At 48.9% G+C, this 72089-nt stretch overlaps 2 protein-coding genes and 1 long non-coding RNA gene across 3 annotated transcripts; 1 reads left to right on the top strand and 2 right to left on the bottom strand.

The window, feature by feature from the left end:
* Positions 1 to 2120: 2120 nt before the first annotated feature.
* LOC146026724 (CARD- and ANK-domain containing inflammasome adapter protein-like) lies at positions 2121 to 9174 on the bottom strand. The gene has a single exon (XM_083157617.1). The coding sequence runs from the start codon at positions 6157 to 6159 to the stop codon at positions 3847 to 3849; it is 2313 nt and encodes a 770-aa protein (XP_083013743.1). The 5' UTR covers positions 6160 to 9174; the 3' UTR covers positions 2121 to 3846.
* A 30490-nt stretch (positions 9175 to 39664) lies between these two features.
* LOC146027181 (uncharacterized) lies at positions 39665 to 45592 on the top strand. Its single transcript, XR_014454711.1, has 3 exons — positions 39665 to 39782; positions 41328 to 41474; positions 45321 to 45592. It is a non-coding gene; the product is annotated as an uncharacterized LOC146027181 (long non-coding RNA).
* Positions 45593 to 56379: 10787 nt separating this feature from the next.
* JUN (Jun proto-oncogene, AP-1 transcription factor subunit) lies at positions 56380 to 59041 on the bottom strand. Its single transcript, XM_083157619.1, has 2 exons — positions 58890 to 59041; positions 56380 to 57986 (listed from the first exon to the last, which is right to left on the bottom strand). The coding sequence occupies exon 2, from the start codon at positions 57912 to 57914 to the stop codon at positions 56970 to 56972; it is 945 nt and encodes a 314-aa protein (XP_083013745.1). The 5' UTR covers positions 57915 to 57986; positions 58890 to 59041; the 3' UTR covers positions 56380 to 56969.
* Positions 59042 to 72089: the final 13048 nt, after the last annotated feature.

The following is a 72089-nucleotide window of genomic DNA, read 5'->3' on the forward strand; positions in this document are numbered from 1 at the left end:
GCTACCCCTGCCGCTCACCAGTTTGTTTGTTTTTAAATCTCCTGTCCCAACATCTACCTAGGAGTCATACATGCGATAAATCAAGTGCCAGATCATAAGTGAGCTCTCTTGGGGCGGGGTGTATTAATATACATCGCCGCCCTACGACTGACAGCCGCCGCGATGCTGCCGCATATGTACTAACATATGCGGCTAGCATCGGGTTGCGGTGACGGAGACCCCCGCGATACCTGTGATGTGGTCTGCGGGGGTCTCCGTCACATCCCGGCGGCTGCCAGTGTCCCCCTGCGTCTCCTCCTCCCCCCTGTAGCCAGATGTCCTCCCGGCTATGACACCTGCTGGGGGAGGAGGAGACCAAAGGAGGATGAGAGGGGGGGGGGGGGCACGGGCAGCGTTAGAAGCCCATAGGCTTCTATAGGGTATCGCCACCCTCTGGGTGGCGATACCCTGCCAGGCGAAAACGGGGCAGATGAGTAATGGTAAATAGGAAAATGCGGTAAAACCCCCGTTTTACCGCATTTTCCCTTTAGTACATCCTGCCCTTGGGGAGCTGCCGGGGGAGCTCAGGGTAAATTGGGTCTGACCTGTCCTTAGGACAAGTGGGACTAGTGTATTGGGGCCATAAGGTGGACAGTTACAAAAGATCGACATGACAATGTACAGAAACAATAAGGCAGCCAAATCGCTCTGATACAGAAATAATGACAGACAATCACAGGCACTTTGCTCTGATAGAGAAATAATAAGACAGCCAATCACAGGCACTTTTCTCTGACATACTAAAAGGAACATAACTGGATATAATTCACTGTTTTACAGTTGTCACACAAAATAATCATTGTGAATAACAAATCTATCTCAGAGAATTTTTTTTCCCCAAAAAAAGTTTTTTATTGAAATTTTGCAGATGTAATAAAAATAAATCTGAGATATATTGTATAGCAAAAATAAAAGATTGAACAATCAATATTTTCAAGTTATAATCCAAATATGTCTACAAAAGTATTGTAAGATTCAATATTGAAAATAAAGCATGTATACAAAATGAAGAAAGTCTTATTTCACCCCAGAGGATCTTATGTCAACAATAAAACAGTATATTGAACGTTGCCTGTTCTATAACCATACCTCCCAACTGTCCCAATTACAGCGGGACAATCCTGCCAATAGCGTCCCACTTGTGGGTCACAGCTTCATCCACTTGGCTCAAATCCCCGCCCCCTTTCGGGCCGGATGTGCCTTTGGCGTTGCGGGTCCCGACATGCAAGATCTAAGATGCTTTTAAAACAATAGTAACAGTGACCCCTGCTGTCTGGAAAGAGGTACTGCTGTAGCAAAGAAACAATTGAATGTAATGGCTATACAGTTTACTGCAAGACAAACACACAGTGGAGCAGCCAAATTTCTTGTCTCACTGAGGCACAAGGGTCTGATTCATATGTGGCCGGAGGGGCACTATTATGGTAACGCTGAAGGAGGCATCGGACAACTCCTGCTTGTACTATATCAGAGCTTCAAGAGAGATAAAATGGAGAGAGATAAATTACCAACTAATCAGCCCCTAACTTTTTAAACACCGCCTGTAACATGGCAGCTAAGTGCTGATTGGTAGGGACTTTGGGGCCCATTTACTATTGAATATTTGCGGCAAATTCTCTGAAAACACCAGTTTTCAGGGGTTAGCCACAAATATTAAGTAAAGGTGCCCATACACGGTCCGTTAAACGGATCCGTTTGGGTCTTAATTAGCATGCATCGTATCGGATCGCATGCCTAGTGCATGCCTAGTGCATGCAATGCGATCCGATACGATGTTTAGCTAGTACAAAAAGTATGTGCAGCACATACTTTTTGTACCGTACTATGTGATGCGCGGGAGCGCGCATCGCATAGTACAAAACAGACGGTCCGGGAACGGACCATCTATGGGTACCTTAAGTCTGACATCACTTGGCCCCGCCCACCGCCCCCCTGATTTTGCTAATTGCCGCCAATCCCCCCTTGCCTGCTGGTGTAATTACCTGAAATCGTGTGTACGCTGAGAATGGGCGGGGCTTAAATGACACGAAATTACGCGATCGCATAATTTTAGCCCCGCCCCTTCTCAGCGTACACGCGATTTCAGGTAATTGCACCAGCAGGCAAGGAGGGATTGGGGGCAATTAGCAAAATGCGGGAGACTTGCCCACCTTCCCGGGGGGCCGGGAGAAGGACCCGATTTCCGGGAGGGTAGGCAAGCCTGCAAAAGGGTCGCATATTGGAATGCCATCCTGGGCAGTAAATCCCACCCAGGTCACATTGCATTTAGTAACATAGAAACATAGAATTTGACGGCAGATGAGAACCACTTGGCCCATCTAGTCTGCCCCTTTTTTTTAACTTTTTACCTCATTTTGCCATCCTATGATAAATGGGTGCTTTTATCTCTTTCCACTTTATCTCACTGGTGCCCTGTGACATCACAGAGATATGGGATACAGTGATGTCACTGGCTCCTAGTAAATAAATAAACACTGGTTCACAAAAGGCACGCCCCCACTGTGTGCAGGTAATGGGTCCACTTCAAAAGTTGCATCCTTCAATAGTCTGACGTTACAATAATCCCCCCTGGGTTGCGGCAGGTGGTGCCTGGGGCACACAGGTAACACAGCTTTACTCCCGCCACCCTCCTTTCACTGATACCATAAAAACTAATGCAATGACATTTATTCTGTTATTTCTGCAGCAATGATCTACTTATGTGGATGCTATAGGGCACACGTACATTGCGGGTGGAAGGGTTTCAGGCCTGGAAATAACTTTTTTTCGTGGGGTTTTGTTAAACCCTAAAGAGACCTGACAGCGAAATGATTCCGGTCGCCACAATTCAATGCGTTCTGTGGTGCAAATACTGAAATAACAGATCGAGGAACTAGAACTATACTCTGCAAAAGGGGAAGTCAGTGCATTCAGAGTGTATAGGGAAGACGTACTAAGCCTTGGGGAGTGATAAAGTGGAGAGCGACAAAGTATCAGCCAAACAGGCCATAACTGTCATTTGTCAAACCAACCTGCGGGGTGACAGTTAGGAGCTGATGGGCTGGTACTGTAGCTCTCTCCGCTGTATAACTCTTCCAGGCTTGGTACATCCATCTGCCCCATGAGAGTTGGTTCTGGAGCCCCACGTGTTACAATGGGGCAAAAGTATCAAACCTGGTGAAGTGATAAAGTGACCAGAGATAATGCAGCGGCCAGTCAGCTCCTAACTGTCTGCCTTCAAACCCAGCCTGTATAGAAACAGTTAGAAGCCGATTGGCTGCTGCATTATCACGGGATACGGTCATTAGCTCACCAGCATGATGGTGGACAAGCATTAGGTCGACATGCATTAAGGTTGACATGCAGGAAGGTCGACAGGGTCATTAGGTCAACATGGGTAAGGTCGACATGTTTTTTTTTTACTGTTTCTTGAGCCAAAATGTGCCAACAGGCGGTATTTCATGCCCTACCATCAATGTCGACCTTACCTATGTCAACCTTAACTTATGTCGACCTAAATGCATGTCGACAATAATGCTGGTGACCTAATGATCCATACCCATCATCACTGACCACTTTAACACTTCACCAGGCTTAGGGGGCGATTCTGGTTGGCTCACAGTAAAGCGAGTTCGGCCCCACCCCGAAGTGTTGGGGACTGTGCGTGCGCATGGTCTATTATTCGCATGTGCCCCCCCCCCCCCCATTGCGAATGGCTTCAGCGACCCCATTTGCCTGAATGTACCAGTGTGCAGGAATCCTCCCTTATTCGCGTCCATTCCTCCCTCAGGAAAGCTGCCGGCGATTCTTCTTTCTATAACAGCCATTCTACTTAATGATCAGCATTTTCTTTTTCAGTAACGTTACGATCTGCTGGTGACTGTCAGTGGTTTCGGCCTCCGCAACCTGCAGGGGCGTCTTCTTCAGGCTGTTGGTCTCCTGTAAGTTGGCTTTCTTCCCCTGAGTCCAGCCGACCAGGGTCTGCACGGCGCGCAAGTGGCCGGATTTGCAGGCGCAGTGAAGTGGGGTGTCTCGGTTGTTATCCAGAGGGTTAATGGCCGCCCCGTTGGTCAAAAGCAGATTGATCAGGTCACTGTGACCGTGCTCCGCAGCCAGGTGCAGGGGCGTTTTCCTCCAAGTGTTTTTATCTTCAATGTTTTTATTTTTCCCGGCGTTCAGCAAAGCTTTAACGACGTCCGTACTGCCGGAGATCACGGCGTAATGAATGGGCGTGCAGCCATCCATGTCTTTGACACCGTAACGGGCCTGGCTCCTTAGCAAGGCATCCACCGTTTCGATATTCCCTGCCGCCGCCGCTATGTGGAGCGGGGTCTTCTTATCTTTGTCAGCGATGTTGGGGTTTGCTTTGTGATTGAGGAGCAACTGCACCAGAGCGCTCCCGCCTCCCTCAGCCGCCATATGTAATGCCGTCCTTGTGTTCTTGTCCTTGGCATTCACGTTGGCATTGTGTTGTATGAGACTCTGGGCGACATCAAGGTTGTTCCTCTGGCTTGCAATGTGCAACGGAGTAAGATGTTCCTTGGTGGAAGAGTTCACATTGGCTCCAGCATCAATTAGTATGTTGCACAGATCCGGTTTGTTATGGTAAGCCGCCATGTGAAGTGGGGTGTGGTCTGCCGGACCGGTTATATTAACATTCATTCCCTTACTTAGCAGCAGTCTTGTAATTGTAACGTCTCCTGCTTGAACGGCCAGATGCAAAGCGCTGTTCAGATTTGGTGTCCTGTCATCCAGACGAGCCCCTTTCTCTATGAGCGCCAGGGCCGACTCCGGTTTGCCCAATTCTGACGCCAGAAGCAGCGGCGTATACTGGATGTCATTTTTGGCGTTCACATCGGTGCCTTTGTCAATTAAGGCTTTGATTATTCCGTTAAGATTCAGCTTGACGGCTTTGAACATGGCGGAGATCATGGTGTCCGGGGACAACCCTTTGGAGTATTGGAGGATCAGGCTGAAGATCGAACCGTGGTTGGCATTGAAAGCTGCATCGAAAATGCTGGAATCGATGGTAGCACCGGCTTCCAATAATACTTTCACCGTAGCTTCATGTCCCCCGGAAACTGCATGGAATAAAGCGGTTCGCTTCTTCTCGTCCATAGCGTCAACAGCGGCACCGTTCCCGAGGAGCATCTGCACCAGCTTACTGTCGTCCTTGGTGGCTGCCAGGTGTAAAAAGTTGGACCTGTTTTTGTAGCGCTTGCCCTCCTCTTGAAGAAGGAGCTTTACTACATCTTGATGGTTGTTGTGAGCAGCCAGGTGAAGGGGTGACAAGGAGTCGCTGTCCAGGGAGTAGATGTTTGCCCCAGCTCGGAGTAAGACCCGCACTGCTTCTGTATGCCCATTCTCAGCGGCTCTGTGCAGTGGTGTCCTCTGCTTTCTGTCTTTGGCATCTATTTTGGCTCCTTTGGCGAGCAAGTATTCAATGACAGGTACATGGCCATTAGACGCTGCTACGTGTAGCAAGGTTTCTCCAGAAGAGTTTACAGCATTCACGTCAGAGCCTTTCAATAACGTCTCCAACAAGGAGAGGTCACCTTTTGCAACCGCATCAAAGACCTCAACCGACCCCGGGACCTTCTGTCTGGGAGTTTCTGACCGAGGTCTAATCTTCTCCTTAACTTGGACACTTGGTTTCTGAACTTGGGCTTTTACCTTCGTGGGCAAAGTCTCCTTGCGGGGAATTTTTTCTGGTGGTTCCTTAGTGGGGGCTTGGATGTCCCCTTTATCCCTCTCGAGCAGATACCCCACCAGCTGTCTCCTCCCATCTCCTACTGTGTCATTTACATTGCTGACATAGCTTTTCACGGTATTGTATAACCTAGGCTCAATTTCCTTAAGGCAGGGGAAGAAGAAGAGCCGACAAGCCCTCTCACCTTTAGTCACCAAGATGTCCAGCAGTCGGGAAATCTTCTCCGTCCTTGTCCGGTAATAGGACATAACCATTTTCTTGTCCGGAGATAGAACTCCATTGTCGATAAGCCAATTGAGCAGGACGTCCGGGTTCTGGATTCCTTCTATGAGGTCGTCTTTCTTAGTCCTGAGCACGTCAACAGCATAAGGGTTTGCAAAGAGTCCTCCGGGAGGGACTGCTGGGAACGGTGCAATAGGTTCTGCCATCATGGCTGTTAAGGTTCACTTTTGGGTTCTTGAGTCCCCTGTTGAGTGGATGAGGGTCACACCAGGTACATTCCAGATCTCCCGGTTCTGGATCATGATGGTTCCCAGCTGCTTGTATGAAATAACTGACAGTGAGTTTCAGCAGCCATATCACACTCTGCCTGGGAGCCCGGGCTGGGCGGCTTCTGTTTGTTTGTGCCTGGTAGGAAGTTATGCTGTTTGTCTGGATTAGTAAATCAACAGCTTAGTTACAGTTGCTGTGATTACAAAACTCAAGTGAAATACTACACACCAGACACTTATGTACACAAGTAATTGAGATCAGAACAGTGAAAAAAAATCACAGTATACATTTAGGTATAACTTGGTGATTCATCACACCCTACGGGCGCTCTTCACACCGTCATAGGGGACTACGCCCCATTCAATTTACAAATAATATTGTTTTTTAATTATGTTTGTATTTTGGTGAATTGTGTGTTGGGGTGGTGGTGTTGTGGGTTAGGGGTATGTTGGGTTATGGATTTTGTTGGAGTTCTGTAAGTTTAGGTAGGTGTAAAGTGCATGCGTTGGTGGTATAGTGGTGGAAAGAGAGAGTGTGTGTGTGTGTGTGGTATTAGTTTTGGGTGGGGGGTGGATTGTGGTAGCATTAAGGGGTGTTATTTGTTGTGCTGCAGGCTAGGTACAGTAGCATATGTACAGAGTGGGTTCTATTCCCACCATGTGTTATATATATACGGGGCAGTACGGACGGTGTAATGGTTGCATTACTGCCTCACAGCACTGAGGTCATGGGTTCTATTCCCACCATGTGTTATATATACAGGGCAGTACGGACAATGTAATGGTTAGCATTACTGCCTCACAGCGCATGGGTTTGATCCCGCCATGGCTCTAACTGTGCGGAGTTTGTATATTCTCCCCGTGCTTGCGTGGGTTTCCGCCGGGTACTCCGGTTTCCTTCCACAATCCAAAAATATACGGGTAGGTTATTTGGCTCCCAATAAATTAACCCTCTGTGTGCGTGTACATGTGGTAGGCTCCACTGGGGCAGGCACTGATGTGAATGTTCATATATTCTCTGTACAGCACTGCAGTATATGTGTGCGCAATCAAAGCCGGTGCAAGCCCTTTCAGCGCCCCAGGCGATAGGTGACAGACGACAGATGACCACCCCCCCTACCCCTCCAGACCCGGTCCGGGGGGTATGCGGCCGCCGTTCAACTGCTGCAGGGGGATGCCACCCACCGAGGAAGATTTGACTGGGGGTGGTTGCTGTACGGGGCGATGCGGCCGCCTATCTGCTCCACGGAGCAGGGGGGTCTGCGGCCGTCACCCATTGACGCCGACTGGGGGGGGTGCGGCGTCCACTTGCTGCACAGGGGGGGGGGATGTGTCCACGGCCTCCTACCTGTTCCAAGCCGCACGGGGGGGGGGGGGGGGTAACAGACACATGGGTGGGCTCCAGTCAGGGGGGGCCGGGGGCGGAGGAGTACTCACCTGAATAACTTGGTGCATACAGCTTTCCTCCTCCTGCTCTCCTCGGGACCTTTCCTGCAGCTCATTACCGCCCTCCAGTGGCCGGCTCCCTAGGCAAATGCCTAAAGCTGCCTAGTGGTGGCGCCGGCCCTGTGCGCAATATAAAAAAATAATATTCATACTGTGTGCAGTATGTATGTATACAAAAGGGACATATTAACCAAGATAGGAGTTCTATTGAAGATTGGATGTTGCCCATAGCAACCATTCATATTCTACTTCTGATTTATTTAGCACCATAGAAGATAATAGATAGGATCTGATCGGTTGCTATGGGCAACATCCTTCCTTTAATAGAACTCCTACCTTAGTAAATTTACCTGAGAGGTGGCGGCGGCACGCCATTTTTTTTACAACGCCAAGTACATTATCAGGGACACGTCGATCTGCCAGATGATGGATCCTTGAAAATACACTTTACCTATTTAAAAAAAAAAAAAGTGGTGTACCGCCGCCTTTGTCTCCAGGGGACTGTGGTAATTATACATTACTGTGGGAAGGAAACCCCATGCGTGCCCCTACTGTCCACAGTGCCCAATTTGCTTACAGAGGGTGAGATTCAGAAAGTGAGAGATTTGGTGAGAAATCTCCAGGTTTATTTTTAAAATATACCAGTTTCGTTTTGCAGTGTAAATGATTGCCGCTTTAAAAAAACTGGAGATTTCTTCCCAAATCTCTCACTTTCTGAATCTCTCATCTTATTACATCTCACCCTATATGTTTGCGTTCACCGTGCTTTGGGCACGGTGCCTCGCTGCAATATTATATTCTCCCGCCACACCCTAGTGAATGGTAGCAGAGCCGAATTAAAGGGGGGCAAAGGGGGTAAGTACCCCTGCCCCCCCCCCCCCCTTGTGGTCGGCATTTTTTTTTTAGGTAAAGGTAAATAATTTCTCGCTGGCAGGTCACAGAGAGTGTCATCTGGAGTATACTCCTCTTTATCCGTGCCACTTCCATGCGGTGTCCCACATTCTATATCATCCCCATGCTTTTTGCAGTGTACATGCTGCCACTGGGTGACTATATTTGGCTACATCTGTCACTCAAAGTGTGTGAGTGTGTCTCTAACGCTGGGTGGAGCCTCTGACTCACATGACTGACTCACATGACAGAGAACCAGCCCAGTGAGCCCACAGTGCCAGACACCCTCTGCCTCCCCATGTTGCCCAGGAACCTACTCCACAGCCACCAGGTGAGCGCCCCCCACCGCCCTCCCTCCCGCGATTCGCGAGACCCCCCCGCGACCCCCCCCCCTCCCGCGATTGCGGACACCCCCCACCTCCCCCCCTCCCGCGATTCACGGCAACCCCAGGATTAAATGGCACATGCAAAACACTGACATGGCTATGGTCGACAATGAAAAAGGTTGACATGAGTTTTTGAAGATTTGTTTTTAAATTTTTGAAAGTTTTCATATTCATTCATGTGTCGACATGGACACCATTGAAGTGCAACCCCCCGCAACCCCCCTCTAGTGATATGCGGCACACACCCCCCCCGCGATTCTCGACCCCCCTTCCCGCGATTCGCGGCACACCCCACGACCCCCCTCCCACGATTCACGGCACCCCGCCCCCTGACCCCCCCCCTCCAACGATTCTCGGCAACCCCCCCGCCCCCGCGACCCACCCTCCCGCGATTCGCTGCAAACCCCCGCGCCCCCTCCCGCGATTCGCGGCACCCCCTCCTGCAATTCGCTGCACCACCACCCCCCGCGACCCCCCCTCCCGCGATTCACGGACCCCCCCCCCCAACAAGACCTTTAACGTAAACCCCATACACACAAGATGAGATAGCAAAACAGTTAACGAAGCATGCTCCCACGCATCATTAATGACCCCTCCCCCATATGAACATGTACTGATGAGGGAGGTCCACGTAAACGACGGCCATGCGTCCCTCCCACCGTCGCTCCTTCCCTGACGCCGCCCATATCTTTGTCTGCCGGGATCACCGAGTGTGTATGGTGCTTTAGATGACAAATACATTGGAGGATGAGTATTTTCTTTCGGTGTGTAACGTCAGTTGTTTTTGTGTCCATTCTATTCAACATTGATTGCACTTAGACCTTAAAAAAATAAACCAACATATTTACCAAAAATCAACTTCCACCTCAAACTGATTTATAATTTGACAAAACATCACTTCACTTACAAGAAGCTGCTGTGGTTCATATCATTCTGGTTTGCGAACATCTCCGATGGTGGGTCTCCTGTGATGGTTTGTGTACATCTCCGATGGTGGGGCACCTGTGATGGATTGCGTACATCTCCGATGGTGGGGCACCTGTGATGGATTGCGTACATCTCCGATGGTGGGGCACCTGTGATGGTTTGTGTACATCTCCAATGGTGGAGCATCTGTGATGGTTTGTGTACATCTCCGATGGTGGGGCGTCTGTGAGGGTTTGTGTACATCACCGATGGTGGGTCACCTGTGATGGTTTGTGTACATCTCCGATGGTGGGGCATCTGTGATGGTTTGTGTACATCTCCGATGGTGGGTCACCTGTGATGGTTTGTGTACATCTCCGATGGTGGGGCATCTGTGATGGTTTGCGTACATCTCCGATGGTGGGGCATCTGTGATGGTTTGTGTACATCTCCGATGGTGGGTCTCCTGTGATGGTTTGTGTACATCTCCGATGGTGGGGCACCTGTGATGGTTTGTGTACATCTCCGATGGTGGGGCATCTGTGATGGTTTGTGTACATCTCCGATGGTGGGTCATCTGTGATGGCTTGTGTACATCTCCAATGGTGGGGCTTCTGTGATGGTTTGTGTACATCTCCGATGGTGGGGCATCTGTGTTGGTTTGTGTACATCTCCGATGGTGGGTCTCCTGTGATGGTTTGTGTACATCTCTGATGGTGGGGCATCTGTGATGGTTTGTGTACATCTCCGATGGTGGGGCATCTGTGATGGTTTGTGTACATCTCCGATGGTGGGGCATCTGTGATGGTTTGTGTACATCTCCGATGGTGGGGCATCTGTGATGGTTTGTGTACATCTCCGATGGCGGGTCACCTGTGATGGTTTGTGTACATCTTCGATGGCGGGTCACCTGTGATGGTTTGTGTACATCTCCGATGGTGGGGCATCTGTGATGGTTTGTGTACATCTTCGATGGCGGGTCACCTGTGATGGTTTGTGTACATCTCCGATGGTGGGGCATCTGTGATGGTTTGTGTACATCTTCGATGGCGGGTCACCTGTGATGGTTTGTGTACATCTCCGATGGTGGGGCATCTGTGATGGTTTGTGTACATCTCCTATGGTGGGTCTCCTGTGATGGTTTGTGTACATCTCCGATGGTGGGTCTCCTGTGATGGTTTGTGTACATCTCTGATGGTGGGGCATCTGTGATGGTTTGTGTACCTCTCCAATGGTTGGTCACCTGTGATGGTTTGTGTACCTCTCCGATGGTGGGTCACCTGCGATGGTTTGTGTATATCTCCGATGGTTGGTCACCTGCGATGGTTTGTGTACATCTTCGATGGCGGGTCACCTGTGATGGTTTGTGTACATCTCCGATGGTGGGGCATCTGTGATGGTTTGTGTACATCTCCGATGGTGGGACATCTGTGATGGTTTGTGTACATCTTCGATGGCGGGTCACCTGTGATGGTTTGTGTACATCTCCGATGGTGGGGCATCTGTGATGGTTTGTGTACATCTCCTATGGTGGGCCACCTGTGATGGTTTGTGTACATCCCCGATGGTGGGGCATCTGTGATGGTTTGTGTACATCTCCGATGGTGGGTCACCTGTGATTGTTTGTGTACATCTCCGATGGTGGGTCACCTGTGATGGTTTGTGTACATCTCCGATGGTGGGTCACCTGTGATGGTTTGTGTACATCTCCGATGGTGGGCCACCTGTGATGGTTTGTGTACATCTCCGATGGTGGGTCACCTGTGAAGGTTTGTGTACATCTCCGATGGTGGGTCACCTGTGAAGGTTTGTGTACATCTCCGATGGTGGGGTGTCTGTAATAGTTTGTGTACATCTCTGATGGTGGGGCCTCTGTGATGGTTTGTGTACATCTCCGATGGTGGGTCTCCTGTGATGGTTTGTGTACCTCTCTGATGGTGGGTCACCTGCGATGATTTGTGTACATCTCCGATGGTGGGGCATCTGTGATGTAGTTATTATTATCCTTTTTATTATATAGCGCCACAAGAGATCCAAAGCGCCCAGGATTTCCAGGCAGTTCAAGATAACTCCTATTGTTTGCAGTGGTGTCTAGTGTGTACCCAGGCTGTTTCTCCTGGACCTCTCTGCAGCATGTAACACTGTTGCTCCTCTCAAACCATCGATACATTCCTTAGGTCTGACCTATCCTGATTGTTTTATCTGTCTGTTATTATCCAGGAGTCTATTTATGAACAGATGATAACTCATTTAACCAATTCCACCTATTGAACAACATGAATACAGTAAAGAAAGGGCTTGCTCTCTGCCAGGGTAGTTTCCAATGTCTCCACAAGATGGCGATGTGGCATCATGTACCCTGGTAGAATACTTATGTTGGCTGTAACAGAGCTAATGAACTTGCCGGGTGTGGTTGTAGATTCATTTTCCATTTGTTTGTTATAATGACCCCTAGCAGAGGATAAATACTCTGCTCGGGGTCATTACAGGGATCCCCATGTCCCTCCTTTCCCTAAAAGAAATGGATCTCAGCAAAATGATCATTAACTAAATTGTAACCAAGGGGCTTATTACAAAAGCCCCGCAGATCTGCAAAGGGGGGAATGGGGGGGGGGCGCGATGACGGGGCAGTGACGACTGGTTTGGGGGCGTGGTTCGGACAACGCAGGCGAACAGAGATGCAATGGCAATTGAGATGCACAGGAAATGTCCTGGGTATTGGTGGGCGGTGAATGGGAGGTGTCTGACTTATGGATGTGGTGCATCGCTGAACTCAGACGATTAATCGCTTACACTGGATGCCATACTTCGTATTTCGAAATGGGAACGTCAACCCCGTTTGGTAGAAGTGCCGACCTCAGGGTCTGGGTCATCGGTAGAAGAGGGGGATAGTGGAGACCCCCACCATTGACACAGAGGGGAGGAATTCCCTGCTCAACGAGCAGGGCTGAATCGGACCCTTAATCTGGTCTAAGCTCAAGAATGGAGAAACAGTGGCGGAACTATAGAGGGGGCAGGGGATGCAGCTGCTATGGGGCCCGGTGTCTGAGGGGGCCCCAAGGCAATCCCCTGCACCCTTTTGTGCAGGAACACTGTCCCACAGCCCCCTCCCCTTCAGTGTCTACCCCTCACAGCTCCCAACACTTAGGGGGTGATTCAGGCATGGCTCAGCAAGCAGCAGAAATTCACTGCTTTACTGCCAGGCGAGCTGACTCCTTCCCTCTGCGCCGTGCGAATGGCCGCCCGTCTAATGATTTGTCACCCGCTTGCAGATAAATGTCTGATCTGACTTTTATCTGGGCCGGAGATGGCCGGACAGCGAGTGGTCATGTGACATCAGCCGCCCACCCGGAGCAGACATCGCCTGCGTTCCCAGAGGGCGCCCAGAGGTTTCCAGACCGAATTCGGCTTTTAGCGAGCCAACCTGAATCACCCCCTTAATCTAGTTGTCGCAGCTGCCCTCGGCCCAGCCCACTGCTGTGTCTTTACATTTTAATGTACGGTAATGTATATACACTTCCCCAAGACTGTGCAATACAGTACAAATCGGAATGAGGCCCCTTCAGCCATGACAGTAGTTTATACAGGTCACAGAACTCCCTGGTAACCTCTAATATCCAGACTTATTTTATTTATTTATTAACAGTGTCTTATATATGGCAGCAGCTTCCATTACAGTGTCTTATATAGCGCAGCAGATTCCGTTACAGTGTCTTATATAGCGCAGCAGGTTCCGTTACAGTGTCTTATATAGCGCAGCAGGTTCCGTTAGTGTCTTATATAGCGTAGAAGATTCCGTTACAGGTTCTTATATAGCGGAGCAGATTCCGTTACAGCGTCTTATATAGCGCAGCAGATTCCGTTACAGTGTCTTATATAGCGCAGCAGATTCCGTTACAGTGTCTTATATAGCGCAGCAGGTTCCGTTACAGGTTCTTATATAGCGCAGCAGATTCCGTTACAGCGTCTTATATAGCGCAGCAGATTCCGTTACAGTGTCTTATATAGCGCAGCAGATTCCGTTACAGTGTCTTATATAGCGCAGCAGATTCCGTTACAGTGTCTTATATAGCGCAGCAGATTCCGTTACAGGTTCTTATATAGCGGAGCAGATTCCGTTACAGCGTCTTATATAGCGCAGCAGATTCCGTTACAGTGTCTTATATAGCGCAGCAGATTCCGTTACAGTGTCTTATATAGCGCAGCAGGTTCCGTTACAGGTTCTTATATAGCGCAGCAGATTCCGTTACAGCGTCTTATATAGCGCAGCAGATTCCGTTACAGTGTCTTATATAGCGCAGCAGATTCCGTTACAGTGTCTTATATAGCGCAGCAGATTCCGTTACAGTGTCTTATATAGCGCAGCAGATTCCGTTACAGTGTCTTATGTAGCGCAGCAGATTCCGTTACAGGTTCTTATATAGCGCAGCAGATTCCGTTACAGCGTCTTATGTAGCGCAGCAGATTCCGTTACAGTGTCTTATATAGCGCAGCAGATTCCGTTACAGTGTCTTATATAGCGCAGCAGATTCCGTTACAGTGTCTTATATAGCGCAGCAGATTCCGTTACAGTGTCTTATATAGCGCAGCAGATTCCGTTAGTGTCTTATATAGCGCCGTAGATTCCGTTAGTGTCTTATATAGCGCAGCAGATTCCGTTAGTGTCTTATATAGCGCAGCAGATTCCGTTACAGTGTCTTATATAGCGCAGCAGATTCCGTTACAGTGTCTTATATAGCGCAGCAGATCCCGTTACAGTGTCTTATATAGCGCAGCATATTCCGTTAGTGTCTTATATAGCGCAGCAGATTCCGTTAGTGTCTTATATAGCGCAGCAGATTCCGTTACAGTGTCTTATATAGCGCAGCAGATTCCGTTACAGTGTCTTATATAGCGCAGCAGATTCCGTTACAGTGTCTTATATAGCGCAGCAGATTCCGTTAGTGTCTTATATAGCGCAGCAGATTCCGTTACAGTGTCTTATATAGCGCAGCAGATTCCGTTACAGTGTCTTATATAGCGCAGCAGATTCCGTTACAGTGTCTTATATAGCGCAGCAGATTCCGTTACAGGTTCTTATATAGCGCAGCAGATTCCGTTACAGCGTTTTATATAGCGCAGCAGATTCCGTTACAGTGTTTTATATAGCGCAGCAGATTCCGATACAGTGTCTTATATAGCGCAGCAGATTCCGTTACAGTGTCTTATATAGCGCAGCAGATTCCATTACAGTGTCTTATATAGAGCAGCAGATTCCGTTACAGTGTCTTATATAGCGCTGCAGATTCCGTTAAAGTGTCTTATATAGCGCAGCAGATTCCGTTAGTGTCTTATATAGCGCAGCAGATTCCGTTACAGTGTCTTATATAGCGCAGCAGATTCCGTTACAGTGTCTTATATAGCGCAGCAGATTCCGTTACAGTGTCTTATATAGCGCAGCAGATTCCGTTACAGTGTCTTATATAGCGTAGCAGATTCCGTTACGGTGTCTTATATAGCGCAGCAGATTCCGTTACGGTGTCTTATATAGCACAGCATATTCCGTTACGGTGTCTTATATAGCGCAGCAGATTCCGTTACGGTTTCTTATATAGCGCAGCAGATTCCGTTACAGTGTCTTATATAGCGCAGCAGATTCCGTTACAGTGTCTTATATAGCGCAGCAGATTCCGTTAGTGTCTTATATAGCGCAGCAGATTCCGTTGCAGTGTCTTATATTCCAGAACCAGTCTTAGAACCTTGCATTCTGGTGGAATCGATGCAAAAGAATACAGTATCTATCCTTATGTATCAATGCCTATTTCCCTATAGATTGTAAGCTTGCGAGCAGGGCCCTCCTACATTTTGACTGTCTGTAAATACCCTGTTTTGTTGTATCACTGTCCCCTTTGTAAAGCGCAACGGAATACGCTATATAAGAAACTGTTAATAAATAAATAATAATTATATAGCGCAGCAGATTCCATTACAGTGTCTTATATAGCGCAGCAGATTCCGTTACAGTGTCTTATATAGCGCAGCAGATTCCGTTACAATGTCTTATATAACGCAGCAGATTCCGTTACAGTGTCTTATATAGCGCAGCAGATTCCGTTACAGCGTCTTATATAGCGCAGCAGATTCCGTTACAGTGTCTTACATAGCGCAGCAGATTCCGTTACAGTATCTTATATAGCGCAGCAGATTCCGTTACAGTGTCTTATATAGCGCAGCAGATTCCGTTACAGTGTCTTATATAGCGCAGCAGATTCCGTTACAGTGTCTTATATAGCGCAGCAGATTCCGTTACAGTGTCTTATATAGCGCAGCAGATTCCGTTACAGTGTCTTATATAACGCAGCAGATTCCGTTACAGTGTCTTATATAACGCAGCAGATTCCGTTACAGTGTCTTATATAGCGCAGCAGATTCCGTTACAGTGTCTTATATAGCGCAGCAGGTTCCGTTACAGGTTCTTATATAGCGCAGCAGATTCCGTTACAGTGTCTTATATAGCGCATCAGGTTCCGTTACAGGTTCTTATATAGCGCAGCAGATTCCGTTACAGCGTCTTATATAGCGCAGCAGATTCCGTTACAGTGTCTTATATAGCGCAGCAGATTCCGTTACAGTGTCTTATATAGCGCAGCAGGTTCCGTTACAGTGTCTTATATAGCGCAGCAGATTCCGTTAGTGTCTTATATAGCGCAGCAGATTCCGTTACAGTGTCTTATATAGCGCAGCAGATTCTGTTACAGTGTCTTATATAGCGCAGCAGATTCCGTTAGTGTCTTATATAGGGCAGCAGATTCCGTTAAAGTGTCTTATATAGCGCAGCAGATTCCGTTACAGTGTCTTATATAGCGCAGCAGATTCCGTTACAGTGTCTTATATAGCGCAGCAGATTCCGTTAGTGTCTTATATAGCGCAGCAGATTCCACTAGTGTCTTATATAGCGCAGCAGATTCCGTTAAAGTGTCTTATATAGCGCAGCAGATTCCGTTACAGTGTCTTATATAGCGCAGCAGATTCCGTTACAGTGTCTTATATAGCGCAGTAGATTCCGTTAGTGTCTTATATAGCGCAGCAGATTCCGTGACAGTGTCTTATATAGCGCAGCAGATTCCGTTACAGTTTCTTATATAGCGGAGCAGATTCCGTTACAGCGTCTTATATAGCGCAGCGGATTCCGTTACAGCGTCTTATATAGCGCAGCAGATTTTGTTACAGTGTCTTATATAGCGCAGCAGATTCCGTTACAGTGTCTTATATAGCGCAGCAGATTCCGTTACAGTGTCTTATATAGCGCAGCAGATTCCGTTACAGTGTCTTATATAGCGCAGCAGATTCCGTTACAGTGTCTTATATAGCGCAGCAGATTCCGTTACAGTGTCTTATATAGCGCAGCAGATTCCGTTACAGTGTCTTATATAGAGCAGCAGATTCCGTTACAGTGTCTTATATAGCGCAGCAGATTCCGTTACAGTGTCTTATATAGCGCAGCAGATTCTGTTACAGTGTCTTATATAGCGCAGCAGATTCCGTTTACAATAGTAGACAGAGATAAGAGAAACTGGGTAACAACAGACAGACTTGGAGGTAGGAGGGCCCTGCTGCAAGCTTACAATCTGTAGAATTATAGCCAATGATCACAGAACTTGGTGTATTACATGAGTATTCCGTGTTCCGTGTGAATGACCTTCTCCTGCTGAAACTGAGACCTCCATCACACATAGGTTTACCTTGTGGTTAACCCCATTGTTCCTGGAACGTTTAGTCATGCCACGTTCTTGTACCACCAGGGTCTTCTGCACTATACGAGCTTTTGGTGGAAACCACAGACATGAAGAAAAGGCTGAGAATAGGGGGGTCTGTCTCATGCAGCAAGGTGGAATGGAAAGAGAAACGCCACAGGGTAGAGGAGGGCGGCACTGAGCTATGGGTGACTAATGGGTAATAACGAGCGAGCCGCAGCCTTCTGTTACCAGTCAGTGGGCGCCAGCAGATGTCGGTCTTTGCACTTTCTAAAGACTTTGGACCTCGTAATCTGCACAGGGAAGCACTCACAGTGTCGACAACCATAATGTTGACGCCTCAATGATGACAGCTATGATGGTGACTAAGCTCATGATGTTGACATGTAAAATGTCAACAAGATAAATGTCATCATTCTGCACAGACTGGACAGTGAGGGATTTTGTGACAGAAGTCAAGGATGAGGGTTAGGCTGCGGGAGGGGGGCTAGGGTTAGGCTGCGGGAGGGGGGCTAAGGTTAGGCTGCGGGAGGGGGGCTGGGGTTAGGCTGCGGGAGGGGGACTAGGGTTGGACTGGAAGGGGGGCGAGGGTTAGGCTGCGGGAGGGGGGCTAGGGTTAGGCTGCGGGAGGGGAGCTAAGGTTAGGCCTGCAGGAGGGGAGGTTAGGGTTAGGCTGTGGGAGGGGGGCTGGGGTTAGGCTGCGGGAGGGGGGCTAGGGTTAGGCTGCGGGAGGGGGGCTAGGGTTAGGCCTGCAGGAGGGGGGCTAGGGTTAGGCTGTGGGAGGGGGGGCTGGGGTTAGGCTGTGGTAGGGGGGCTGGGGTTAGGCTGCGGGAGGGGGGCTAGGGTTAGGCTGCGGGAGGGGGGCTAGGGTTAGGCTGCGGGAGGGGGGCTAGGGTTAGGCTGCGGGAGGGGGGCTGGGGTTAGGCTGTGGGAGGGGGGCTAGGGTTAGGCCTGCAGGAGGGGGGCTAGGGTTAGGCTGTGGGAGGGGGTGGGGCTGGGGTTAGGCTGTGGGAGGGGGGCTGGAGTTAGGCTGCGGGAGGGGGGCTGGGGTTAGGCTGTGGGAGGGGGCTGGGGTTAGGCTGCGGGAGGGGGGCTAGGGTTAGGCTGTGAGAGGGGGGCTAGGGTTAGGCTGCAGGAGGGGGGCTGGGGTTAGGCCTGCAGGAGGGGGGCTAGGGTTAGGCTGTGGGAGGGGGGCTGGGGTTAGGCTGCGGGAGGGGGGCTAGGGTTAGGCTGCGGGAGGGGGGCTAGGGTTAGGCCTGCAGGAGGGGGGCGAGTGTTAGGCTGTGGGAGGGGGGCTAGGGTTAGGCTGCGGGAGGGGGGCTAGGGTTGGACTGGAAGGGGGGCTGGGGTTAGACTGCGGGAGGGGGCTGGGGTTAGGCTACGGGAGGGGGCGAGGGTTAGGCTGCGGGAGGGGAGCTAAGGTTAGGCCTGCAGGAGGGGAGGTTAGGGTTAGGCTGTGGGAGGGGGGCTGGGGTTAGGCTGCGGGAGGGGGGCTAGGGTTAGGCTGCGGGAGGGGGGCTAGGGTTAGGCCTGCAGGAGGGGGGCTAGGGTTAGGCTGTGGGAGGGGGGGCTGGGGTTAGGCTGTGGTAGGGGGGCTGGGGTTAGGCTGCGGGAGGGGGGCTAGGGTTAGGCTGCGGGAGGGAGGCTAGGGTTAGGCTGCGGGAGCGGGGCTGGGGTTAGGCTGCAGGAGGGAGCTAGGGTTAGGCTGCAGCATTGGGGGGGCTGGGGTTAGGCTGTGGGAGGGGAGGCTGGGGTTAGGCTGTGGGAGGGGGGCTGGGGTTAGGCTGTGGGAGGGGGGCTGGGGTTAGGCTGCAGCATTGGGGGGGCTGGGGTTAGGCTGTGGGAGGGGAGGCTGGGGTTAGGCTGTGGGAGGGGGGCTGGGGTTAGGCTGCGGGAGGGGGGCTGGGGTTAGGCTGCGGGAGGGGGGCTGGGGTTAGGCTGCGGGAGGGGGCTAGGGTTAGGCTATGGGAGGGGGGCTGGGGTTAGGCTGCGGGAGGGGGGCTGGGGTTAGACTGCGGGAGGTGGGTCTGGGGTTAGGCTGCGGGAGGTGGGTCTGGGGTTAGACTGCGGGAGGTGGGTCTGGGGTTAGGCTGTGGGAGGGGGGCTGGGGTTAGACTGCGGGAGGTGGGTCTGGGGTTAGGCTGCGGGAGGTGGGTCTGGGTTTAGGCTGCGGGAGGTGGGTCTGGGGTTAGGCTGTGGGAGGGGGGCTGGGGTTAGACTGCGGGAGGTGGGTCTGGGGTAAGGCTGCGGGAGGTGGGTCTGGGGTTAGGCTGCGGGAGGTGGGTCTGGGGTTAGGCTGTGGGAGGGGGGCTAAGGTTAGGCTGTGGGAGGGAGCTAGGGTTAGGCTGCAGGATTGGGGGGGCTGGGGTTAGGCTGCAGGAGGGAGCTAGGGTTAGGCTGCAGCATTGGGGGGGCTGGGGTTAGGCTGTGGGAGGGGGGCTTGTGTCCTCGCCATACTAGTACCTAAACCCCCTTCCCTAGCCTGACCCTAACCCGTCCCACATACTCACCAATCAGGAAGCCGGCTATCGGTACTCCAGAGTCAGCATCTAGATCCCTGCAATGTTCCGACGAATGTCCTCTGGCGGCAGACGGAATTTTGGCATCGGTATACTAAATGCCGGCATCCTGACCACCGGGACTGCAAACGCTACTGTATTATAAATGTATTCTTATTATTAATAATAATAATACTAATAAAACAGTCCCATTATGCCAATTTTAGCTGCCCGCTTCTCCTACATGTCAGCAGTGGGGGCGCCACTGGGTTATTATGTCATTCAGTCTATACTTTAAGTGCCCCCTGGCCCCTACCCCCTGGCCCCCTAGTTGGCCTAATAGCCGCAATGGCTGTATACAGCAAAATAATATATTTCGTATTTATTAACAAATGGAAAAGGAGCACACAGAACGCATAATCCCATAACTAATCCTATTCCTGGGGAAATTGGAAATATAGATAGACACGATGAAAGTGCCCATTTATATTCTCTCTGGCCCGTGGGTACCTGCTGTGGGGGGGGGGGGGGGGGGGGGGCGGTGTCGGCTGAATGTTGCAGTCAGTGGAATCTTTGCCTCTAGCAAGAAATATTTCTTTCAAATGTTTTGACATAAACTGAATGAATTCTAGAACTGTAGCTGAGCACAGGCCCCACCAGAGCCGGCAGGCAGATCATTCTCTATATCACACCATCTCACCACGGTCTTATCTGTATGTATGTATGGAAAATGCAGAAACGCTGTAATCAATCAGGGTCACTGTCCCAGAGGTGATTTTCCGTCCATCCAGCACTGGGTATAACCAGGGGGTGATGGCAAATTGGCAGCTTAACTTACACAATATTGTGCACACATGTCTCTCCCCAGGGAAGCCATGGACATTTACACTATATTATGTGGGCCCCCGGGACGGCCACCCCGATTGCCCATCCCTTAAACCGGCCCTGCTAATAACACATATAAATATGCTTTTCTGCCAAAATAATTCCCTCTTTGCACGCAAAATGCACGTGCTCCCCCATATATTTATGGGTGTAGTCCACAAATTCCAATTGTTGACATTACATTGTTACAAGTCATCTTGTAAATGATCTCTTATATCTCTATCCAGTTATCATGAATTCATCATATTAAAAAAATGTCTTCTGTGGTGAAACCAGGGGTGTAACTCCCGGAGACAATGTAGTCTACTGCCTCCGGGCTCCAAGCCCTTAAGGGGCACCTACATATATATAGCAGTATGTGTGTAGTTCACATCGGGATCCAAGTGTGACCACAGCTCTTCCAATGGAGTTAATCAACTCTGTCTCATGAACCCTGCTAACAACACCGATATGGAGCAAGACGCCTCCTGCCTGGTACCAATCAGACTGTGCTACTGCAAGCAATGGTGCACCACCGCTGCTGCTGGGATAAGAGATGGGATGCTGATTCATGCTGCATAGGGTTGAATCTTGTGAGTCTGACCCAAACCCACCAGCCTTGGTCACGCCTTTTTTTTAAAGGGAGGGGGCACCAAATTCCAGCTTGCCTCCAGGCGACAGGGAGGAATTTGCGCCTCTGGGCGAAATGTACATTAGGCCAGGATCCCTGCTCTTAATGATAGCAATTATCATCATACATCCTATCATCAGCATGGAAAGCAATACTGACAGATCCATTTAAAACTATATATAATTGTGACTGTCGTGTTAGGAACTATTATTTCCAATTTACTTTAGAACCACTGTTGGACAATAGATTGATCTATAGTAGTCTCCTCCACTTGCGCTCCTCCTGGCTCTGTAAGGTTCCCCTTCTCCCCCAGGCTCCTCATGGTCTCCTCTGGCTTCATATGGTTCCTCATGTCTCCTCAAGATCTCTGCTTGCTTATCAAGATCTTTGCTGGCTCATCCAGATCACTCCTTGCTCATCAAAGTCTCATCATGGCTCATCAGAATCTCCCCCAGCTCCTCATGGCATGCCCTTCACCTCTGACTCACTGTCTCTCCTAATCTTCATCTCTGGCTTCTTTAGGTATCCCCTTGCTTCTCAATGTCTCCATTGGCTTCTCTTTGTCTACCTTGGCTTCTCTAGGTCTCCCCGTGTTCCTCTAGGTCAGGGGTGTCAAACACAAGGCCCGCGGGCCAAATCCGGCCCGCCAGACCTCTTCATGTGGCCCACGCAGCCGCCGCCAGCCTTCACCTTTTATTCTCGATTTTTTTTTTTAAACAAGAAAGCCGCCTCTTTAGCGCATGTTCGGCAGCCTACAAGCCAGAGAACGTCTTCCCTCTAGCGCAGTGCCGCCGGTCGTCAACCCCTCCTCCGCTCCCACCTGCTGTATAGGAGCCAGAGAGAGGAAAGAGCAGGTCCGTCGTGGTGAATGGTGCTGCTGCTGCTTTGCGCTCCAGGTCACTTACTGCTGAGTGTGCACTGCACAGTGACCGGGAGCGCGCTGCCCCCCACTCCTGGATAGATAGTGCGAGGAGCGCTACTCACAGGAGGGAGGGGGAAATGCGCCTGTGTGAGAGCGCAGCTGTGTCCTTGGTGGTGGAGCAGCTCAGACTGGAGTGGACGCATCAGAGCGGGTAAGTGTCAAACTCTCTGCCTATGTGTGTGTGTGCACTGGCACATTGCAGCCCATCATTATAATAAGCAGGACATATGCCCTAAGACTGAGTGCTGCCCCCCTGTGAATGCAGCGTGTGCCCTAATGCACTGCAGTTCACAGCAATAGCAGGAGGGAAATGCTACTGCTGAGTATACAATAATTGAATGCAGTGACAATAATTTATGATAATAAAGAGTGGACACATAGTCCTACAGATACAATCGGCCCTTTGAGGGTGACCAAACTGCTGATGCGGCCCCCGATGAATTTGAGTTTGACACCCCTGCTCTAGGTCTTCACTGGCTTCTAATGGTCACATCTGGATCCTCTAGGTCTCCCCTAGCTTCTCATGGTCACATCTGGCTTCTCTAGGTCCTCCCATGCTCCTCTATGTGTACCCTGGCTCCTCTAGGTCTCCCCTGGCTCCTCTGTGTCTCCATTGGCTCCCCTACGTCTCCCCATATTCCTCTAGGTCTCCCCTGGCATCTCATGGTCACATCTGGCTTCTCTAGGTCTTCTCATGCTCCAATATGTCTACCCTGGCTCCTATAGGTCTCACCTGGATTGTCCAGCTCTCTCCTTGTTCCTCTAGTTCTCCCCTGGCTTCTCATGGTACCATCTAGCTCCTCTAGGTCCCCTCATGTTCCTCTAGATCTCCCCTGGCTCCTCTAGGCTCCTCCATGTCTCCCCATGTTACTCTAGTTCTGGCTTCTCTTTGTCCCTTCTGGCTTCTCTATGTCTCCCCTGGCTCCTCTAAGTCTCCCCTGGCTTCTCCAGGTCTCTCCTGGTTCCTCTAGGTCACCCCTGGCTCATGGTCACATCTGGTTTCTCTAGGTCTCCCCTGTCTCCTTGTGGTTTCCCCAGGTAAGAAGAATGTTGTGGTGGTAAAGACTTGCATTAAGCTGTATATCTACTCCAATCTCTAGAGAATATTAACCAGATTCTGAGGCAGTTTCTGGTATTCCATAAAAAGAAGAATTTGGGAATTCCCTATTTTTATGATTTTTCCTATTTTCCCCTAGTGCCCATAACATCCCTAAATATATATTTATTTTAATAGCCTACCAAATTTAAATCTAAATTATTTCCATTATTGGGTATTAATATATATAAAAATATAATGCATCTGAAGCTAATGCTGCAGAAATAACTCAAACCCTGTTCCAGGCTTTATGGTTCAAATTATCTTCGATCATGAAGTGGTTAAGAAATCAAAAGTGGCCGACTGATATAGGAACTCCATTCCTGCAATAAATTTATTACACAGACTGCAATCTTCCTGGCATGCACCACTGATAGAGGAGACTGGAGATCATTGTTTCCCGGTGGAACAAGATAAAAGTCCCAGAAAAAAATAAGGATGCTGGTTTTGCAGTTGCCAAATTGTTAATACAAAATTAGTAACTTGGGCACAAGATCAAAGGAAAAGTATGAGAATAAGCCAATAATATGTATATTTACTGGCACCATGCTCTAGTGCTGTTTGGTGAACTGTAGGTTGATTTATTATGTGAATGATCAGTGAATTGCGGTTCCGATGTCTTTTTAGAAACGAGCACAATTTTCCAAACTGTTTGTTGAAATATTCACCTCATTCTGCATTTGGCTGCGGAGCTTGGCCTTGAGGCAGCTTTCCCTGTTACTCGTTAAAAAGTCCTTGACCTGCTCCTTCCCCTTGGCGGGAACTTTGTGTATTTCCCTGTTCTACTCCTCTTCTTTGTGACAGCGCCGTTTTTGTCTTCTTACTGCGGAGTGACCAGGTGAGCCAATAAGAATCACAACGGTGGAGTAGGGGGTGGCACCCTCAGCTTAAAGGTTGTGTCTAGCTCCTCATATGGGTGACTCTAATTAAACAAATGCGTTTAACTACAGAAAGATTACAAACAAAAATGTATAACTCACTAGCAGCGCAGCAGCACACTATGGATGAGTGCACACCAGCAAATATAAGGAGATCATATGTTGCTCTCACTCTCTCCTGTCAATGCTTCCTAAAAGGGAGGAAAATGAGAGCAGTCAGCAGGGACTCTGAAGAAGCTACAGGAAACCACATTGATTGCAACAAATTACTGTTCTTGCAAAGAAACTCCTTAGTGGCCCCCTGGTAGAATCTGAAGAATCCGGGAGATAATGAGTACAATGCAGTGCTGCAGGAGATTTATGGCTAAATCGGGAGTCTCCTGCAAGAGGGTTGGCAACTATGACAATACCACAAAGCAAAATTAACAGCCACCTTTGTCCTCCCAGCACAAGCTATGTATGCCGTCAATTTCTGATGGTTCCCACTTGTGCACATCTTGCAAAAGCTGTGTTGTGTGCTTCTGCGCTGACTCCATAGAGGCTCCATAGACTCCGTAGAGGGTTCATACACTATCCCAAGATGGCCATCAAGATCAATGAGCATGTGCAGGGGACATCTTGTTTCTTCACTGTATTAGAGTATCACAGCTCCAGAGAGACCTGGGATTACTTGCATCTACAAAGATTTGAGTGTTCCTGTACCATTTTCCAGTGCCCACATACACTCGCTGACAACCACCTCACTAACATACCACTCCTAAACAGCCATGTGTAATTGTGTCACCATTGTCCACCATGTTCTGCTTTTCCAGAAACAATCTGACCCAGTAGTCAATCAAAACATAAATCTGTATACTGACATATGTGCACACCGCTTTGATGGTGACATCAGCCTCACATGATGTCACTATGGAGCGTTTAAGCTCTGGTTTACCACTGTTTTAGCCCATAGATGTTCTTTAATGGTTTTTCGGTCCCCCCGATCATGCAGCAATGTGCTGTAATTCAGCATTACCCTGCGGAGTGTTTATATCCTGTAACCAGGGGAGGCTTCAGAGGTGGGGCTGCAGCAGTTTAAAATTTGAATAGGGGAACCCCAGCAACTGCCACCAACTGCCATTCCAAACGGACTCACTGGCAGTTGGTGTGTCTCCCCTATTTGAATTTTGAACTGTGCCGCAAAAACTGGTATAATATCTATCTACCTGGCCAATCAGGAAGGAGAGAGATCTAATTGCATCTATGGGAGATGTACTATATGTGGTATCTCGCTGCAACCATGGTAACACACATTGTACTTTTCAAGACAGGTTCCTTAGGACCTGACGTGTTATATGACCAATTGAAAGTCCATAATGATCTCAGAATTGTTTTAGGTGTATCTCAGGGTTGCCGACCCTCCCGGAATTCCTGGGAGTCTCCCAAAAATCGGGTCCCCCTCCCGGCCCCCCGGAAGGGTGGGCAACCCTCCCGGAATCTGGGGGACCCCCCCCCCCCCCGAATCGCGGCATGTAAATGCCGCAATCCGCGGGTCTCAGAGGAGGGGGCGGAGCTAAAATGACACAATCGTGTCATTTTAGCCCCACCCCCTCCATGGAGATCAGTCATTTGTACTATTTCCCGTAATGGGGGCGGAGCTTAATGTTGTCACAGTCAAGCCCCGCCCCCGATCGGGTAAGGAGAGGAGCATTTAAAAGTCGGCAACCCTGGTGTATCTTCATAAAATAAAAATGCTAGCATGTTATATGCTGCCCTGCTGTGATTTGGTCTCCTTTCGCTTTCTCTGTAGGGATTGCGTGAACGCGCAGGGAATATCCTGTGATTACAGGGCACAGTGCCCAGATTACACTCAGAACTTTCACTTTTATTTTTCAGACATTTGGACAAATGTCAAACTTTGGTGAAACAGAAAGTAGGACTCTCATCATCTCTCGGATCATGATAGGCCTGAAGAACAAGTGCGCGCAGATCCTCAAAGAGTAGAGTGTGGGCATATTCTGAGCATGCACAGTCTACACTCTCACAAGAGGTCCCCTCTCTTTTAAATATAAAGCTATGGATAGGGGAAGGCTGGGGCATTGGAGGGGATGGTTGGGAGATGGTGAGTCCTTATGCAACATATATGGGACCTAGTGTGTCACTAAGGCCTTGTGCACTTAACAAAACAAAGAAGGGTCAGGAGGGGGAGGTCCTACTCTCCAGTAGGGATGGCCATTGACCATTGATGATTTGAAATTATCAATGGTTTATGGCTGATGTTGAATACTTTTGCCATCAATGTGGGAGAACCAGATAGTTTCCCTGCATCGATTGGCACAGGAGCGCCCCAAGGTACCAAAACACAGAGCATAGCTCCACCCTCCAAAAACCCTGAAGCCTCACCCCCACCTTCTGATTGGCCCATGGGCCATTCAGTCAAAGATAATAGGTGACCATCGATAGCTAAAACTATCCTTCACATAGTTTATGACTATTGATGGCTGGTTGCAGTATCGCCATTGAAGGTGACTGCACTGATGGCCATCCCTACTCTCCAGGAGTCTTGCAGCAGTTGCTGAATTTCATGAGACTCCCAGACCCTAGCAACTGTAATGGCTACACCCCCTAGTGACCGAACCTGGGTAGTTTCCGCACCCTCTGTAGTGGCTGCATCTCCTGTGGTGGTGTTTCCTCTGTAGTGGCCATACCCCATGTACTGTCTTCACCCCCTGAACTGGCCACACCCCTTATATTGTCAGCAAGCCCTGTAGTGGATGCATCCCTTGTTGTAGTGGCCTCACCCATGTAATGGCTACACTTTCTGTAATGGCTGCACTTCCAGTAGTGGCTGCTCTTCCTGTAGTGGCCACACCCCTGTAATGGCCGCTCTTCCTGTAGTGGCTGCACCCCTGTAGTGGCCGCTCTTCCTGTAGTGGCCGCCCCCCTGTAATGGCTGCACTTCCTGTAACAGCTGCACTTCCTGTAGTGGCCACTCTTCCTGTAGTGGCTGCTCATCCTGTAGTGGCCACACCCCTGTAATGGCTGCACTTCCTGTAGTGGCTGCACCCCTGTAATGGCTGCACTTCCTGTAATGGCTGCACTTCCTGTAGTGGCCACACCCCTGTAACGGCTGCTTTTCCTGTAGTGGCCGATCTTCTTGTAGTGGCCGCACCCTGTGTAGTTTCGCCTCTGCACCCTGTCATATTGACTATAAATATCCATATTAAGTGCCTGACCCTATGTGATTACTGGGTTTTACGATGGACAATAAATAAAAATAAATATTCTTTGCTTTGTAACAGCAGGTGTGTTATTTTTAGTATGTGCTGTTTAGATGGAGGGATACAAGTGTGCAGGGTTTTATATATACACTTTGCAATTATCTGATGCAATCACTGGTTATTACAATGATCCTAATTGTTATCCTTTATCCTAGTTTACACATTTGCTGCGTATTCAGTTCTGTATCAGCCACCTCACGCAATCCGTTATCTACGTCTATTTATATCAGGAGAAGTATTGCTACATAGAGAACAAGCATCAAAATAAATGTAACTTCCTATCTAGCTGCTGACATTGCGCAATATATCTGATACCAGAGAAATGATGGGACTCTTCAAGGGAAAGGTGAACTTTGAGTATGACAATTATAAATGATAGACTCCAGTCTTGGGCCCCCCTTTCTCTCTGGGCTAGGGATGGTCATCCACCATCCACCATCGATGATTTGAAATCATCAATAGTTAATGGCTGATGTTAAATACTTTTGCCATCGATGTGGGAGAACCATACGGTTTCCCTACATCGATGGCACTGCATAACCAATGTTTTTTTTTTTTTTTACCCAAGATGCCTCACCCCACAGGCCATTCAGTCAAAGATAATGGAAGACCATCTATAACTAAACCTATCGATGGTTATCCATCACATAGTTTGTGACTATCGATGGCTGATTGCAGTATTGCCATTGATGGCAACCATCCATGGCAACTGCACCGATGGCCATCCCTCATCTGGGCCCATCTTTCTATGTGGTACCCCTCAGTTACTCCCATGAATTTCATACAGCATACCAGTACAGTGATCTGGATTTATTTGCAAATAAATCTTTAACATGTAATAAGTCCCAAACATAACTGTGTACTGTCACATGTTAAGTCATATAGTCATAAGAGAAACAACTAACAATTCAAAGAGCATCAGATACTACAATAACAAATACACATATACTGCAACCAAAACTCATTGCAATATTGTAATTGATTCAAACAATTGATTGAACAATGGAACAGCGCCCCCTAGGCCGCAGCTCGTGTAATGTTACTTATTACAGAACAGCTGCAACTTTACTTTCTGATTTATAAGAGAGCGAGCGTCGACTAGACGCGAGAGACAATAAACTATGAGGATGGGCTCCATTACCAATTGTAATCCCATATGCAGTGGGGAACAGTAGGGATAGTGGGAAGGTAACAAGGGGGGAGGGCAGGAGAAGAAATAGGTAAAGTGACCCCTCCCCAGGGCGTATCACCATACTTAAGGAAGGCCAGGTATAGGGGGAGGGTCATTAGGAGCAGAATACCAGTGAAGCACCAGAGAAGAGAAAAGAAAGCCATGGACCGTCCAAAGAGATCCAAGGAAACCCCAGTGCGGTACCGGGGACCAGTACAGCAGCAGAAAGGAATAAAGAAGGCACCTGCAGGAGGTCGGAGATCTGTGACCAGAGGACCAGAACCAGCAATGGAGGAGGCCGGCCGAGTGAGGGAGGAAGGACACATCCAGCGACAGGAGGACAGCTTAATACAGCGGGGTGAGCCAGCGATGATCGGGACCCTAACCCAGGATCCGGTAATCAGCCACCCAGGGCCGCACTCACAGCCAGAGCGCAGACCGCCCCCCTCTTTCCGACGCCCAGTAGCAGCATCCAGGACAGCGGCTTCACCGCATCCAACGCGCCCGTCGGTCCCCGGCTCCCGCCTACCTCCTCACAGCCGCAGCCCGGACACCGCCGCCAATACACGGCGCTAGGCACTCACGCCGAGGCAGCAACGCCCGGTCACAGACAGCTCTCGCCAGCGCCGCCTCTCTCAAGGGCAGCGCCGCCCAGCCAACCCCAACACCAGGCGCTTCACCTCCGCGACGGGGCAGCATCACCCGCCCACATCCACCCGCCGGCACCGGAACCCTTGTGCGGGTCAGCGCCGCCCAGCCAAAGCCAGTTCTCGGTGCTCAACCCCAGCGACGGGTCAGCACCACCTGCCCGCGACACACAATCCCCCAACCTCTCCCCCTCATGGGAGCCCACACCCGCTAGTATCCCCACCACGCAGGCCCCCCAAAATGGCACCCAGCCGCCCCCCATACAATTTCAATACCTCAGCCAGGGCGTGCACGCAGCATCAGGTCAGAAGGGAGGGGGTGGGGGAAGGAGCCAGAACTTTCCCATTACTCCAGAGCCCGCCCCTCCCCCCAGCAGAGAACCCCTGCCGAGTAGCTTAATTAACCAAGTGCAGCAAGGGTCGCTGCAGACATCTGCTGCCCCCAGCAATTACGCTCAGTTAGGCACCCCACCACCTAATGCACAGCAGAGGTCACTGCAGCCAGATTCTGCCCAGTTCAGGCAGCCCACAGCCAAATCAGACCACCCATCCAGAGCACAGCACCATGGCGGGGCCCATGCATAGCGCCCCAGTGCAAGCAGCCCCCGCAGCACCCAGCCAATATGCCGCTTATGGTCCCCCACCCCAACCTACCCACATACCTCAGCACGCACCTACAGTAGGGCACTTGCCAAACACTGCCACACACGAATGGCCAAGGCCGGGTCCGCAGGCACAACCTGGGCACATGGCATCCGGCCATAACCAATATATGCAGCCCACACCAGCAACACAAACGCATGAACTCCAAGAAGCTCACAGTCACAGCGCTGCAAGTGGCTGGCCCCAGCATGCACCATCTCAATTCGCGCAAAGGTACACACCATATCCAAGTCCTGCTATAACATCCTACACACAGCAGGGGCCAATGCACTTTACCCAGCACGTGCCCCAGCAGTACCCTTTTCCTGCCAACCAGGGGGCATATACATCAATGACAAACCATCACGAACCACGAGCCAGCTACCTCCATCAGCCCCACAGTGCGTACCCGGGACAATGGCATTATCCTCAACCATGGCAACCTTACCAGGCGAGGCAACCCCCACCGCTACAGCAGTGGACACAGCAGGCAACTGTACCCAGGGAAAACCCACATCAGAGGGATATAACAACCGAAAATGGCCCACCACAGGGTCTGCCAAGCAATACAACGGAGAACAATAATATACTAACGAGCACGAACCAGACAACGGCGGGCAAACAGGGGGCAGCGACTACAAGCATGCCCCCGGCAGACGGACAAGAAGGTTCGGGAGCAATAGTGCAGCAAAGGGAGGAGGAGCCACAAGCGAGCAATCAGGACGGCAATGCAAGCGGGACAGACGAGAGCAGTGGTGAGTCAAACATAGGGTCTGCGGACTCGGACTCCGACGCAGGGGACAGTGATAGCGATGCGGACAAAGCTAACCCGGGCCAGGCAAAACTTATTAGAATGCTTAGGCAGTTTAAGAAAGGGGAAAAGGGCAACCAGAAGAAGAGCTAGAAGAGAAAGAGCAAGGAGCTGGAGAAAGAGGAATCACTGACATGCGCATCCACAACTATTGACAGGGGTGTGCGTAGTGCGGTGGAAAAGGATATAAAGACTGGGAAATACGTGGATATCTTTGCCATGACGAAAGAAGCTAGGAAAGCAAGCGGGCGGGCAGCTAGCAAAGGCCCAGGGGCGGAGGCAGAATATAGAACATACAACAAATGGTTAAGCGGGATGTATAAATTTGCAGCATGTTACCTTAAGACCAGGCCTGGAGAAAGCATGAATGTGTTAAAATACATGAACATGATACACGACATGGTGGAGAACAGTAAAGCAAACATCTGGCGGGAGTATGATGAAGCTTTTCGTAGGAAACACAGCGGGCGGAAAGTGCTAACGTTAGGGGCAAAGGATGTGGAAATATGGCTGGACTAGGTGATTCATCGCGCCCTAACGGGCGCTCTTCACCCCTTAATTTGTGAACATTTGTATATGAGAAAGATGGTTAGAATTGTATGACAGATGCCTGTATTGCAACTTGAGTTATAGGTGAAATGTGTTAAATAGAGAGCATATGATGTGGAAGGGGGTGTGTATTGTATTGTTTAATTAAAAAGCGGTTACAGAGTAAGATGTACATTGATAGTGTGGATGGTACAGTGACATTTGTGGGTGTGGGGGGGGGAGCTGTGTGTGCATGTTGTTTAGGTGTGTGTGTGTGCAATAGTATAGTAGGGTGTTTTTGAGTCAGCGGCTCCCCACTGTCGGAGGTCACAACACAGGAAAACAGGAGGCTGGGTAGTGATAGGGGTGTGTGGCCATAAGGGGGACTAAAGAGGAGGGTGGGAGATACTGTGCAGCTTCTGCCAGTGGGTGAGGGTCCAGTGTGGCAGTACAGGAGTACAGGATGGTGGCCCTGAGTCAGTGTCTCCTCCTACTGGGTGGGAGTTAGTGTCCATGAGAGCAGGAGGCTGGGCTATGAGGCATGATAGGGGCATGTGGGCAAAACAGCATCAGCGACTCCCCAGTGATGGAAGTTACGGTTCAGGAGAGCAGGAAGCTGGGTAGTGATAGGGGTGTGTGAGTATACGGGGGACTAAAGAGGGGCTTAGGGGTGCTGTGAATTGTGGGAGGGGCGCGGGGGTGCCGTAAATCAAGGGAGGGAGGGGGCGCAGGTGTCCGCGAATCGCAGGAGAGGGCGGGGGTCTGCAAAGCGTGGGAGGGGGTGTGAATTGCGGGAGGGGGGGGGGTTGCGAATTGCGGGAGGCGGGGTGTGCGGGGGGTGACGTGAATCGTGGGAAGGGGCGTGATTTGTGGGAGGGGGGGTGCGCGGGGGGTCCGTGAATTGCGGGAGAGAGGGGCACGGGGCGCGATGAATCACCTAGTTGGTTATATATTCTTGTAGAAGGATGGTAGGATGTTGCTGTCATTCAGAATGCATTTACATAAACAGTAATAGTAGCAGTAAAAGATCTGACTTAAAACACCTACAGTAAAACAGAACAGGTGTTATATATTCTACAAAGAATTGGTTGATGATGTGTAGGTTGACGTGCACATAGTTGTCACTGGAAAAAAATTGCTCCAAGAAAAAATCAACACAGAAAGGTCAACACATGTAAATGTTGACATAAGTGTGGCACTTCATTGGTGTTCATGTCAACACATGAGAATGAATATGAAAACATTCAAAAAAGAAAAATAAATCTTCAAAAACTCATGTCAACCTTTTTCATTGTCGACCATAGCCATCTCAGTGTTTTGCATGTGCCATTTAATCCTGGGGTTGCCGTGAATCGCGAGCGGGGGTGGGGGGGGGGAGGTGAGGGGTGTCCGCGAATCACGGGAGGAGGGGTCGTAGGTGGATGCCGTGAATTGCGGGAGGGGGGGTCGCGGGGGGGTGTGGGTGCCGCGAATCGTGGGAGGGGGGACGCGGGGGGTTGCAGTGAATCGTGGGAGGGTGAGTCGCGGGGGCGGGGGGTTTGCCGCAATGACAGGAGGGGGGGTCAGGGGGGGAATCGCGGTAGGGGGGGTCGCGGGGGTTGAGGGTACCGCGAACCGCGGGAGGGGGGGGCCGGGGGGTTGGCGCAAATCGTGGGAGGGGGGGTCGCGGGGTGTCACGGGGTGGGGCCGCAAATCGCGGGAGTCGCCGTGAATTGCGGGGGGTGTGCTGCGAATCATGGGAGGGGGGTCGCCGGGGGGTGCCGCGAATCGCCACAAGAAAAAATCAACATAGAAAGGTCAACACATGTAAATGTTGATATAAGTGTGGCACTTCATTGGTGTCCATGTCGACACATGAGAATGAATATGAAAACATTCAAAAAGTGAAAAATAAATCTTCAAAAACTCATGTCAACCTTTTTCATTGTCGACCATAGCCATGTCAGTGTTTTACATGTGCCATTTAATCGTGGGGTTGCCGTGAATGGGGGGGGGGGGGGAGGTGCATACCTCCCAACATGACCCTCTCCAGGAGGGATACATTGCTCTGTTTCTGGACTTTCTTCTTAATTTATGGATTACCATCACCTGTGCTTAAACACCTTTCTTATCAATTACCCTGTTTAAAACAGGTGATGACAATCATATATTAAGATGGAAGTCCACAAACAGAGCATTCTGTCCCTCCTGGAGAGGGTCATGTTGGGAGGTATGGAGGTGTGGGGCGCTCACCTGGTGTGTCTGGTGAGTAGCTGTGTCTTTGCTGTGTAACATGGAGAGGCAGAGGGTGTCTGGCACTGTGGGCTAACTGGGCTGGTTCTCTGTCATGTGAGTCAGTCATGTGAGTCAGTCATGTGAGTCAGAGGCTCCACCCAGCGTTACAGCTTCAGACCGTATACCCTCTCAGCCACACCATAATCTCCTGCCTATTTCAGTTTTATTCTTCTAATTCTAATCTTCTACTCTGTGTAACAGTACATGGAAATAAATTCAAAAACATATATGGTTGATGCAGGTATCTAGTGATATGACAATGGTCTAGTACAATTAATAATGCACATATAATTGATTGTGCGCACACCTATGAATGTGACCACTAATTCGACCAAAAGTACATGACTCCGTTTGTTTATTTCAGGTACCAAGGGGAGGGGGAGAAGGGGGGGTTTAATTTGTTAGGGGTAAAATGGTGGGAGCATCAGACGATCAGAGGTTTATAAGCTGTAGCGCTCTTGCTGGAGTCGGGAGGGACAGGGGATTTGTGCAGTGCAGTTGGTACCCTTTCTGTGGCTTTGGAGTCAGTAGATCCTATATGAAAGCGTATTACAACACTTAATAACAGTTTGTGGTCATTCAGTCTTGAAACAAGAAAACCACATAGCTATGGTAATTGGAGTTTGGCAGAACTTGACAGCGCCATGGAGAGGGAGGGAGTGGGCCGGGGATCACTGCACAGAACAGGAAGCATCGGGGCATGGAAGTGTAGTGACTGCGTTCTGCCTGGAATGGGTGTAATAGCTGGGCATCAGGAGCCCGATCAGAGGGTGGCGCTTCTCTATCTAAGCAGGCAAAGATGGCTCTGCGGACTTATGCCCCTTTCCCACTGCAGCCTTAAAACGGTATTTTGCCGATTTTTGAGGGCAAAAAACCGTTTAAGGCTGCAGTGGGAAAGCGCCAGAGTTGAAATACCGTTTAAAGTTAAACTGTATTTCAACCCGTTTTCAGAGCAGGGTTTTGCACGGTAATCTACCGTTTAAGATGCAATGGGAATGCATCTTTAAACGGTAGAGATGATTTTTTTCAGCAATCATCTCCGTGTGTGTACGCTGCCGGGCTGAAAGATTAACCACTTTCAGCCCGGCGGTACGCCCCGCTGCCACCCCCCGCCCCCCCCTCCCCTCTCCTGTCATACTCACTTGTCCACGGCGCGCTGCCCCGCTGTGTCCGGCTGGCTGCTGCTGCGGCTGGATGCCGTTAGCGACGCTGGCCGGGTCCAGCCACATGCCCCGCCTCCCTCCGTCCTGCTCCACACGGAGCAGCACTGGCCACCAATGTCTGATTTTGTAAGCCAGTAATATATAGATTGCTGGCACATGCCAGCAATCTATATATTTCTGGATCCACTGGGCACCAATGAAAATCCTAAGCCAGTAATATATAGATTGCTGGCACATGCCAGCAATCTATATATTTCTGGATCCACTGGGCACCAATGAAAATCCTAAGCCAGTAATATATAGATTGCTGGCACATGCCAGCAATCTATATATTTCTGGATCCACTGGGCACCAATGAGAATCCTAAGCCAGTAATATATAGATTGCTGGCACATGCCAGCAATCTATATATTTCTGGAACCACTGGGCACCAATGAAAATCCTAAGCCAGTAATATATAGATTGCTGGCACATGCCAGCAATCTATATATTTCTGGATCCACTGGGCACCAATGAAAATCCTAAGCCAGTAATATATAGATTGCTGGCACATGCCAGCAATCTATATATTTCTGGATCCACTGGGCACCAATGAGAATCCTAAGCCAGTAATATATAGATTGCTGGCACATGCCAGCAATCTATATATTTCTGGAACCACTGGGCACCAATGAGAATCATAAGCCAGAAATATATAGATTGCTGGCACATGCCAGCAATCTATTTAGCACCACTGGGCACCAATGATGCTATGGGAATGCATCCTTACTGTTAACAGGCAACAATTCCACTGATTGGTTGTTGCCTGTGTAGTGTCATTTGTGCTGTAAAAACGTTTTGAAGAGCTAAAACGTTTTACCTGCAATGGGAATGGTACTTAAATGGCATTTGAAACTGTAATCTGCTGCAGTGGGAATGCTAAATACCATTTAAGATTACCTGTAAACTTAAACGGGTCTGCAGTGGGAAAGCAGCATTACACATATTTGTAACTGCTGTTATGCTGCTTTCAGACCGCATAACTGGCTTTGACCCTGTATTTGGAAACGTTTCCAAAAACGGGTCTGCCAGATAAAACCCCTTTCACACCGCAGCACTTAAACGGTATATTACCGTTTAAGTGCCGATTTTTTGACACTGGCAGACCCGTTTTTGGAAACTTTCCAAATACAGGGTCAAAGCCAGTGCAGCCTTCAGCCCTCCCCTCCGTGCAGCTCCCCCCCCTCGCGTGTCGACCGAGAGCATGTCGACGCCCCCCGCGCATGTCGACGCCCCCCGCGCATGTCGACGCCCCCCGCGCGTGTCGACGCGCCCCCCCACCCCGCGTGTCGGCGCCCCCCCCCCCCCCCCCCCCGTGTCGACTTACCCCGTGCCGGTACCTCCGTTGTGGACTGCAGCTCAGTATGCTCGGAAAGCACTTATGAAAAAAGTGTCTTCCAGAAAATGGCTGCCCCATAGGAAACCCTGTTTAAAAAAACTGTCTTCCGTATGGGGGGCAGCCATTTTCTGAAAGACACTTTTTTCATAAGTGCTTTCCGAGCATACTGAGCTGCAGTGCCGGGAACCACAACGGAGATACCGGCACGGGGTAAGTCGACACGGGGGGGGCGCCGACACGCGCGGGGGGGGTCGACACGCGGGGGCGTCGACACGCGCGCGGGGGGTGTCGACACGCGCGGGGGGGCTCCAGTGCTGTGAATACTTAATGAGCGCTCATTAAGTATTCACTGTGCTGAATTTAGGACCCAGCTCATTGGCTGGGTCCTAAATACCGTTTCTGAGCCGATTTTTGCGCTAAAATACCGGTTCAGAAACGGGTAGGACCCTGCATTTTAACCGGTTAGAAAAAACTGCATTTTCTAACCGGTTAAGTGGGACTGGACCTTTCAGACCGCACACATTACCGTTTTAAAACGGTAAAAAAACGGCAATTTACCGTTTTAAAAGTGCGGTCTGAAAGGGGCATTAGTGAACATGGACCAATTAAAGGGAGATGTTTATATTCAGTTTCTCATATTAAGCCTTGTACTAAGCCTAAGCTCCCAACTGTCATTTTTCAAACACAGCCTGTAACATGGAAGTTAGGCGGTGATTGATTGGTACTTTAGCTACCTCCTCTCTCTCCAAAGCCTCTTGATGCTTTGGCTGAGGGACATTGTATAAAAAGTGTCCCCCGGATATGGCATTACCCAGATTGCAGTTGGAGTCCAGTGCTGGTTATAAAAATACAGAGGACCCTACTCTCTTTGTCCCCCATATTTTTATAACCAGGACCATCCCAAGAGCCTGTTGCTGGTTTCTGAAATACAGGGGGACCACAATAATTTGTTCCCCTGTATATCTGGAATCAGGACTGGTGCAAAGACCCCAGGCTGGTTATACTTGCGGGGTGGGACCCCAAAACATATTTAAAAAAAAAATAATCCTTACACAGGGAAGCATAGTGCAGATCTGACTGATCCGTGCTAAGTTCCAGTCATCCTTCTATGGCTACTGGGAATCTGCAGTCAACTACCAATTACTTCACCGCCAGCAAATATGGATCCTGAGAACTGGGCAGCTTGGTAAATGTACCGAGTTCTCAGGCCAAATATACGGCCGTTCAAGGCGGAAGCGGATCGGCCATAGTAAATTTCCCCCTTAGGGCCGGTATGAGGAGAATAAACATTTTGAAAAATAATTAGCATTAGCTCCTATATTGCTGTGACAGTTTTTCACCAGAAATCCCACTGGGTATGTCCTGTACATGTTCCGTCAATGCTTCATACTATATATCCCAGCCAAGAATGTCTGATAGAGAATTCTAGCTATGAACGCAGGAGTGGTGTCAAAAAAACACATATTTCACCCGCGACTGAAATTCCAACAAGTCTTCAACAGAGAGAGAGAAGGGAAGGCGGCTTCCTGTAATACTTCCTGTGATTCACAGACAAACAGCCAGATCCCAGCGGCAGGTATTCCGTATTATGGGCATAATTCAGGCCTGTCTGCTATGATATGATCGCAGCTGCTTCAATGCTACATGCAGACCTGGCATACAAAGGCAGCGACACTGAGGGGGAGATGCATCAAACCTTGGAGGGAGAATACAAACCAATCAGCGTTGAACGGGCATTTCATAAACTGTGCTACATAACTGACAGAAAAAGGCAACTGCTCTATTGCCCCGGCGAGCCTCTGATGGCGAGTAATACAGCGAACAGTGCCGATAGCTCGCCATTAGAGTATTCATCGGCGTTCCCTTCACTCACCTTTTCCACCTCGCTGGTTCTTTTAAGTGAGATGGAAACAGCGAGTGCAGCCGTCAAAACGGCAGGGCTCACCACAAAATGCTGCGGGCTCACCGCAGTTGCTGCAAACCTCACCGTCCTGGGGAATCCTCGCCATCCTCTGACTCCCCGGGAGCTGTCAGTGCGCTCTTATCTCTCCCCCCCTCATTTAACTTACCGCCAGACTCGGTCCGCACTCAGTGGGTCCTGAAGCACATGCTTATTCAGTGCAGGACACCAACAGCCAATTAATATCAGAGCTTGTGTACCGGCAGCCGCTCTGATTGGTTAACGGGACACAAGCTCTGATTGGCTCAAAAGCAGGTGAAGCATTTTTATTGGGCTCCGGCATCCTCCATTGAAGAAGCCTGTGCTTTGGGACCTGCTGAGTGAGGACCGAGCACAGTGTAGGGATGGCCATCGTTGCAATTGCCATCGATGGTTGCCATCGATGGCAATTCTGCAATTGGCCATCGATAGTGCTTAACTATGCAATGGATGACCATCGATATTTTTACATATCGATGGTCATCCATTGTGTTTGGGGAGGGTATTGGAAAAGATTCCAACAAAACGATATTGCGCTTGGTGTGTTTTAGCAGCCTTGTAGTGTTGGATGATTGCGGAGGTATTTTGCTGTGAAGCAAGAAAATACTGGGCGCTTGTAGGGAGGGGAAGGTGGGGAAAAGGGTAGGTGAAGGAGTTACTGGGTTGAGATTTAAGAGACTAGGGTTTTTGGAAATAGAGGAAAGAAGTAGGAATAAGCAAAATGACAATAAGAGTGAAAAGATAAAAAATAACAATAAAAATAAAAATAAAAAGATGAAAATAAAAATATTAATAAATAAAATAAAATAAAAAATATATGCGCTAATGTTTACACTCTCTTGAGTGAATGTTTTGTGAGAGGCAGCAGTCCAGAGCATATCGCTAACTAAGCTAGTCTAACCCTTGCATCTGACCTGATTAACAGGGGAAGGCAGCGGCGTATCTCCGATCTGTGGCTTCCGTGTGCGGCGGGCGGCTTCCGGTGACGTCACCCTCGTTTAGACTTGCGGCGTGTACCTGGGGGTGAGCGGTGCGGCACCCCTTTAGTAGCTGTCCTGCTCCTCTCTTTCAACCAACGCGTTTCACATCCTTCACCTACCCTTTTCCCCACCTTCCCCTCCCTACAAGCGCCCAGTATTTTCTTGCTTCACAGCAAAATACCTCCGCAATCATCCATTGTGTTTGATTGATTGGCCTGTGAGCCAATCAAAACACGGGGGCGGGGCTTTGCGGTGTTGGGGGGCGGAGCTATTCTCGGTGTACCGGCACTTTGGGGAAAAAAGCAAAACATCGTTTTGCTATTCCATCTGGTTCTCCCCCATCGATGGCATAAGTATTCGACATCGGCCATGAACCATCGATGATTTCAAATCATCGATGGTCTAGCACAGTGCAGGCAGCATACAGCGGAGGGTTGCTGTGGGCAAAATAAGCTGCCTGGGCCCTTCCAGAGGCCTTTAGCCTGGCCCCGTCACCATCCACCTGCATCTCCACTCCGGGTAAGATGCAGATAGGTGCTGCTTGGTCTATACTTTATCTCTCTCTACTTTATCTCTCTCAATGCTTTTATAAATCTCTCCCTAGCGGTGAAAAGAAAAGAGTTCCAAAAACATATACGTAACCAAAGCTGCTTTCACCTAAAGGAGCGTAATATCATTTACAGCAGCCGCCATCTTGAATCGCAATAGATCAGAAGGTCTTTTTTGCGCTCTGAAATTACCCCTTGCATCTGCAGGGGGAAAGAAGACATTTCTTAAGGGCAAAAATTTACTAAAGCTTCTAAGAATGACAAGAAGTGATGTTGCCCATAGCAACCAATCATATTCTGTCTATCCTGTTTTAGGACGCAATAGAGAAATGATAGACAGAATCTGATTGGTTGCTTTGGGCAATATCAACTCTTTTCATTTTTAGAAGCTTCATACTGTTTTCCACCAAAATCCCGGGTCCCACACCCGGGATATTGGTGGATCTCCTTCCCATGTCCTCGATTCCACTGCCCTGTTTTCCTGTTTTTTTTTTTATTGGATTGACCCCTTTTCCAGTGAAACGGGAAACCTGGGAAAGCAGTGGGGGTGGCACCTGCAGGAGGTCAGTGTCGGGGGGTTGCGGCAGAGGGTTGGTCCAGCGATAGATGGGCAATATGGTGGGGTGTCAGTGAAGGGTGGGCGGGCACCAGCAAGGGACGAGGGGGTCAGCGACGGGTGAGCACCAGCAGGGGGGGGAGGGGGGCAGGCTGTCTGCGGCGGGGGTCAAAAAACCCAGGTAAGAAACATTTCCACAGCTCGTTATCCCATTTTACCCTGCTCGAATCCCGGTTAAAAATCCTGGGTCACTATACCCAGGGTTTTTACCTTGTCACCATTTCCACTAACAAAAATCCTGGGCCAATGAAAAAAATCCTGGGTTGGTGTGCATTCATGTGAAAAAACACAGGATTTTTAAGTCAGTGGAAAAGCGGTATTAGTAATAACCCTTTCACACATTTGCGAATATCCCAGGTTTTTCGTATGTCTGAAAGGTTCTTCCCGGGATTTCACAACCCGGAACCTAAGCATCTGCAATCGACTTGGGTCATTAAAATCCCAGGATTGAACCCAGGAGTGAAATCCCGGGTAGTATGTCTGAAAGGGGTATGAATTTAGCCCTTTAGACTTCTGGCTTAGTGACCCTGGATGGACCATTAGTCAGCGACTGCACACACTGTCCTCTCATGTTACTGGTATATTGCGATGTAATTATCTGTGCAGAGAACTGGCTTTATTACCACAATGGCTTCTCCATCTGTCGCCCCGGCTGCACGGGCACAAAGACCTCCCTGTCCTCACTTAACAGCGGCGCACCTGTTTAAGGGCTTGTGAGACCCTATTGTACGCCCATCAAAGCGGGGGGAGCGCACACTTTCCTTTAACCTGCAGGTTTACTAAGATGTTTGTGGAACTTTCCTCCTCCAGCGGAACTCGTAGCAGACGTCTCGTGAATTTTCCCCGCAGATGGTGAATTTGTGTCTCTCACTGATTAGTTCCATTTTGTTATGTTTATAGGAGGTGTGAGCTGTGTCAGCGTAACGTGTCGGCACCCTGGAATAAAGGGCTCTCAGTGGCTTAGAACTGTGTAACAGACTGGATGTCTCGTATTGGGATAACATTGAGGCAATGACTGGACAGGTGCACAAATCCGACCCCCTTTAGGTAAGAATATTGGCCCTTATTCAGATCTGATCGCAGTACAAAGTTGTTCTCAAAATGGACAAAACCATGTGCACTGTAGTTGGGTCTACAGCAGGCATGTCCAACGTTGGCCCTCCAGATGTTGTGAAACTACACATCCCAGCATGCTTTGCCACAGTTTTGCTATTAGAGAATGCTAAAACTATTGCAAAGCATGCTGGGATGTGTAGTTTCAAAACATCTGGAGGGCCAACGTTGGACATGCCTGGTCTACAGCAAGTTGGTCGACAAGTGTTAGGTCGACACAGGGAATGGTCGACATGGGTCTAGGTCGACATGGGTTTAGGTCGACACAAGCAATAGGTCGACAGGGCCTAGATCGACAGTCAAAAGGTCGACATGGGTTTTTTTACAGTTTTTTTACCCCCCGGATGTCGACACAGTCGACATGGACACAGTTTCCAGTGCACTGCAACCCCTCGCATTCGCTGGCAATGCTTCGGGCACGGTGCCTCGCTGCAATCGTCACACTATTTTATTCTCCCACCACGCCCTAGTGGATGGTAGGGCATGAAATACCGCCTGTTGTCACATGTCGGGTCAAAAAGCAGTGAAAAACACCATGTCGACCTTTTGACTGTCGACCTAGACCCTGTTGACCTAATGCTTGTGTCAACCTAATGACCTGTCGACCTAGACCCAAGTCGACCTTGACCCATATCGACCTAGAACCATTTATAGTGTGATCCAGGTGCGCGATATTAGCAGCTAGGATCGGAATGGAGGCAATGATAAATGAGCTCCTACGACCAGTGGCAGATCCAGGGGGGCTGCAGCACAATTCAAAATTCCAATAGGGGAGCCACACCCACTGCCACCAACTGCTATTCCAAACTGACTCACTGACAGTTGGGATGGTATTCAATTGTTATATCGCACCTGATCTCCTGTATAAAGTGATGGGAGATCGTGGGGAGATATTTAATTGATCTATTTTTTTGCGCATATCGTACTCATTATGGTCAGTATTAGCCACGCATCAGTGCAATTCAGCTCACCACCCCTGGGGATAGCGAGCTGAAATGCTGGGGAAAAACAATTGAATACCGCCCATAGGGGAAATTTACTAATATGTGTATTCTACTTCACATGTGATGTTGCTATGAGCAACCAGCCAGAATCTACTTCTTATTTATTTAGCACCCTCTAGAACAGGGCTGGGCAATTGCGGCCCTCCAGATGTTGATGAACTACACATCCCAGGATGCTTTGTATTAGTTTTGCTATGTGGCCATGTTGAAACTGATGCAAGGCATGCTGGGATGTGTAGTTCATCTGGAGGGCCGCAATTGCCCAGCCCTGCTCTAGAAGATAGTAGACAGGATCTGATTGGTTGCCCATAGCAACATCACATCTTAGTAAATTTCCCCCATGGTGTTTCTCCCCTATTTCAGTTTTGAACTGTGCTGCATCCCCACCCCCCTGGATCCGCCACTGCCTATGACTGTTTGCGCATCTTTATGTGTCAGAGTTTTTAGGGGGTGCAAAGGATCCAGTAGCTTAAATATGACAGACACTATGGTCGCTCAGAGGTCTGATGTTGCGCTACATGTGCGACCTATAGTCCATCTGCAGCGTCTGCAACTGCGAGCGCACCTCTGAATCAGGCCCCCGGCTGTTATTTGCCCCAACCCCTTTTATTCTATAACATGAGCATTGCGAGTAATCACTGTTTACCTTCTCCCTCCCATAGGAACAGGCTTTGTTTAATAAAGGGGTTTTAAACCTGTATATATTTATCTAACTCAAAGTGATCCTTGAATGAACCTCAATTATCTCGAGTCTGTTGACATTTATGAGGCTGAAGAATCTCGGTGCAGCTGACTTGGCACAGGCCTCTCTGTAGTGCGTTGTCGCAGCTCGCTAGGCAGCAAATATACGCTGCCTAAAGAGCGGTTCTGAATCAGGCCCTTAGTTTGTACTAAAGTGTCTTTGTGTCGCACAATGATTCAGGTTCACTCGCAAAGCACATTTGGGCGGTTATTCTGGTTGACTCACTAAGCAGCAAAATTTTGCCGCTCAGCGAGCCGTCTAACGGCGCCCGCCAGGTGCGCGAATCTTCGCTGCCCGCCGCCGTCCGAACATCGCCGCCACATTACAAATGGATGAATCACCCCCAATAAGTTTCGCTGAGCAAATGTAGAATTTTATAGTCAAGACAAAACATCTATTAGAATCCATGGTCCTAGATTTATCAGCATCCTGTCACTTTTATGATGCTCAGGACATTGCGGGCCTGTTTCTTCTTTGTGAGTAAAGCAAAAAAGCAAGCAACCAGTGGCGTATCTATGGTGCCGCAGACCCCGTGGCGGCTTGGGGGAGCAAGTGCCGGCTTTCATTTACTAGTCCCTTTTGGACTAGAGTTTACAAGTTTGTTACAGTTATGATAGGAAATTCTTATTGAAAAACATGGTGCTTGGGTGGATGCGGATATTAGGGATCCTATCGGAGGTGATGTATCAAACATTGTTATTTGTGTTCCATCTGTTTTCACTTGATCTTGTTTCATCATTATGTTACTGATAGGAGACTTATTAATGTGTATAAATAATATATAGGGTTATTATATTCGCTTGGGAAATCCGATATCACCCTAGGAGTGATATTCCTCCTGCATCACTTCATCATCTATCTGATATCAGGAACCGTTATCAAAGTTAGACGATGATGGGGGTGTACATTACGCGGGGGATGGTTATGGTATTGCCTCATTGAATTTGTGATAGGTCATTTTAGATGAATGTTGATTGTTGTTATATAGCAGATTAGTTTCTTATAGATTATTTGGTCACATGATATTACTCTCCCTCTATCGGGGGCGTGCTGGGTCAATATCACCGTAAGACGCTACTGACCACGTGACGTCCATAGGTCAATGGGCCTAATTCAGAACCGATTCAGTACAAATTTGTTCTCAAAATGGGAAAAAAAACATGCTGCACTGCAGATGGGGCAGATGAGACATGTGCAGAGAGAGTTAGATTTGGGTGAGTTATTTTGTTTTTGTGCAGGGTAAATACTGGCGGCTTTATTTTTACAATGTAAGTTAGATTTCAGTTTGAATTCACTGCACCCAAATCTAACTCTCTCTGCACCTGTTACATCTGCCCCGCCTGCGGTGCAACATGGTTCTTCCCATTTTGAGAACAAATTTGTCCTGAGGTCAGGTCTGAATTGGGCCCAATAAGATTTCCTAGGGCTATCTCACACTATCCGATTTTCGACAGCAAAAAGCTGGACACATAGATCCTGATTCTGGTTCACTTGCAAAAGCAAATTCTCTTTCTAATGGACAAAACCATGTGCACTGCAGGTGGGGCAGATGTAACATGTGCAGAGAGAGTTAGATTTGGGTTTTATTTTGTTTCTGTGCAGATTGGGGGCGGGGCATAGCTACAATAGCACACCAAAAAAATGGTGTGTTTGAAAGTTCCCATAGCTCCCTGCACAACACTGACATTTTAGTAAGGGCCGGGCTTTTCAGTGTATATATACAGCTGCTACCCGGCAGCCAGGCCGTGACCGGGCCATGTGAAAGGCCCCCACAACTCTCACTTTATATTATAATCCCGGCATGGCTTTTTTGTTGTCCGGCGTTTTGCCTTCCAGGATAAATCGGATGGTGTGAAATAGCCCTTAGGTGCAAAATGTGTCTTCCGCCACAACAACCAATCAGCAAGAAGCTTCCTCTTCTTCTTCGTAATTGGTTGCAATGTTTAAATAAAACAATAGCACCTATATAAATGCAGTATTAGTAAATAAGCCCCTTCTATGTAGGTCAGTCTTTTCATTTATCTCCTCTCCTAGATCAAAGCAAGTCGTTACTGTTCCAGGAACGCAACTTCTACTTCAAAGGACAGAGGTTTGGACAGCTTTGTGATCTGGTAACAGGGAGTGGACACTTTGGTTCACCTACCAACCTTTATGTGTGTGGTAGAGATTGCAAACAATGTCTACTAGGTCAACAGACATTAGGACCACAGCAAAAGGTCGGCAAGCACAAGGTTGACACTGTCAAATGTCGACACAAGCAAAGGGTGGACATGGAACATGAAAAGGTCGACATACGTTTTTCACATTTTTTGGTAACACGATAAAGTTAAAATATAACATGTCAACCTTTTTCTTGTGTCGATCTTTTGTTACTGTCAACCTAGTCAACCTTTTGGTGTCGATCAATTGACTGTGTGCTGTGCTGTCTATCTGTATAGGGGAATACATACGGATGACTGGCGGTCAGAATACCGACACCGGCATCCCAAAGGAGGTCATCTGAACAGGTAAGTATACCTTGCCCCCCAATCCTCCCCCTGCAGCCTGACCCTAACCCCCATACCCTGCCACAAACACCGATCTCCCCCGCCATGCAGCCTGACCCTATCCCTCCCCCAATGCAGGCTGACCCTGACCGCCGGTACCCTCCCCCTGCCCTCCCCTCAACCCTAACTCTCCCCCCTGAAGCTGTACCCTGCCACAAAAAATTAACTCCTTCGCCCTGTAGCCTTACCTGAACCCTCCCCCATAGCCTAACCCTAACTCCCTGCACGTGACCCTAACCTACCCTACCCTATACATACGGCACCCCAACATTCGGGATTCTGCCGCTGGAGTCCTGTTCGATTCCCAGTTGTTGGAATATCGGTGTCGGTATAGTGAACACCACCACCCTGCCCGCTGGAGGGGGGAGGCCGTGCTGTCTATCTATGGAGGCAGGGTTGCCTACTTTTAGGCTGCCCTCACGGGGGGAGGACAGCCAGCTAGAGGAAGCAGGGGGTGGGGCCGGCGGGTGTGAGATGAAATGGGTGGGGCTGAAGGTGGAGCTAAACAACCAAGCCTTGAGTTGGCCGTGGTCATTGGGATTGCATCATTATGGTCACGACCGTGCTGTGCGCAGGCATTGCAGAGCGGAGGGCGGGGCCGTAATGTCAAGCTCCACGAGGGATCACGGGATTGAGGGGGAATTGCCCACCTTTCCGGGGGCCTGGAGGCGGACCCGATTTTCGGGAGCCTACCGGTCATTTCTGGAAGGTAGGCAAGGATGTTTGGGGGGAGGGGGTGCTTTGGTGTGAAAGATCATGTTGGCTGTGCTGTCTATCTATGGGGGGGGGGGGGGGGTGGGTGGTGTGCTGGGGGGGGGGGGGTAATTGGTTCTATAACTAATTATTTGAATGCCCCCTTTCAAAATCCTGCATTTGCCACTACATCTTACTGAATTTACCCCTCTACTGTCACTCATTGGTCAACAGTTGTCAGCAATCCCAAGACGTTAATGTCTGCCAATACTTGCTGGGAATTGCAGTTCCACGCACTAAACCAATAGGTTATCTGTTCACTATGCTGTCCCCTACATGGGGGTCCAGGAGAGCATCAGCGCTTTTCAGCACTTTGTGTTTGCAGGCCTAACTCAATCATTAGCGCCGACTAGGGGTTAAAGTGGGGTGGAAAGGAGTGGAACTGAGTTCCACCACCTGTAATGGTAGGGGGAACTCAGTTCCGCCTCCAGAACAGCCCTGCACAGTAATTACAACAGAAAAGTCCATCCCAGCGGCTTCCTTTTTCTGGAACGGTGTATGTGATGTTTGCCCGTCTCCGTTGCTGAAGTAAACAAGAGAGGAGAGGAAGCTGCTGGAAGGACATAGATAGATAAGTGTATAAAGGGCACTTACTGTGGGCATTTTGTGTAAGAGGTACTACTGCTGTGGGTATCATTTGTAAGCATCATTACTGTGTGGCATACATGTATAAGGAATACTACTGTGTAGTGTAACGTGAATAAGGGACACTGCTGTGTGTCATAACATGAATAAGGGGCACTACTTTATGGTGTACTATGAAACAGGGTCACTACATGTGGTGTAATGTGAATATGATTGTGCTACTGTATGGCATAATTTGAACTGGAGGCACTGTTGTGAGGCCACTGACCCTTTCCAGAGTATGGAAGGTAGGGCACAAATTTTGTAGTTTGCTAGGGGTTCTGAAAAGTCTGTCACTGGTACGGGTACCTCCTATTGGGTGGAGTGTGGGGGAGGGGGGTAGGCGGGCGGAGGCAGGGAAAATGAGTTCCACCACCTTTCCAGTTCCACTTTAAGCCATACTTGCCTACCTGACCATCTCCATGCGGGAGAAAATGCTCTGTTTCTGGACTTCCCTGGTAATGTATGATTGCCAGCACCTGTGGGGAGCTACTGTAGGTAAAGGTGTTTCACCACAGGTGCTGGCAATCATACATTACCAGGGAAGTCCAGGAGCAGAGCATTTTCTTCCGCATGGAGAGGGTCAGGTAGGCAAGTATGCTTTAAGCCCTGACGCAGTCTATACCAGTATGTACACCTCATGCCTCATAGTATAAGACAGACTATCGTGTCTCCTATATTCGGTGTTTGCATTGTCTACTAGTTCTAGGCTTGTCCTCTGAGTAATCCGGCCGTTTTCGTGCTGGACTTCCTGTTTCTGCTGTCAGGCCGTAGCGGCCAAGCAAAATACATCTCACGTTGCCATATCTGCTAAGTGTTCCCTTGTGAGCACAGCTGGGGAAACAAGAGGTTCCTTCGCTGAGCTCAAAGTGAACATTAGTGGGAGTTTCCTGATATGAGCGGAGATTTTGGCTGCGTCTCTAGCTATGTACTTAAAGTACCAGAGCAGTACTCGAGTCCCGGTGACTTAGGACAGCCGGTCAGGGTGCTGGGCGTTTCCCATTAAATGTAATTGCAAGTCAAATATATAATGGCATGCATCCAGATGTGCTGGTCGTCTTTCTTACCGCCCTCTTGCAAATCATCCGGATAACGCCCCTATAAGGACGTTGCCACAATTAATATACTTGAATCTTTGATCCACTCCGTGGAACTCGTAAAAGTGGTTCGGTCAAGATTCAAGAATTAAACATGGAAACTTTCCAAGTAACAGGACAGGACATACTGTAGGTAAAATACACAGCAGCTAACCATACCGTAAGTACATAGCATACTGTTGGGGCAGTACGGACGGTGTAATGGTTAGCGTTACTGACTCACAGCACTGAGGTCATGGGTTCTATCCCCACCATGTGTTATATATACGGGGCAGTACGGACGGTGTAATGGGTAGCATTACTGCCTCACAGCGCTGAGGTCATGGGTTCTATACCCACCATGTGTTATATATAGAGGGCAGCACGGACGGTGTAATGGTTACATTACTGCCTCACAGCACTGAGGTCATGTGTTCTATCCCCACCATGTGTTATATATAGAGGGCAGCACGGACGGTGTAATGGTTAGCGTTACTGACTGACAGTACTGAGGTCATGGGTTCTATCCCCACCATGTGTTATATATACGGGGCAGTACGGACGGTGTAATGGTTACATTACTGCCTCACAGCGCTGAGGTCATGGTTTCTATCCCCACCATGTGTTATATATACGGGGCAGCACGGATGGTGTAATGGTTAGCATTACTGCCTCACAGCGCTGAGGTCATGGGTTCTATCCCCACCATACGGGGCAGCACGGACGGTGTAATGGTTAGCATTACTGCCTCACAGCGCTGAGGTTATGGGTTCCATTCCCACCATGTGTTATATATACGGGCAGTACGGACGGTGTAACATACCTCCCAACTGTCACGATTACAGCGGGACAGTCCCGATTTTCGGGTCCTGTCCCGCTGTCCCACCCGCGGCAGGCATTGTCCCGCTGCGGGGGGTGGCAGTTGGGAGACCCCCCAATCTAGTAGAATAGACGCTGTGCGCATGCGCACAGCGTCTATTCTCGTATGAAAATGAGGTTGCGGCTAATTATCCGCGACCTCATTTGCATACGCCCAGCCCCTTTTCGGGCGCTAGTGTCCCTATTTCTACAGGTCAGAAGTTGGAAGGTATGGTGTAATGGTTAGCATTACTGCCTCACAGCGCTGAGGTCATGGGTTCCATTCCCACCATGGTCCTAACTGTGTGGATATTTTATATTCTCCCCGTGCTTGCGTGGGTTTCCTGCGGGTACTCTGGTTTCCTCCCACAATCCAAAAATATACTGGTAGGCTAATTGTCTCCCAACAAAATTAACCCTAGAATGTCTGTGTGTGCGTGTACATGTGGTAGGGAATATAGATTGTAAGCTCCACTGGGGCAGGGACTGATGAGAGTGTTCAAATATTCTCTGTACAGCGCTACGGAATATGTGTGCGCTATATAAATAACTGTTAACAAATAAATACTATTCAAACATTACTGCTCTAGATTGTGAGCTCCTTTGGATATCTTTATTAATTGTACGAACACCAATGGCCACTTTACTTAATAAAGTTTCTTGACACATTGGATTAAAAAAACGAGGCCTATGGCATGATTCATTACACAGAAATGGTGACGCTGATTAGTGCTGACCGCTCTCACATCACTTAAGCAGGCATTCTATAGTGATTGACTTTGATTGCTGTGACATAACCCCACGACCCAGCCATACGCTAACGTCCTGTCTCCAGTAAGAATAAAGAGGCCTCAGTTGAAAACAGGATTGTTCAGTATAATCCCTGAAACAGGCGTCAAATACAGGTTCACTGACAGAAAACACCTTTGTGAGGTGAATATTCATCGCAGCAGATACAGGAATAGAGTATGAGGAGAGCAATAATACACCCTAGCATACTTGCCTACTTTTGAAAACTAGTTTCAGGGAGATTATAGTTGGTAGTAGAATCTTGCGCAGCGCACCATTGAGGGGGCATGTCATGCTCCACCCATAGGGCGTGTCTAGTTCCATATATGGAGAGATTGTGAAAAGAGATTGTGAACGTGGCACCTAGAAGCGTGGGTGTGTACTGCTACATCTGAGAGGAATCTTTTAAAATTACTTATATCAAAATGTAGGTGAGCCCCAAAGCAGTTAGTAAAAGCTACTATACTTGGTAAAGTGCTGGAAAATGGTGCTGATGATTCAATGTAAATGTATCTATCTCTCATTCCTTTATTCCCCAAAAATGTAACAGTGTAATGTGGGCTAGGTGACATGCGGGAGATTGGTAGACTAATGAGGGAGAGAGGGAGATTGCTGCTATGTCAGGGAGTCTTCTGCAGAATGCAGGAGGGGAGGTAACTATGATGTATCAGTGTAATGTGGGCTAGGTGACATGAGGGAGATTGCTAGACTAATGAGGGAGAGAGGGGGATTGCTGCTATTTCAGGGAGTCTCCTGCAGAATGCAGGAGGGTAGGCAACTATGGTGTAACAGTGTAATATGGGCTAGGTGACATGAGGGAGATTGCTAGACTAATGAGGGAGAGAGGGGGATTGCTGCTATTTCAGGGAGTCTCCTGCAGAATGCAGGAAGGGAGGTAACTATGGTGTAACAGTGTAATGTGGGCTAGGTGACATGAGGGAGATTGCTAGACTAATGAGGGAGAGAGGGGAATTGCTGCTATTTCAGGGAGTCTCCTGCAGAATGCAGGAGGGTAGGTAACTATGATGTAACAGTGTAATGTGGGCTAGGTGACATGAGGGAGATTGCTAGACTAATGAGGGAGAGAGGGGGATTGCTGCTATTTCAGGGAGTCTCCTGCAGAATGCAGGAGGGTAGGCAACTATGCACCCTAGTAGGCAATACTGTGAACAGAAACGGGCTTCTGAGCGATAATGTTGTAGTGTGTACTCGTCAATGATGCCCACACGGCCGAATGTCGCCCTTCTCCGCCGAATCCCCTTGGTACCATACGAGGGGATGTGTTTGCAAAAATCCCAGGTTCACCACTCCCCCCCCCCCCCCCCCCACACACACACACACGCTGCACCTCTCAGAAAGCCTCCTAATGCTCATTTAAACTCAAAATAAATACATATATATATATATATATATATATTTATTTTAGAATGTAGGAAACTTTGCTACAGATGATCAATGTACAATCGATGCTCATTAATATTACAAACCTAAAGTAAGTTTAAAATCCCACGAACTGCAAAGTAAATATTACTAAGCGATGGCTAAAATAAAACAACATGTTGGTTTTGGATGTAATGAGGCCAAAGTACATTTGGAACCTCAGACGGCTCAAGTAGTGGTTACGGCGCCAAATATCACTAATCCCTGCAAAAAAAAAAAAGAGAGGGAGAATCATCAGCAGGTACACACCCAGCTAGTTGGGGCAAGCACCAGCCACCCTGCATCACACGCACCTCCCTGTGCATTGTGCAGGAGCTTCCCCTGTCCTGTGCCCACATATGGTCAGACACAGCCAGACTTCCGGGAACTGGGACTCCAGTTACTGGACTATTGTTCTGGATCCTCCCAGCAACTGGCTGACATCTGAAACCTCCTCCGACACTGCAAACATCACACTTTTCAGGGCAAAGTGGGCCGAGATTCGGGCGGATTATGGAAAGCACAAAGCCTGCAGATGGGAGCTGGGACGGTAAAAAGTTCACGAGCAAATAGTGGGAGTAGAAGGGGAAAGAGTGGGGAGCTGGATGGTTGTCAGGGGCCTATGGGGGTCAGGACAGGGGGGTGGGCATAATACACATTCATCTGCGGAGCAGAAGGCGAGTGCCAAGTGCCACCGCTATCTTCTTCCTGGGATACCTTCTTCATTCCAAATTAGTTTGACATGTTGACACAAATGGTCGACATGGCACAGATCGACACACATTGTTCAAGTTTATATTTCTTTTTCCATCTAATTTTTTCCTCATGCATTATCCACGTGGATTACAATCGGGAATAATAACCTTTCCTGGAACAACGGGACACTAATTGGCGTCACATGCGGTTTAAAACTGTAACTGACACCTCAAAAACAACACTTGTGTCGACCATTTTTGTGTTGATCTTTTCCATATTGACTGTTGACCTTTTCAGGTGTCTAAGGTGCAACTATTGACACTATCAATCTTTTGACATGATGACCTTTTGACCCTGTCAACCTTTTGCATGTCCACCACATTTATTGGCTGTCGACCTAGTTACGATCGACGTAATAATCTACAACCATTTTAGAAAATTTGAAATGCCAAGTGCGGAAATTCTACTTACTTAAGCTCGGTGATAAAGTGTCTGGTACTTTATCAACGGCCAAACAGTTCTTAGTACAGGCTTGGTTTGAAAAATAACTGGTAGGAGCTGACCACAGTCGACATGGACACAGTTTAAAGTGCACCGCATCCCCTCGCGATGCGTCAGGCACGGCGCTCGGCACACAATTTTATTCTCCCACCACGCCCAAATGGATGGTAGGGCATGAAATACCGCCTGTCGGCACATGTTGACTCAAAAAACAGCGAAAACCCCCATGTCGACCTTTTGACTGTCGACCTAGACACTGTCTAACTAATGACCTGTCGATCTAATGACCTTTCCACCTAGAACCATGTCAACCTTTTCCCATGTCAACATAGACCCATGTCGACCTAATGGTGTCGACATCATGACTGTCGACCATCATGCTGTAGACCAAATGACCCCATCCCAGATGCTATACACTGCACACTGTGGGACGGGCATCATCAGCTCTCTCCCAGGTAAATTTACTAAGATGGGAGTTCTATTGGAGATGCGATGTTGCCCCCAGCAACCAATCAGACTCTATCTGATGCTAAACAAATAAGAAGTAGAACCTGACTTCAATAGAAGTTCAATAGAACCCCCATCTTAGTGAATTTACCCCTCAGTGTTCAAAGCCAAATTCAGAGGGCAGTTTGCACAACGGAGGAGCAGTTGTTTTGCATGAGAAGAAAATGACATTAAAATAATAATTTTGTGAATTATTGAAGGTTGTAGACCCCGGCCTACCCCCTGTGGGCACGGGCAGATGGACCTGTGTGCTGATAATGCTGTAATATGAGAGGTTAAGTGTGAAGATGGCGCAGAAGGAGATTAAATATTCATTCGGTACTAGAGATGAGGAGTTTTGGGTATCAGAGCGATGTCCAGGGGGAGACAGCAGAGGGACAGCTGCTCACAGTAGAAATGAGGAGAACATGGACATACAGTATAGACCAGTATACCGGCAGTATTGCTGTATGTACAACCGGAACTGGGGACATTCATTTCCTGGAAAGGATCAGAAGATAAAAGCTACGATAGATGTGTAATATTGACCGTGAATAACATTTTACTCCAAGTCCTCCACAGGTTTGGCCTCCAAGATCATGGAGAAGGAAGTGAGAGGAAATGGCGTTTACTTACGGGAAGGCGTCATCTTTGCGAAACAGTGATATTAAAGAATTTATTAAGGATCAGTAATTATCAGTGGCAGCTCCTACCTTCTTGGAGGGGGGCTGCCTCTGGCCGCAGCCGCCGCGGGGGTACCGCGATGCAGGCACCCCCTATTGCCGCCACCGCCGCTCTCCTCTCGTTCCCCGGCTCCTGTCCTATGATGGCAGGCGCCAGGACTGGTGCATGCGCAGCACAAACAACCCATCTTGGTCCTGGCGCCTGTACAATATATATGACAGACACCGGGAGCAGCGCGTGCGCAGTACTGATATAGGTGCTGCAGCAAGGTGTCCCGGAGGAGGGAACACCTCACAATGGGACTGCCTTGGTGACTGGCAAGTCGGACTTCCAATAGGAAGTCAATGCCAGTCACAGTGAAGCCAGTGCAGTCTCATAGACTGCATCTGGCATCACTACAGTGGCAGATTTTACCTGGGGGGGGCTACCCATAGGTAAAAACCGCCACTGGTAATTATCCAGTTATTTGGGGGCAATATTCCCATTGTTTTGAAGGTGATGAGAGATTTAATTCCCAGCTACCTGTACTTTTACAGAGGAGGAGGCCATTTTGTAGCCCGAACCTGTATTTATAATAATGCACCCGGCACTAAGAATTGGTGTCCTCACTGAAACACTGTGGAGGTGCACACCCAAAAGCACAATCTGGGAAATGACAGTCAGAAGCTGATTGGTTGTGAGGAACTTGCTTATTTTCTCACTCTCCAAGGGGGAGATACATCAGGGAGAGAATGGAGTAGTTGCCCAAACCAACCAATCAGCTTTTACGTTCTATCTAGCACAGTCCATGAAATGGCGGAAGCTGTAATGCGCGCTGCAAGTGACTACTCTGGGGTCAATGGATGTTACCACAGAAATACACCGGCAAATAACATGATGTATCAGTAGCATTTTCAAGGAATGAAATTGGTTAATCAACCTCAATACCGCTGCTTTCCAGTGACCAATGGGCTGCATTCTGATACATATTGGATCCGCCCACAAAATGGCTGCTTCTATTGTCTGTAGGGAACATCATAACACACGCAGACCAGTCAAGATAGATTATTGTGCAGCAGAACTGACCAATCAATTACAGAATCCTAAATGATTACCTTTCACTTTCTTTTTCTAAATCGATACAGTACGACCTATTCTCAAAACATCAGGGGGCAATGTTTTATCCCTTTATGACCCTACAATCTGCCGTGCAAGTTTTTTTTTTTTTAAAGGATCAGTCATTTCCAAGGCATGGTTTTACCTTGTAAATCAGTGGTTCTCAATCTCGGTCCTCGGGACCCCCCAACAGTTCATGTTTTCCAGGTCACTAGGCAGGTGCGCTCTTTATTCACGGACAATTTTAAAAGATCCACGGTTGGAGCTAATTATTTCACCTGTGATTCTGTGTGGAGACCTGTAAAACATGCACCGTGTGGGGTCCTGATGACGAGAACCATTGTTGTAAATGACTGCCCCTTTAAAAAAAAAAAAAAAAGTCGCCCAACATCCCGTACGGCTTAGCGCTCGCAACTCATTACATCCGACCTCATATGCTTTGGGCAGTTACTGAGGGCCTCATTCATTTACTTCACCATTGCCATAACTGGGATATGCTGGAAACATGCAGTGGGTCATAAAGGGTTACTATAATATAACTCGCATACAATACAGCCATGCAGACAGTTAACGTTTAAGACGATTTTCAGTGTCATGGTCCCTTTAAGAGTGTGTAGGAGCCGCAGTCATGTGACATGTGCAGAAAACTTGTTTTGAAATCTGCCGATTGTAAAAAGGATTAGGGGGGAGATAATGAATCTCGGATTATCCGATGCAGACAAGAGGGCGGGGTTTCATTTACTATGTGCAGACTCATACAAGTTTATATTGTTGGCATTAAATTTAATAAATATATATGAACTTTTCCCAAGGGTGACAAACACTCATCATATGTAGATACCAAGTTTAATGGTTTCCAATTGCAAAGCGCAACGGAACATGCTGCGCTATATAACAATCTGTAAATATATATGTATACATACATACAAACATATGCACACACACTTTTTGCATTACACAGACAATTCATTGAAGTGCACTAGGACATAAGGACCAAGTGGCAGTATACAGAACATTTAGCAAAATCTAAAGCCTTACAAATATATGTACCGTGGGAATATAGCTGTAGCTGCTGAGCAGACTAAACAAGCTTATATTTCACAATAGACTCCAATAACCCCAGAGGATTGGCAGGTGCACTTGTGACATTCTTAAAATAAACAAATTCTGGGTAACTTTCTGCCTCCCAAACTTCAGCAGCGACAGAAACGTAAAAACGGGAAAGCGCTTTCTTGCCAGTCGAGATAAATTATACCCAGAACCAGCTTATTTATAAGTGACAGATCACAGCTCGTATCAGCCTTGCTCCGTAACTTTGTAAACTCCCTCGTAGCAGCCATTAACTCAATACAGCCAGGAATTCGGCAGGTGGTGCACTGCAGTGATTTCTATATAAAAGTCGCCAGGCGTGACATACTTTATCATGCATGTTTATTGCAGTGTAAAAAATAAAACATCATAAATTAAAAAAAAAACACAACTAAAAATGTCCAAATTTTTTAAATCTTTTTTAAATATAAAATCGAACAATGTGGAAGTATTCTGCGAAACAAAACCAAAAACATATAAAAAAAAATGATATACTTTATTACAAAATGTTAAAACTCATGAGTCCGAAAAAAAAAAATCTCTTATTTACAGGCAATAAAAGGGTTCACAAACCCAACATAAATAAACGTACAAAAAGCTGCTGTTGTTGCCGACACGAGTCGGCCTTTATAATATCAAAGACAAGATATGTACACATAAACAGTTAAGTAGAGGACGAGTGGTTTAGTTGGATGCTTCACGCTCACAACTTTCCCTCTGTATGCGAGCTACAGAATCCTCACAGTCTTTATAGCAGTTTAACCTTAATACTGAACAATCATTGAGTCAGGGTCCATGCAGTTCTGGGTCAGTGTCACACACTGATCTGGCGTCTCAGACCATGTTATCGACACCGCTGGCTGCCCCACCACACACTTGCTCCGACACGGAAGGCTTGGCAGGCTCCTTCGCGCACGCGTGCTCAACAGTCTCGCGGACGCCTATTTTTGTTTTTACTTTTTTCCAACCAGGAGTTTCAACCTGAAATGGTGTCACGTTTCCTCCGTACGCTCTTCCTTGCTTCGTTTTTTTTGTTCTTTTGGGTCTCTCCCCCCGAGCCAGTCCGCTCAGAATGTTTGCAACTGCTGCGTTAACATGAGCTGGCAACCGCTGTTCACGTGATTCATCACTTTCTGTTTCAGCTGGGCTACCTGTTCCCGGAGCAAGTTTGCCGTGGACGCCAGTTCGGAGTTCTGAGACTTTAAGTTCTTAACTTTGTCTTCCAGGCGGGCGATGCGTTCCAGCTTCCTCTTCCTGCACTTAGAGGCTGCGATCCTGTTCCTCATACGCTTCCGCTCTGCTTTTATCCTCTCCTGGGACTCCATGTCAATGGGGGAGAGCGGCGGGGTCTCCCCTGGCATTTCGGGGACAGTCTGAGGCTCTTCTTTCAGAGCTTGCAGCCTGGGGTGCTGGATGGGGATTGGGGGGCTGGTGTGAAGGGGCGACGCAAAGCCCATGGTGGTGCTGCTGAAGGCGGGAGTAGTGGTGATGGTAGTGGGGTTAAAATTGTTCAGATTGGCATAGACAGGGGGCTCGCTGTGCAAAGTGTTGCTGAATCCAGTGTTACCCGCTATAGAGGAAACAGATGTCAATCCACTGGTGGCAGGAGGTTGGGGGGCCGAGGTGACATTGGGCAGGGTGTTCTGGTGATGCAGCTCTGCCAGTGCCCTCACAAACCCCTCCGCAAAACCCTCCTGCTCGTCAGTAACATTTTTGGGACAGAGGAACTGTGTTGGGGTAGGGGTGGTGGTGATCATCCCATTGCTGGACTGGATAATTAGCCTCTCCAGCTCAGGGGAAGCGAGTTTGAGGAGTCCAACATCCGGAGAGGTCAGGAGGTCAGCAGCTTTGTTCCGCAGGTGAGGTTTGATGGCACTGGACGGGTCAGAAAGGTTCAGGGTCATGTTCTGCTTCAACACCTTGGAGTTGTATCCATAGCCGGCAGCCTCGGGCTGGGCGAAAGCAGCACTGAGAGCATCGTCGTAGAAAGTAGGCTCCATCCTAGCAGTCATACAAACAGTACCGGAGACACTGGGGGCAGGATGGAGGCGTCCGGCAGTCACTGGGGTCTGGAAAACCGTGTCCTGCAGATACAAAGTAAACAAGTCAGTGGGAGAGCCTGCAGCAGTGACACCCCTTCCCCTCGCTGCTCCCGCCTCGTTACTTGTCATTCTATAACAATCCCAACACTCATCCTACAAGACCATTACTCCTAGCAGGTTCAGCACTACTTCCCAGCATGGCTCTGCATGCATTATGTATAGGGCTATGTAATGCTGGGGACAGCGCTCCCTCCTGCTGTACAGAGCTGAAAACTTCTCCCATTACTCAGATTTAACCTGTAAACTCCCAATAAGAAGCTATAAGCAGGACAGAGCTCAGATACAAACTTTCTTACTCTGGTTAGAACTTTGTGAACTTTTCCCTGAGTCATACACGGACTTCAGCCCAGTCCCAGACACAAAAGTCCCTGCCCCAGCCCAGTCCCAGAAGCCCAAGTCCCTACCACTGCCTAGTTCCAGCAGTCCAAGTCCTTACCTAAGCCCAGTTCCAGCAGTCCAAGTCCTTACCCCAGCCCAGTTCCAGCTCTCCAGGTCCCTACCCCAGCTCAGTACCAGTGTTGATGTCCCTGCCCCAACTCCAGATCCTTACCCCAGCAGTCCATGTCCCTACTACCCAGCCCAGTTCCAGTCCAGGTCCCCACCCCAGCACAGTCCCAGCAGTAGTCCATGCCCCTGCCCCATCTCAGTACCAGTAGACCATGTCCCTACCCCAGTGAAGTTGCCAGTACCCATGCCCCTGCCCCAGTGAAGTTGCCAGTACCCATGCCCCTGCCCCAGTGAAGTTGCCAGTACCCATGCCCCTGCCCCAGTGAAGTTGCCAGTACCCATGCCCCTGCCCCAGTGAAGTTCCCTGTACCACCCATGTCCCAGTGAAGTTCCCATTCTCCATGCACCCCCAGCTCTGTGTCCCCGGCTGGTACTTACAGAGTGTGTGCCGGAGCGGGCGCTGCGGGTCCCGGGCTGTCACACTCGCACTGTGAGCTCGGGCAGCGTGGAGCTAACTCTTATCTGCGAACGGTCACCCACTAAAAATAGACATGATGTCACCCCCGCGGGCTGCCATTGGCTGCGTGGCGGGGTGGGCGTTGCCGCGTTGGTCGCCATGGTGACCGCCCTAGAAGTTTCTCACTCGCAGCAGAGGCTCATGGGATGAGGTAATGCTGTTGCTGGTCACACCGGGAGCGGGGCATTGTGGGCTGACGTCACGGTGCTCGTTGGTGTCGGAGTAGGAGGAGGTGTCCGGAACGCTGCGGGCCTGGGGAAGGTGATGTGTCTTCCCGCCATCTGCAACGGGGACCGGCGGCACAGGGGATGCCAACGGGACTATCCGGAGAGCAGAGCTCGGATGCTGCACCACCTCCTGTTCGTGACTGACAGCTAAGACCATGCTGTGATTTGCAGCTCAGTCAGATCATGCTGTGATTGACAGCTCAGACCATGCTATGATTGACAGCTCAGACCATCCTGTGATTGACAGCTCAGATCATCCTGTGATTGGCAGCTCAGCCTATGCAGTGATTGACTTCTCATACCATGCTATGTTTTTCAGATTAGTCTATAAAGTGATTGACAGCTTAGATCATGCTGTGACTGGCAGCCAGGGCCATGCAGTGATCGGCAACTGAGGCCATGCAGTGGTTAGCAGTGCATAGCTTACTGTGACATGGCAGCTCATACCATACTGTCATTGGCAGCTCTGTCCATGCTGTGATTGGCAGCTCTGTCCATGCTGTGATTGACAGACAATCTCCATGCTGTGGTGACAGTTTAGCCCCAGGGAAGAGGATTGGTTAGAAAGCAGTGTGTGAAATGGTGCTGTAGTTTATTATTTATTTACAGTTTCTTATATAGTGCAGCAGATTCCTTTGTGCTTTACAGTGATAGAACAAATGGGTAACAACAGAGAGACATGGAGGTAGGAGGGCCCTGCTGCAAGCTCACAGTCTATGGAAGTTATATAGAAATAGTATATTAGGGAGATTAGTAGTTGTACATAGACTGGATGAGGTGTTGGTAAGGAAACAGATGGAGGGGACAGCAACAGTGGGGATGTGACGGGCAGTGACCGTGGATTGTGGTTGGAGGATAATTTAGGTACGACATAGTAAAGTAGTTTGCATGGGTGGTGGACAGTGAAAGTAGTTAGATAAGTTATATATTAGTTTATGGGGCAGATAAGGTGGGACATAAAGGCTAATCCTACGGTTGCGATTTTGTGATTATCGGAGGACCGCGCATGTGCATAGTCCGCAATGAGCATACGTGAGCCCTCCGTGGGGCCACAGGGAGCGCCCGTTTTGTGATTGCAGGCCGTATGCTGCTACCGTTTTGCTATTTGGCCATGCTAAAGCTGTTGCAGGGCATGCTGGGATGTGAAGTTCAACAACAGCTGGCAGGTCAAAGGTTCCCCACCCCTGCCCTAATAGCACAATGGTGGCAGGGCGTGTTGGGATGTGTAGTTCCACAGCAGCCAGAGCACCACACATTCAGTACCAGAGACTGAGACCACTCCGAGGTCACCGTGCTTGTCCCTAGTGAGAGACTTAAGGTGCAGAATCTGCTCACTGATTGGGTAAATGTGAATTCGGCACTGACAGACGGTAAATCGGCTACTGGCGAGCTTGTATGGGGTTAAGTCAGTATGCCGGCGGAGGATAACCCTTCCCAGCACGTGAGGCAGGACTTGTCTGTAGTGTAGGAACAGAGAAACCACTTTTTTCCGATAATAGAGATTCCCAGCCTGGCTCCCATATCTCATACACTGACAGATTCACTTCTGATTGTTAGACTATATCTATTAGTCACCAGGGATATAAAAGTCACAGCAGTAAGTGATGTAACAGACATTGCTAGACATTATGTCTTTCCTGGAGGAACTACAAGTGCAAGCATGCACAAGAGATTATAAATAAAAGTATCATATTTATAAAACACATTTACTGAAGGGACAAATACATTTGTATTACTATTTGAGTATAGCAAATACTGTTTTGCGGTCAGTTATTGCATTATTACTAATCTCATTATCTGGTGTTATGTCCCAGATGTAACACCCCAGAGGGTTAATGTGGATTATTCCCACCGCCCCGCTGGTTTCAACACATGTAAGCAGAGCAGAAGAAGTTAAGTATATGGGCGGGATCTTGGTATTATAGGGGGTGTGCTGGGCTCTCCTGTGACTGACAGCTATTGTGCCCAGTCCTGTGTGAGAGGGAGATAATGACCTTATATTGTGTGTGGGCAGGGTCGGCTCCTCCCCCCTTTTGGGTCCCTGCCAGGTCTTGTTTTGGTCCTGTTACTGGCAGGTCATTAACCCATTACAGGACAGAGGGAGGCTGTGTGGATGCCCGTATTGTGTTTTTTAAATAGCAAAATTATCGAAAACACACAGCAGTAACATTAATAACCAGCGGTATATAACATAGCAATCCTATCTGGGAAAATCTAGTAGTAGTACAAGTAGCATAACCAGAAATATTAGCTACTATTGGTGGGAGGGAGGTTAATACTGACACCCCCTAACCGGCAACTCTAACCAGATTAACCCAAAATATAAATTTCCCTCTGCCCCTTTCAGGTTGGTGCCCTGGGTGCTCGCCCGTCTTGCACAGTCCTGATCTCCACCTTCAGGCGTGATTCTCACTGCTCGCCCTGATCGCTTATCACGGGTGTAGATTAGCTAACAGACAATGTCTAGGTAGACAGTCAACAGGTCGACACCAGAATGTCGACGTTCACTAGGTCAACAGTGGCAGAAGGTCGAAAAGCACTACGTCGACTTTTTTTTGGGTGCTATTGTCGACATGAGCATGTGGACCCCCGAATAGTGCCTACCGCCACGGAAATTTGGGGCTTCACTTGCCTGGCCAGGTGCCATTGCCATGTCAACTTTTTCAACAGTCAAAAGTTCAACATGAGTTTTTCGCATTTTTTTGTCCCAAATGTCGACATAGTTGACATGGACACCATCAAAGTGCACCGCGTCCCCTCTTCTGCACTATTCTATTCTCCCACCACGCCGTAGTGGATGGTAGGGCATAAATTAATGCCTGTCGGCACATGTCGCCTCCAAAAAAAAAAAAAACATGAAAAAACCTCATGTTGACCTTTTGACTGTCAATCTTCCCATTGTCAACATAAGCCATGTCGACCTTCTGTGGTTGACCTAAATAAGTTCCCCCTAATGACCATATCCCCCCACATGTGGGGTGGTTCTCTTGTAGCATTGGGCCTGGTACAGTACAGGTCCGGCTCTGCTCCCTGTCCTGGCCTAGAACTATCTGGAGAACCGGGAGTTAGGATAACCTTATATGACAGCTTCTCCCATATCTAATAATGTACGGAGCTCCATAACCCCATACATGATCTCATACCATTCAGAGAGACGGAAACAGCCAGCATTTATCAGTGTCAGACAAGACTGCTCCACAAACAGCCTGGTAACATCAGACCATCCTTATTACTTATCATGCAAATCCCCAGGACTTTGATTCTTGTGTGGAAATCATTTCTGGCGGCTCCCCGTCCAGCTGCACCACAAAGCCCAGGCATCTATGGGTTCTGGTACCTGTACAGGACTGTGATCTCTGACACATCGGGTAAAACGCCCTGGAGGTATTTGTGCACTTAGCGAGCAGCTAATGCGCTAAGTGCAGGTGTTTAAGAAAATGAAACCCGAAAAAACATACTGGTAGGTTAATTGGCTTCTGACATTAACCTTGAGTGGGCGTATGTTGGTGCTGCGGTAGGGAATATAGATTGTAAGCTCCATCGGGGCAGGAACTGATGTGAATATCACAGGTACAGTATATTCTCTATAAAAAACTGTGTAATATGTCGGCAATATATATATATATATAAATAACTTGATAATAAAAACAAATCGTATAGTTTACTGTTTAAGCTTCTTATTTAGGACCAGATGCACTAAGCTTCAAAAAAGTGATAAAATGGAGAATGGTAAACAATCAGCTCCTAACTGTCAATTTTCAACCCAGCCTCTACCATGGTGGTTAGGAGCTGGTTGTTTAACATTCTCCATTTTATCACTTTTTGAAGGTTGATACATCTGGTCCTTAAGGTGGGCATACATCGAGACGATTTGGTCCGATTTCGGCTGATTGCGATCAATCGGCCCGTTAAATCGGACCAAATAGTTTCTCCATGACATGGCGTCTGGTCCGATGCGCGGTCCCGTGCGTATCGGACCCGGCCCCAGGGGTCGGACCGGCGGGACACGTAGCGGGCGGGCAGCAGCCGCGGCAATTACAACCTTAAAATAGCATGTCAAATGACTGCCCGGGTAATGATTGGCTGAGAGTGCTCTATCTCAGCCAATCAAAAGCCGGAGAGTCGTTTGACATGCTATTTTGAAGATGTAATAGCCGCCGCTGCTGCCCGCCCGCTGCGGCGCTGGACACAGTTAGTCCTCTGATTAGCGCTGCTGCCCCACTCCTTCCTCCCCAGCCGGCCACTCATTTGAGAGCCGCCGCTGCCCACCCTCACTGCTCCTCACCGCCCTGCAGCTCCCTGTTGTTATTTTTTTTTTACATGTGATAAATCACATGCGATTTATCACATGTAAAAAATGGCAACTCAAGTCCTAATCGTATGTGAGCCTCCCGGGGAGCTGCCGGGCGGCTCAGAGGAGAATTGGGTCCGACTTGTCCTTAGGACAAGTCGGCTCTATGTATGGGGGCCTTTACACTTTATAGGGCCGGTTCTCCTGCAGGCGCATCCTATGGAGGGAGCAATGCTGCCAAATTGATCATTCTGGAGATTGTTGGATGTATTCTTGTGGCATCCCGGATGATCTCTGGATCTGATCTGATGCGCACGGAACCGGAGGTTAATGACATACGATTTGACACTTTTACCTCATTATATCAGCCCGATGGGTCGAAATTGTGTGAAAAACTTCCATATTGTACCAGTATATGGGGACCATTAATGATGGAAGCCCAACAGGTAAATGTCCTGTAACCTTCACTCTGTGCCGCGGACGATCTGGGAGGTGAGGAGTTAAGACCGCTGCAATATCCTAGCCTTGAACCATAAGTAGTCTTTATCTGAGTATGTGGCCTTACCAGTTATGTAATACAATGTCACTGAGAACCACGCCTGGCATTTAGGATCACCCACATCTCTCACTGATAGAATGGCCAGCCAGGAGCCCGGGATGGTGGGGGGGGGGGGACTTCAGATCAGCGGAAGGCGGGGGAGTTGTGGAGGAGGAAACGGGCTGGTATTTGGCTCCAAGACACATGATTCAACTGTGGACAGTGTGACAAGGAAATGCAAGTCACCGGCAGGCGAGTCCCTTATCTGCAGTGCCTGACGGTGCATATCCGCACACGGAGCTTTCACTTTTATTAACACGTATAACCCCACCGGGAGAGTGGGGTTAATGTAAGGGGGTGTGTGACAAGGAATCACATACACTGGATAAGATGAAGTCTTAGTCTTCATTTTGTAGCAGGTTTACAGCTTACCAGGTAATCCGCATAAGTAAGACTGGTTACAGCATTGCGGCATACAGGTGTCACAGCATAGTACAAACTCTTCAGAAAGCTCCAGTGGTCCCTTATAGCCCACAACCCGGCCTATCACCTGGGCAGCAGTTCCACCATCAGGATCAATGACCCTCTGCCCTGGAAACCCTTATATCAGGAGAGCACAGGTGCTGCTAATCTGATCAACCCAGTGGTACATGCAATTACAGGTGGCTCTTACAGCACCCCTCAGCCTGAATACAGTGAGCCTGATTCGAGACGCATGTGACGCGGAAGCAATTTCGGACACCTATAAGGATCATTAGTCCTATGTGACCACTAATATTCTGAGTCGCATGCATCTACGTGATTGCACCACGCTAGCCCTCCAGCCTCTATCATTAATAGTGTTATTTGCACTAACCCCACGCAAAAAGTAAAAATGGCTCGTACCTTGCATACGCTGGACACATTATCGCCCAGTCACCCACCTCTGAGAATCGACCGAGATACGAACAGCTCAACATCTACAGCTTCTCTAAAATGTATTTAACGGCGCTGCCGCATGTGCAGTTTGCACCATATTGAGAGTGTAAAAGATAGTATTCCAAATGCGTTCCCCACTCACAATAAATATCCGGCAAATGCAGGGGGTGGGGTGCAGGGGGTGGTTGCCCAAAACCCCCCTCCTCTTGGCAAGTGGCTCAAATTATGACCATAATAGCAAAGATATACTATTACTAGAGCAGCCACCACATCATGCAGTGTAAGGGACAGAGCAGAGCTGTGTATGTGTGTTCATCAGTGCACTGGACAAGAGAGCAGCTACCAGGAAGAAGAAACAGGAGCTTTACACTATGGGGAAGAATGTGTGCTTACAGTACTGGACCTTTAATGTTTGTGTGTTTATTATAGTATGTACTCCCAGTAGCGTAACTATAAATACTGCGCCCAAATAAAGATATTAACCGCATATGAAAGGTTTCTTTAGATCACTGGACTTTTTATAAATTGTGGGTGTGCCCGTTCTTACGGTAAAAATAAACTGTTACGCCGTTCTCCGGAATACAGATAATCTATGTAAAAGGCTCCAATGTAGTTATACCATATCACTAGGGAGGTCAATCCCAAGCCATTTTTTTCAATCCCGGGTTTTTTTTCAAAGCCGGGTCGTTTACATGTCAGCGGGCAGGTGAGGTGACTGTGGGGGGCACACTCGGTGGGATGGGGAGGAGGCGAAGGAGCAGGCGAGGTGACTGCGGTGGGCCGGGGAGGAGCGGGCGAGGTGACTGCAGCAGGCACTTTCGGCGGCCCGTGGAGGAGGCGGACGAGCTAACTTCAGTGGGCTGGGGAGGTGGAGGCTTACTCTTGAGTCCGGGCAGACGCGGCGGCATGGAGCCCCAGTGCGGCTGCACAGCGTAATGGGAGAGGTCACATCATGCTGCGCAGCCACCCAACCTTGTTGCCAGGCAGCGGCTGAGTTGAGCAATGCTTGCGCTCAGTGCTGCACGGGAGAAGGGCATCAAATGCGCATGGGACTCCAATCCCGGTATTCAAATCCCAGCCAAAAACACCTTAAATCCCGGGATTGGCATCCCTAAATATCACCACATAAAAGGCAAGCAATATATAAAAACATACAGAGAGAAGGTTATTGCACATGAAAAACAAATAAAAACACCTACTACTCTGTAATGCAGCATACAGTTGTCCTGGAGGGGACTTTTGTGATATGTTCGTACAGGATAAAAGTCATTCGGGGGCATTTAATGAATACAAGAAACTAAGAAAATAACTAAGAGCTCTGGACAACGCGTTTCGTTTCCTAACATCCTTTGTTACGGCACATGACTAGTCGTACCATCCATATAACAGGTGTGGTTTCTCTGGCCGAGTATGTCAGCGGTTTTATGTGTACAACCAATTTCATTGCGATCCCCCTGTGCAGCTCAGAGCCCAGCAGCTACCGCAGCCAGGGACAGAGCTGTACCTGCTGGAATGATCAGACAAAAATTGTAAAAACCAAGATCAAGGGAGTGGCCATCGTAACAAGCTACAGAGTTGTATTAAGTCTTCTATGGAAAATAGGTGGGTTAGTTGCAACCAATAAACTTCTAGTTATCATTTTATAGAATGTACTTGATAGATATTAGATAGAAGCTGATTGGTTACTATGGTCAGCAACTCCACTTGCCCTTAGTTGTGTGATGCCTTGGGGCAGTTGAGCTGTGCCGGTCGTTTGGGGGTCCTAGAAATGTCAACGACCCACCTGATGATGTCACCTGGCTGTAGTAGGTGTGGCCTTATTTTTTTTTTTACTTCCAACAGCTACAACTGTCCTAACTCATCTTAATGTCAGGCATGTCCAAACTATGGCCCTCCAGCTGTTGTGAAACTACAAGTCCCTTCATGCCTTGCCACAGTTTGGCTTCTAGGGAATGCTAAAACAATGGCAAGGCATGCTGGGATGTGTACAGTAGTTTCACAACAGCTGGAGGGCCACAGTGTGGACATTAGACTGACTTTTATTTGCGAACAGGGTGGAAAAAATATCATTCGATGGTCGGCAACCATCAAACAATTTTTGTTTTGTGCGGCCGCACACGAGGGGATGTGTAAGCGTACATTTCCCTTTGCATGCTTATGCGGGGATTCGCGTGGCGAGGTCTAGCAAACAGGTCTGAATTAGGCCGATTGTATGTATCTCCACACTGCCCAGTGCTGGTCAATGCCCTTGTGTGGCATAAATAATAGGCAATAATAAGGGTTTACAGTATGTCCGCCCTTTAGCAGGATGTTGATTTGTTAAGAGGCGCTTCTGTAAGTGAACGTGTGACTCGGCAGAGATGTGATGGTAATTATTGATTGCTCGTATTCCCGGCTGTTGCCTTGCAGACTGAATTCACTTTATAAGAAATGATTCAATTAGCACTTCGGTACAATGCTACAGATGTGTTTTCTAGAAAACCATTCCGCTGATGGGAAGTGTTTGCACACAGCCTGGAAACTGACCTCTCTGAACAAGCCCCTTCTATAAGCCCCCACTCTATTCAGTTCTACTGCAAGGGTTTCCACCCGTAGGTGCACGTGGTATATTCCCAGCAGACCGACCAGTCTGACGGCAGAGAGGGGACAATTCAAAAATAATTATTATTATTATTATTAACAGTTTGTTGTATAGAGCACAGAGAATTTGAACATTCACATCAGTCCCTGCCCCAGTGGAGCTTATACTCTATATTCCCTACCACATGTACACACAGTCATTCTAGGGTTAATTTTTGTTGGAAGCCAATTAACCTACCAGTATCTATTTGGATTGTGGGAAACCGGAGTACCCCAAGGAAACCCATGTAAGCACGGGGAGAATATACAAACTCCGCACATGGTGGGAATCAAACCCATGACCTCAGCACTGTGCTGCCCAATATGTAATGGGTAATGTGACGTTCCTGTGGTATAGGAGGGGTACAGTAGCATTTACGACACCTGTTCAGTAATAAATATAATGTACCTGCGCTCTAGCGTCAGATAACATTACTATAGTCAGTAAGATGCAGCGATAAAGTTTACATTGAATAATATTTATAGCAAATTATCACATAAACACATACAAATGACCTCAGCTAAAGGGGCAAAGTGAGTCCGCAGCGGTGTGTGGCCTAAATCGGATGCAGCGGAGCGATGTTTTTCATCTGCGCATGTGTCATCATTTTATTTGCGCGGTACACATTTAGACGTGTATGGAATAGGGAATCGATCACGCTTAGTGGAACCCATTTAGTTAGACCGTCAGTAACGAAAGTTAGACGCAAGGGTTAGGTCGACGGAACATGTTCGACAGTCATAACGTTGACGTGAGTTTTTCACTTTTTTTGGGTGGCTATGTTGACATAGGTTAATGTGGACACTGTATAAGTGCACAATGGTGGCAGGATGAGTAAAGTGATAGAGGGAGGGGCAGAGTGTTGGTGGTAAGTGCAGAGTGATGGAGGGAGGGGCAGTGTGGTGGTGGGAGGGGCAGAGTGATGTAGGGAGGGGCAGTGTGATGGTGGGAGGGGCAGAGTGATGGTGAGAGGGGCAGAGTGATGGTGGGAGGGACAGAGTGATGGTGAGAGGGGCAGAGTGGTGGTGGTAAAGGGCAGAGTGATGGAGGGAGGGGCATAGTGATGTAGTGAGGGGCAGAGTGGTGGTGGTAAGGGCAGAGTGATGGAGGGAGGGGCAGAGTGATGTAGTGAGGGGCAGAGTGGTGGTGGTAAGGGCAGAGTGATGTAGGGAGGGGCAGAGTGATGGTGGTAGGGGCAGAGTGATGGTGGTAGGGGCAAAGTGATGGTGAGAGGGGCAGAGTGATATAGGGAGGGGCAGAGTTGTGTTGAGAGGGGCAGAGTGATGGTGGTAAGGGAAGAGTGATGGAGGGAGTAGTAGAGGTGGTGGTAAGGGCAGAGTGATGTAGTGAGGGGCAGAGTGGTGGTGGTAAGGGCAGAGTGATGGAGGGAGTAGTAGAGTTGGTAAGGGCAGAGTGATGGAGGGAGGGGCAGTGTGATGGTGAGAGGGGCAGAGTGGTGGTGGTAAGGGCAGAGTGGTGGTGGTAAGGGCAGAGTGGTGTAGGGAGGGGCAGAGTGGTGGAGGGAGGGGCAGAATGGTGGAGGGAGGGGCAGTGTGATGGTGGCAGGGGCAGAGTGATATAGGGAGGGGCAGAGTGGTGGCAAGGGCAGAGTGGTGATGGTAGGGAAAGAGTGATGGTGGTAGGAGGCGCAGAGTGATGGTAGGAGGGCAGAGTGTGGTGAGAGGGGCAAAATGGTGGTGGTAAGGGCAGAGTGATGGAGGGAGTAGCAGAGGTGGTGATGGTAAGGGCAGAGTGATGTAGTGAGGGGCAGAGTGGTGGTGTAAGGGGTAGAGTGGTGGTGGTAAGGGCAGAGTGATGGAGGGAGTAGCAGAGTGATAGAGGGAGGGGCAGAGTGGTGGAGAGAGGGGCAGAATGGTGGAGGGAGGGGCAGTGTGATGGTGGCAGGAGCAGAGTAATATAGGGAGGGGCAGAGTGGTGGTGGTAGGGAAAGAGTGATGGTGGTAGGAGGCGCAGAGTGATGGTAGGAGGGCAGAGTGTGGTGGGAGGGGCAGAATGGTGGTGGTAAGGGCAGAGTGATGGAGGGAAGGGCAGAGTGATGGAGGGAGTAGCAGAGGTGGTGATGGTAAGGGCAGAGTGATGTAGTGAGGGGCAGAGTGGTGGTGTAAGGGGTAGAATGGTGGTGGTAAGGGCAGAGTGATGGAGGGAGTAGCAGAGTGGTGGTGGTAAGGGCAGTGTGATGTAGGGAGGGGCAGAGTGATAGAGGGAGGGGCAGAGTGATGGAGGGAGGGGCAGAGTGGTGGCAAGGGCAGAGTGGTGGTGGTAGGGAAAGAGTGATGGTGGTAGGAGGCGCAGAGTGATGGTAGGAGGGCAGAGTGTGGTGAGAGGGGCAGAATGGTGGTGGTAAGGGCAGAGTGATGGAGGGAAGGGCAGAGTGATGGAGGGAGTAGCAGAGGTGGTGATGGTAAGGGCAGAGTGATGTAGTGAGGGGCAGAGTGGTGGTGTAAGGGGTAGAGTGGTGGTGGTAAGGGCAGAGTGATGGAGGGAGTAGCAGAGTGATAGAGGGAGGGGCAGAGTGGTGGAGAGAGGGGCAGAATGGTGGAGGGAGGGGCAGTGTGATGGTGGCAGGGGCAGAGTGATATAGGGAGGGGCAGAGTGGTGGCAAGGGCAGAGTGGTGGTGGTAGGGAAAGAGTGATGGTGGTAGGAGGCGCAGAGTGATGGTAGGAGGGCAGAGTGTGGTGGGAGGGGCAGAATGGTGGTGGTAAGGGCAGAGTGATGGAGGGAAGGGCAGAGTGATGGAGGGAGTAGCAGAGGTGGTGATGGTAAGGGCAGAGTGATGTAGTGAGGGGCAGAGTGGTGGTGTAAGGGGTAGAGTGGTGGTGGTGGTAAGGGCAGAGTGGTGGTGTAAGGGGTAGAGTGGTGGTGGTGGTAAGGGCAGAGTGGTGGTGTAAGGGGTAGAGTGGTGGTGGTGGTAAGGGCAGAGTGGTGGTGTAAGGGGTAGAGTGGTGGTGGTAAGGGCAGAGTGATGGAGGGAGTAGCAGAGTGGTGGTGGTAAGGGCAGTGTGATGTAGGGAGGGGCAGAGTGATGGAGGGAGGGGCAGAGTGATGAGGGTAAGAGTGGCAGAGTGTTGGGTTTAGGAGTAGAAGAATGGAGGACTGTGGAGAAATGATGGAGCTGCTGTAACCGTTCTCCCAGAATACAGCAACACTGATTCTACACCAAGTCCTCATGAATTAATCACTTGACACATTTCCATCCCCGGCCGCACCGATGTCTGCAATTGTGGAAATAAAAATAAATGTGCATCATCCAGCAATTACTGTGACTACCGGTTACTTGTGCTTGTTATGACGTGGTAATGGTTTACATTCATCAGTACGGTCTGCTAATCATCCCCAGACCGTTCAGGTCCTGCCATCCAGGTGGTGACACGAGCCTGTGTATTCAGCGGTAGATGGCTTAGTTCTGGGGTAGCCAACCCTAGTCCTCGAGAGCTACCAACAGTGCATGTTTTGCAGGTCTCCTCACAGAATCACAAGTGAGCTAATTAGCTCCATCTGTGGATCTTTTAAAATGTGTCAGTGATTAATGAGTGCAGCTGTGCAGCAGCTAGGTTGTCTGGAAAACGTGCACTGTTGGTAGCTCTCGAGGGCTAGGGTTGGCTACCACTGGCTTAGTTGCATTATATACCGTGTGCTGCTCATTCCATACTCCGCTATCAATAAAGGAAATCACGCTGTAGTTCTAAGCCCCAGATGAAGTCTCCAGGGCCTTTCCCTGTGTCCAGGGACCCCAGCCATTATTGTATAACAAAAGTGTTACATGTCTTCCAAACCGCATTTGTTAGTAACATACAAGCAATGCCTTCAATTATTTTTAATTATTTAAGTAAACGGCACCCATCTGTACAAAAAAAACATAGCAACCGGCGCAATTTCTCCCATGAAGGGAATTGCCACACAAGTTAGTTACCCTGGTCCCTGCACTAGAGTGATGACCAGCAGGGGGCAGTGTACAAGTGCCACAAGAAATCCCGTCTGTAGCCATGCATTGAAGACCGTATCAGTAGCAATATTGCCTTGATCAGTGTGATTCACTTACCCAGTGGTCAGTTTGTAGGGGTATGGGTCATTGGGTTGACCATTGAAGGTGGACATGGCTAAGGTAGACATCTTTGGAAGGTTGACAAAGTATTAGGTAGACAATGAGAAGGACATGAGGATTCCATGTTTTGTTTTTGTTGCGCTGACTTGTACCGACAGGCGGTATTTCAGACCCTACCATCCACTATGGCGTTTGAAAACATTTATCAAGTACATTCTATAAAATTATATCTAACAGCTAATTGGTTGCTATGGGCAACTTCTCGACTCTTTTGTCAGCTTCATACATCTACCCTTGAATCCAGCGACCATTGACCGTTTCATTCGGCCACACAAGTGTTTGACCTGATCTGTTTTGAGGCCTGGCCTGGGATTGGCCGCAATAGCGCAGAGTATCTCGCCAGTGTATTACCGTTTCCCCATAGTACTAATCCATACGGACACCACTGGCCACCTCTGTTCTC

This window comes from Crinia signifera, chromosome 8 (genome assembly GCF_055691185.1).
Source record: "Crinia signifera chromosome 8, ASM5569118v1, whole genome shotgun sequence".
Classification (NCBI taxonomy): Eukaryota; Metazoa; Chordata; class Amphibia; order Anura; family Myobatrachidae; genus Crinia; species Crinia signifera.

What these genes read in the sequence shown, in the direction of transcription:
- LOC146026724 (XM_083157617.1), bottom strand. Translation starts at nt 6,159, where the DNA reads ATGATGGCAGAACCTATTGCACCGTTCCCAGCAGTCCCTCCCGGAGGA.
- JUN (XM_083157619.1), bottom strand. Translation starts at nt 57,914, where the DNA reads ATGACTGCTAGGATGGAGCCTACTTTCTACGACGATGCTCTCAGTGCT.